The 68524-nt window shown below is 41.6% G+C and overlaps 8 protein-coding genes across 12 annotated transcripts in view; 6 read left to right on the top strand and 2 right to left on the bottom strand.

Annotated features, from left to right (window-relative positions):
* Window positions 1-8474: 8474 nt before the first annotated feature.
* Window positions 8475-15766, top strand: LOC310803647 (inactive dipeptidyl peptidase 10-like; the record flags this gene model as incomplete). The annotated part of the gene is made up of 22 exons (XM_083668501.1): window positions 8475-8532; window positions 8667-8762; window positions 9206-9300; window positions 9490-9561; window positions 9891-9943; window positions 10131-10212; window positions 10296-10413; window positions 10645-10799; window positions 10949-11046; window positions 11276-11399; window positions 11976-12080; window positions 12320-12411; window positions 12597-12644; window positions 12771-12862; window positions 13465-13563; window positions 13670-13736; window positions 13935-14129; window positions 14339-14393; window positions 14516-14615; window positions 14919-15049; window positions 15383-15455; window positions 15555-15766. The coding sequence occupies 22 exons, from the start codon at window positions 8475-8477 to the stop codon at window positions 15764-15766; spliced, it is 2220 nt and encodes a 739-aa protein (XP_083524627.1).
* A 527-nt stretch (window positions 15767-16293) lies between these two features.
* On the top strand, window positions 16294-18847 carry cnpy2 (canopy FGF signaling regulator 2). The gene is made up of 6 exons (XM_083668124.1): window positions 16294-16367; window positions 16687-16789; window positions 16921-17036; window positions 17260-17457; window positions 17663-17759; window positions 18001-18847. Exons 2-6 carry the CDS (start codon window positions 16687-16689, stop codon window positions 18042-18044), a joined length of 558 nt encoding a protein of 185 aa, XP_083524250.1. The 5' UTR covers window positions 16294-16367; the 3' UTR covers window positions 18045-18847.
* A 230-nt stretch (window positions 18848-19077) lies between these two features.
* LOC310804058 (citrate synthase, mitochondrial-like) lies at window positions 19078-25081 on the top strand. The gene is made up of 11 exons (XM_083669146.1): window positions 19078-19229; window positions 20457-20504; window positions 20681-20788; window positions 21030-21095; window positions 21345-21476; window positions 21874-22062; window positions 22193-22392; window positions 22534-22663; window positions 22763-22864; window positions 23128-23337; window positions 23562-25081. The coding sequence occupies exons 1-11, from the start codon at window positions 19179-19181 to the stop codon at window positions 23730-23732; spliced, it is 1407 nt and encodes a 468-aa protein (XP_083525272.1). The 5' UTR covers window positions 19078-19178; the 3' UTR covers window positions 23733-25081.
* A 1323-nt stretch (window positions 25082-26404) lies between these two features.
* On the bottom strand, window positions 26405-29410 carry LOC310803298 (coenzyme Q-binding protein COQ10 homolog A, mitochondrial-like). The gene is made up of 5 exons (XM_083668029.1): window positions 28840-29410; window positions 28466-28612; window positions 27890-28082; window positions 27612-27713; window positions 26405-27474 (listed from the first exon to the last, which is right to left on the bottom strand). Exons 1-5 carry the CDS (start codon window positions 28977-28979, stop codon window positions 27307-27309), a joined length of 750 nt encoding a protein of 249 aa, XP_083524155.1. The 5' UTR covers window positions 28980-29410; the 3' UTR covers window positions 26405-27306.
* A 609-nt stretch (window positions 29411-30019) lies between these two features.
* Window positions 30020-42731, top strand: ankrd52b (ankyrin repeat domain 52b). Its single transcript, XM_083667556.1, has 28 exons — window positions 30020-30131; window positions 31218-31301; window positions 32922-33000; window positions 33381-33451; window positions 33584-33784; window positions 34036-34123; window positions 34300-34442; window positions 34588-34800; window positions 34985-35063; window positions 35377-35491; window positions 35667-35749; window positions 35897-36014; window positions 36297-36365; window positions 36846-36986; window positions 37339-37398; window positions 37603-37714; window positions 37871-37942; window positions 38135-38336; window positions 38469-38556; window positions 38887-39004; window positions 39319-39538; window positions 39708-39795; window positions 39977-40060; window positions 40706-40851; window positions 41066-41148; window positions 41603-41685; window positions 41928-42019; window positions 42271-42731. The coding sequence occupies exons 1-28, from the start codon at window positions 30105-30107 to the stop codon at window positions 42525-42527; spliced, it is 3216 nt and encodes a 1071-aa protein (XP_083523682.1). The 5' UTR covers window positions 30020-30104; the 3' UTR covers window positions 42528-42731.
* An 11445-nt stretch (window positions 42732-54176) lies between these two features.
* nabp2 (nucleic acid binding protein 2) lies at window positions 54177-58105 on the bottom strand. The gene is made up of 7 exons (XM_083667910.1): window positions 57968-58105; window positions 57543-57676; window positions 56948-57086; window positions 56401-56472; window positions 56177-56255; window positions 55985-56045; window positions 54177-54815 (listed from the first exon to the last, which is right to left on the bottom strand). The coding sequence occupies exons 2-7, from the start codon at window positions 57619-57621 to the stop codon at window positions 54649-54651; spliced, it is 597 nt and encodes a 198-aa protein (XP_083524036.1). The 5' UTR covers window positions 57622-57676; window positions 57968-58105; the 3' UTR covers window positions 54177-54648.
* Window positions 58106-58307: 202 nt separating this feature from the next.
* Window positions 58308-65347, top strand: LOC310803437 (E3 ubiquitin-protein ligase NRDP1-like). Of its 4 annotated transcripts, none has more exons than XM_083668189.1 (7): window positions 58308-58436; window positions 58817-58960; window positions 60335-60450; window positions 62676-62947; window positions 63074-63209; window positions 63313-63416; window positions 63569-65347. In XM_083668189.1, the coding sequence occupies exons 3-7, from the start codon at window positions 60361-60363 to the stop codon at window positions 63921-63923; spliced, it is 957 nt and encodes a 318-aa protein (XP_083524315.1). In that variant the 5' UTR covers window positions 58308-58436; window positions 58817-58960; window positions 60335-60360; the 3' UTR covers window positions 63924-65347. The 4 variants fall into 4 exon arrangements, with proteins under 4 accessions (XP_083524315.1, XP_083524317.1, XP_083524318.1 ...); XM_083668191.1 differs by having other exon boundaries at window positions 60076-60450; XM_083668192.1 differs by lacking the exon at window positions 58817-58960 and having other exon boundaries at window positions 58320-58436.
* A 1847-nt stretch (window positions 65348-67194) lies between these two features.
* dgkab (diacylglycerol kinase, alpha b) overlaps window positions 67195-68524 on the top strand; it is an 11960-nt gene continuing 10630 nt past the window's right edge. For both annotated transcript variants that reach the window (XM_083668615.1, XM_083668616.1), the window contains exon 1: window positions 67195-67329. The gene's annotated coding sequence lies outside the window, so the exon portion shown is untranslated. The remainder of the gene's footprint in view (window positions 67330-68524) is intronic.

Genomic DNA, 68524 nt, shown 5'->3' with positions numbered 1-68524 from the left:
TGACAAAGCATGTCCACGGAATACTGATTGAAGGGATGAGAAGAGGAAGTGCCTGTGAATAAGCACCAGAGATCCCGCAATGTGGCTGTGATCTTTTTGTTTCTAAGCAGTTTTTACGTCAACACAAAATCTCCCGCAGTGATAGAGTTCATAAAGACAGTGACTTCCACAGGGAAATTCCGATTAATTTCTCTCTCTCTTTCTTGAAAACCTAAATTTCTATAATACATTATTTCTGCCGTAGTTGACTGTCTTTTATGAGTTATATGAGTTGATTTGAGGGTTTTTTTGTTAATTCCCCCAAATCAGATCCCTATATGCATGTCTAAGGCTATCACATGACCACAGTGTAACGTCTCGTCCTGTTTCTTAGTTTATGTTTGTCTTTGTTTCATGTGATTCATTTTTTGTTTCCTGTTTGTTTTGTGTTCCTCACCTTGTCACTCGTTTCAGACACTTCACCGCCTGCCCTTGTGTGTTTCCCGCCTGTGTGATTGTCGACCCCGCCCTGATTAGCTTCACCTGTTCCTCATCATCCTTCCCTGTGTATTTAGTCTGTGTCTTCCCCTGTCTCTGTGCCTTTGTGTCATATGCCCCAGCATTTCCTTCTGATAAGTATTCCGGTTTTTTGGTCTCCGAGTGTGTTTTTGTTTTTGCCTACCCCTTATCAGGTTATCCGCCTGCCTTTTTGAACTGCCTACCTGTGTACCGAACCCTGCTTTGCCTACCCCCTTCCTGGATTATCTGACTACCCATTGACTGCCTACTTGTGTACCAAACCTTTATTTAAAGTAAAGATTATTCTATTGGATTTAAGTTTTGTCTGAGTCGTGCATTTGAGTCCTCTGCCTAAGTACTCCAGTCATTACACACAGGGTATAGAACACAGTCCGAACTGCACATGTTGTGGAGGGTCACTTTAGAGAGAGGAAGTTTGGCTAATGGTAAATGTGTATATACAGTTCATATAATGACTTGGCTTGACCTTAGGTCCAGGGAGACTATTGATCTTGTTAATCTATCTCTGATTTAGCGGGTTATGGGAAGTGTAGTCCTCTGATAATTCAGATGTGTCACTGTAGCAAGAGTGGAACATACCGAGCTTTGTTTGAATCAATAACATGGGAGTCTTATCTTCACACCCAGCCCCCATCAAATAGAGTGTTCATTGACAGTATCACCAGAGAACCTACAAGAGAAACATCTGATAAGAATACTTCTGGTTGAAATCCAATTATGGCATTTCCATTGTCAAACATTGCATGTTTTTAAAGCAAATGATAACATGATTAGATAAACCCAGTTAGTAAGTATTGATTCCTTTTATAGCCTTCTTGAAATAAGGGTAGAAATAACATGAAATAACATGAATCTATATAAGATTTTTGGTAGGCTACATTATGTGCCATAGCCTATTACTTGCTACAGCTACAATGCTAATGCATTATAGTAACTATGGTGCATAAGTGTAACCTTAATCCATATACATAAACATTCTGGGAAATATTTATTCTCTTATTGAGCAGGCAGGCTTTTCAAGGGGCAATAAAACTGCCACAATCCACATCCACTCCACAGGCGTGTCAATGTCTGTGGGCCTTGTTAACCTCTGTCTGGAGCAGCTTAGCAGAGGAGAAATTTAACACAATCAAGGATGAAATGTCAGAGCAGCATTTGCCAGGCAGCCCCAGGCCGAAAATTAGATTTCTGGAATCAGTCAATTTGGGTGTACCTCCACCCTCCCCACACCCTCTTTCTCCATCCCTTCCCTCCCTCTCTCTTCTTCCACCAGAAAGGCTTATTATTCAATTTACCTCTGAGACCGGCGAGTCAGGCATTTTTTTCTCAATTGCCCTATTGCTTTCTTCCCCAAGATACCCTCAGGGCTTAAGTGGCGTTTTTTTTAAGCGACATTATCTTCCTGGAAATTGGAGCGAATTTAGAGGTCATCAGGGTCTTGCGTTCTCAGAACCTGCTTGAAAAGGGTATTCTGTGAATGCTCAGAGCCGTTTATTCTCTCCAATGATCTGTGAGATGTACTGCTCCCACAATGACACGCCCTGACACCCCGTCTCATTTTGGATTTCTGAGCACTTCATCTGATCCACTCTTGTGGCAATAATTATTTTGAGGCTTAAGTAAGTCTATGGTACACTTTGCACAAGATATCTGTTCCTCTCTCTGATATTTCAGCATTTTCCTTTGTCATCACATTTGCAACACAATTCATAATATCAAAGCATGTAGCACTGGTGGGCAAACAACAAACCCCTTGACAGTGCATTTCTCACCTGCTCAGCTATAATTCAGCATAAATAATCAAGCATTCACACTGGCACTCCACAGATGCCTCTGTGGCTTCAGCACAACATCTGAAAAAGAGTGTAAGTGCCTTTTAACCAAAGCCAATTTAAAATCCATACGTGGATAAATAGTAGCTAACTGTCATCTTAGGCAGCCAAACCACCACCCAAGTGCAACCATTAAGACTCCAATCCATGGCATTGGCATGGCACACATACCGCACCATAGTCAGCTGAATTATTTACAGTAGCTCCATAGGACAGCGCCTGCATGCTGTAATCCCCTGAGGGTTGTAGAGACTAGACTACTTCACAACGCTCTCTCATGACCTGCACTCCCTGTGTTCATGCTATTTTCTGTGCTATCATATTCCCTGCCTGCTCTTTTCATTTATTCATGGTCACACATTGTAGCTGCATTGTGGTGGGGAGCTCATGGGCTGCTGCTCCTCCAGATGTGAGATATGACTCCGGACCGCTGTAATACTTGCTCTTATCTCTCTGTACTTTCAGAATAGGAAAACAGGAGATACCCTGATATAGGAGCGCTGCTTGCTGCTGGATTCGTATTATGTTGGTCTCCTTGGTCAATAAACCATTTTCAAATAATACAATGCCCTTTTCCTCCCCTCCATTGCCCTGCATCTCCACCCTGGTTATTCCTCCTCTGAGAGAGGAAGTGATTGATCTAATGCTCCCACGCTGGATAACACCATGACCTCATTTCACTACCGGCACACACACACTAAAATAATGATGCAGATTCAAGGCCTCATTCAATCAAGACTGGTTACGATAAACCTACTTTATCTATATGATAATAGCCATTAATGCAATGACAAAATACTGGTCCCAATACGATACTACAAACCATACAACAATGAATAATTTAATTTTGGAATTATCTTAATGATTAAAGACTTGCTTTAATGGGAATTGGATTGTATTTCCCCAGACATATTGTTGATTCATATCCTCTCCATCAATACTTGCACTAAAGCAAATAAGTTCAAAACAAGTCCAAGAAGCACTGGTACAGTAAATGCATGGGTGATCCTGATGAGCTTTACGTGAGAGTAGACAGACAATTCCATTGCAGAATCTCTGTAAACATCACTATTTCTACCTCATGCAACATGCATGTGGTGCGCAGCAAATGTAGGAGAAAGAACATGAAAATGGACTACTTTCCCTTCAGCTGTGGGACGTTAAAGAGGCAGCCTGCTATGTTCAGCGGTTGAATGACCTCCTCTTCTACTGCCACTACAACCACAGTACTTTCTGTACAGCTTGTTACTACTCTTGTTATATTTTGGGTTCCAATATTCATGTTTTAAGTAATCTATTATGAATCTGAGTCTCTGTGTGTGTGTGTGTGTGTGTGTGTGTGTGTGTGTGTGTGTGTGTGTGTGTGTGTGTGTGTGTGTTTGTGCGTGTGTGTGCGTGTGTGTGCATGCTTGCGTGAGTGTAGGGTAGTGGGGTGTGGCTGGCACCAAACTTGAGCCATGGTTTGGATCGAAGAACTTGTCTCATCCAACACTGACATTCGCCTCAGCACAAATGGGTGCACAACCTGCCACTCCAAATCTGTGACCTTTGGTTTTTGGCAGCCGGGGTACAGAGCTCTACAGGGGAGTTTGGGAACGCAGTGGCAGTTCTCTATTCATGTGGTATTAATACCTGTGGTCTGCGGCACCCTCTCCCTTCCTGCCCAAGCAGCAGGCGCTCCCTCTCACAGACACAGCACAGCTCTTAATTGGAACACAATCAGTGTGAGCCAAAGCCACTTCAATTACCTGCCCATAAACCCCATGGTTCACATGGTGCACAGTGCACAGACCTGACATGGATAAGGAGTGTCAGTGGATGCATGTGTGTGGCATATGGGAGAAGCAATAAGAAGCAGCAGTGCAAGAAGCAAGGCACATGACTAATGGGGTAGTCCTAGTCTCTTTCCCCTTGGATAGCAGTAATAAAAGATTTCCTGAAGCTGAATCGGATGAGCTATGTTGTAGGGAGAATATGCCCCTGAGCTGTGTTCTAGGATTCCCTCTTCTTTTATGAAACCACAGCAGTGCAGGATACAATTATGGAGTATTTCCAGATGACCACCCTCACATGTCTGTGAAGCAAACACACAAGTGGGTGGAAAATATTATGTTAAAAAAACCAGCTTTAGTTCAACCTTTCTCTGACAGGACCGATTCCTGGTTGTTTATCAGTGACTCGCGGTGGCATTTGGTTTCCCTATGGCTCGGTCCTGGATGCCTTTGGCACTGAGCATTTCCTTTGAGTTGGTCTGAGATGTAAACTCAAAGTGACAATTGGTATCCGAATCTTGCTGCATGGCGTGGTTTCTCCAACATGCCTCAGTCTTTTCCATTACCAACGGCAGAGAGATTTCTTAGGCTATTCAGTCATATCTGAAATCCCTAATTTTCCATTTTCTGGAAAGGATTACAGGGTGTTAGTGCCATCAAGAGTTCATCTGCAATCGAGGAATGATCAGAAATAGAACAAGGGAACCGCATTGAGCCCATGATAAATAAGATAGAAGTAAAAAGTAAAATATAATTCTCTACAGTTCACTTCACTCATTAAAGTCACCAACTGTCATTTTTGTTATTTCTATGAATTAATCACCCCAGTGACTGCAACGCAGCTTTAATTTGGCACTGCCTTAACACTGAAAGAATAAAATAAGAAAGTACCCTTCCTCAAAGAGTCAACAGAGCCAATGTCCATACACCAGGTGAATCTCTCTTTTGAGAAGAGTGTTACCTGTTCTGTTACCTGTTCCAGCAACACAACAGCATCAGGTTTAACATTTACATTTATGGCATTTAGCAGACATCAACATTGTAGGCATGTTCAACAAACATGTGATCCCAGCCACTCACAGACATAAACACAAACACAGCCACAGCTGGCCAGAGGATGTTTACCTGACCCACTGAGGTCCGGACTCTGGTTGGCCAGCAGAGAGATGAACTCCTCGCAGGTGTTGGGCTCCAATAGGGGGCTGTCATCCAAACAGAGGTCAACGATGAGGGCCACCGCCTTCTCACAGAACATGCCATGCTCCTCACTGTCCGGAGAACTCATCCTCTGAGCCTGAATCCCACTCAGCCTCTGGTTCTCATCCAGAACTGGAGTAGGTGGCTAAAAGCTTGACAGAGGGATAAGGGTGCATGAAAAATAGATGCAACTTGCTCCTCTTCTTCTTGCTCTTGTGCTTGTCTTTCAGGCTCTTGATTGTACAGTGTGTGTGTGTGTGTGTGTGTGTGTGTGTGTGTGTGTGTGTGTGTGTGTGTGTGTGTGTGTAAGAGAGAGGGTGTGTGTGTGTGTGTGTGTGTGTGTGAGAGAGAGTGTGTGGGTGGGGGCTTAATGAAGCAGTGGGACCCCCCAGGTATTCCCGAAGCAGGAACGTTGCATCATATCCATGCTTAGAAATCGAGAGAGAGAGAGAGAGAGAGACAAAGAGAGAGAGACAAAGAGAGTGTCTAGATGACCACTGATCGCACTTTATTTCCACAACAGCTGGGTGTCGAGCTGTAGGTGCTCAGCCCCTTTTCTCATACATGCTCTCCCTCTCTCTCTCTCTCTCTCTCTCTCTCTCTCTTTCTCTCCCTCTCTTTCACTCACTCGCTTTCTGATATAGCATGGTGAGATACAGTTTGAATATAAAGGAGGAGAGATATCTCTAGCTCTCCTCCTCCTTTTGTGTCCGGGGCCACATCCCCTCCTTCCACAGTCTATGCGTGTATATGTAGAATAATGTGCTCATTATAATTTAAGATTTTAATAATAGAAATAAAAGTTAATTTGTAAATGAACGTGACTTTTTTGTTACCCTTTACATTGAGTTGCTCATTTACTTACCTGTTTAAACTAGAATTGCTTATAACAATTACAGCATTTTAGTAGCATATTGTCACATTGTACTTTGAGTCACTACCAATCTTCCGCCGTAGATTGAAGACCCATCTCTTCAGGCTACATCTTAACGGTCCCTCCTAAAGACCTCTTCATCCCCACTACCCCCCTGTACAAGTTTCTCTCCTGTTAAAAAAAAAAAGTAATTTTGAAAGAAGTAATTTTGTTATGAATTTGTTATAGTAATGTATTTGTTGTAAGTCGTTTGGATGAAGGCGTCTGCTAAATGCCATAAATGTAAATGTAATGTAAATGCTTTGTCATTGCATAGTAGTAAGCTGTTCTTGTTATTTTGTTATAAACAGTAATTTGTTATAAACAGTAATTTGCTGTTTTTGAAATTGTTTCACTTATGTCCTAATAAGAAAAAAAAAAATCTGCAATAAATAAATAAATGCATTGCTGTACAATTGCAATGCAATTATTAAACTACGACCATATATGTGAACATGTTAATGCAACTTTCTTATTAAAGTAATTTCAGTGTTACTACACAGAGCAACATTGTAAACTGTTAACTTTGTTTTTTTCAGAAATGTATAATGTATGTGTGTGATGTAACGTGGAAAAACAACACCATCCAGGAGGGAGTGGCAGGGCAAAGTGGCTTTTTGCCCCCTTTCGCCCCCCTGCTTCCGAACCCCTATCCACCCCCCTGCCCCCCACCCCCCCCATGCACGTCCCTGCTCATGCTGCACTCTGCTGGTGACATAATACAGTGTCAAAGTGAAGAGAGAGAGAGAGAGGGAGAGAGAGAGAGAGAGAGAGAGAGAGAGAGAGAGAGAGAGAGAGAGAGAGAGAGAGAGAGGGAGAGAGAGAGAGAGAGAGAGAGAGAGAGAGAGAGAGAGAGGGAGAGAGAGAGAGAGAGGAGAGGAGAGAGAGAGAGGGAGAGAGAGAGAGAGAGAGAGAGAGAGAGAGAGAGAGAGAGAGAGAGGAGAGAGAGAGAGAGAGAGAGAGAGAGAGAGAGGGAGAGAGAGAGAGAGAGAGAGGGAGAGAGAGAGAGAGAGAGAGAGAGAGAGAGAGAGAGAGAGAGAGAGAGAGAGAGAGAGAGAGAGATACTCAAGCACATAGCTCACATTTACAGTATTCAATAAGATTGTTGTTGAGTTAAGGAATATATATAGACTTATCGACAATCACTGCAAAGATGATCGCAACCACCCAGCAGAACATGGCCTCAGACATGGTAAAGTAACTTGACATGCATGTGTTTTAATTCCCCTATAGCATTGTATATTTTGGCTAAATGGATTGGCAAGCATACAGTAGGAGACATACTGTACTGTAGGAACTATGTGCTGTAAAAAAGTGTTAGCTTTGATCTCTACAATACAATAACTTATAGTTATGAGTGGTGTGTGTTTATCATGTTTAATCATATTACATTACATTTAAGTGTAATTTGTCTCTAAAAGACCATATTTTACAAGCTAGTCATGTGCATACACCTGCAGACAACTGTACAGTATTTTGCACATAATATCTGTGTGTTGTTCTTTTGGGCCCTTCTAGATGTTGTTGTGTAGGTGACCTTTACTTGTTGGCAGACTTTTTTGCATCTAAACATTTTCTTTCATGCTTTTTATCTATTGGTCTAAAGTTTACCACTGCATCAATGCATCTTGATTCTCAGAGAAAGTTTCCGACTTGTTTAGTTATTTGTTAAAAAAAATATATACAGTATATCTCTCGTTATAATTGTTTAAACTTTCACCCTCCATCACTGTAGCACATAACTGTGTCTTAATTAGAGAGAATATAACTTCTCTCTTCACAAGGGAAATCTGATATGTCAGGTTCTCCTTATCTACTCTGACTCCCATTATCTAAGGCACAATTATTATGATAAATCCACACTGGGTCTCAGGGTTATTCAGTGAAGCGTTTGATCACATTAATTGACATGGATGATACCCAACAGTGCTTCTAATTTTAACTACACTTAATTAGGTGTCACAGATAACTTTTTACAAGTCCTTTGTGATTTATTTTGTCTGTTGTGGTGTTAATGACCCAGTTAAACAAACTTCTTATCAATTAGTAGTAGTGCAACTAAACCTATTTTGTTAAAAGTTAAACTTACTTAAAGTTCAAATCAGATGTTAATCTGTTAATAGTACTGGTCTACCTGACAATGCTACTGTGTGTGTATGTGTTTTTTCCTACCACATCTTTCAGAATGGTGTGGTCTACAATGGTCCCCCATATCATTGGAAAGCTATTGCGATAGCATTGATGGTAATCCTGATGATCATATCTGTGTTCATCCTCTTTGTCGTCCTAATCACTCCCGGTAAGCCAGAAAGAACATCACAAGGAGAAGCTTGCCACAGTGCCCCAAAATTATACATCTTTGTTTATAATGTACAGTACTATAAATGGCGTCATCTCTCTCTCTCGCTCTCTCCCTGTCTGTTTTTGTTGCAGATGTGTCTCTTCTCTTCCAGCAAACTCGTCTCACTCTGGAGGACCTTGAGAAAGAGGAGTTTAAAGTTCATGACCTCTATGTGACCTGGCTCAATGGTAAGAAGAGCCGTTGTGTGATATACTGTATTTATGTCTATGAAACATTCGTCAAGCCTTGAATGTTTGGTATTTGTTTGAGAGGCTACCCACTTCTTGAATACCTAGTGGCTTCTGCTTCCTTTGCAGGAGGTCCATATTATTTAATTAACATGATTCGTTTTAGAACGCTACTGTTCACATGCAGAGCTCAGCTCATCAAGTAATCACAAATCATTAAACAGTCCACACAGGTTTGTTGCTGTCAAAGTTATTACTTGACATGAGTGTGGAATGATTTATGGTTCATAGTTCTTTATTAATACATGCTGGTGGTGACATTCAGATATGCACCTTAGCTTCACTCCAGATAAACAGTGAACTAATTCTTCGGGACCACCCACTCCTGACTTAAACACCTATAGGCAACTAGCTGCTCAATCATTTCTGTCTCCCACCTTCAGATGACGAGGTGGCCTTTCGCACTAGGGAGGGTCATATACTCAAACATAGCCTGAGTGAGAACCTCACCATCTCTCTACTGGACGGCAAGATCCTAGTGAGTGCGTCCAGCACATACAACAGGAGTGCTGGGTGATTGATTGACTGACTGATTTTGCTTTGTGGTTGGTGGATGTACTTTATCATACATAGCCATGGTCCCATCAGTGTCAAGTTGTATTTGAAAAATCATCACTCCCACTCCCACTTTTATATGCATTTACATTTTGTATGTATTTTTTTAAAGAATCTGAAGGACACAACGTTTCAGGTGTCACCTGATCAAAGATACATTCTACTGGCGTACAACATCCATCCGGTGAGTAAAGATAGCAGTGTATTTGTTGACGACAACAAGAAGCTGTTCTTATATATACATGATATAAAGTATATACTGTATATCCATACTCAAGATTTCATTCTGATTCTAAGGTGGTTAAAATAGAAAAAATAATTCTGTAAATTGTTATGCTCCCAAAGTTTAATGAAGATCTAGTTGGAGTTTAAATTTTGGATGTCCACTATATCACTCCAAAATGTTTACCATTGTTGTAAGATCTTTGAACTGGCAGGCTTATCGGAGGGTAATTTCAGGAAAGTCTGTTGTAATTGATTTGATTGTATTTTTCTTACCTCTGCCCTCAACAGATGTTCTCAAAATCGTTTTCAGCCTCCTACGCCATTTACAGTGTGGGGACTGGGTAGGTGTTACAGTACATTTGTAATTGATTACAATAGTGTGCAATCGGTCCAAAAAAGCAAATTGATTACTATGCATAACAGGCCAAGTCATTTGTTTGTGTGTGTGTGTGTATGTGTGTGTGTGTGTGTGTGTGTGCGTGTATGTGTGTTTGTTTGCGTGTGTGTGCATTTGCATGTGTTTCCCAGGGGTTTCCTTGAGCTAAATCCACATAAGGTGAAGCCATCTGCTCTGCAGTACGCTGCCTGGGGTCCGCATGGAAATCAACTGGTAAAGCCCTGCGGCATCAGTGGGTCACGTATGTGTATGTGTGTTTCCAGTGACTTCATAGGTTCTGTTTGTTATTTTGGCAGATCTACATCTTTCAGAATAACATCTACTACCAGCCAGGTGTGTACAGCAGCCCTGTGCATCTCACCTTCACTGGCAGTGGGTCTGTCATCAATGGCTTGTCAGACTGGACATATGAGGGTAAGAGAGAGACTACTTCTCTCTTCTTCTGTCCTGCTGTTGCTGCTGCTGCTGCTGCTGCTACTACTACTACTACACAATACATTTGATATATTGTTGTGTTTGAATATGCCTGACTTAGAAAGTGTAGTTCTCTTGTGGAAAAATAAAACTCCTCTTCACTGAGAATAGATACATTTCATAGGGGTTAACCCATCGACACCTGTTCTGTTACCTCTCCTCTGTTGGCAGAGGAGATCCTCCATGCTTATCCTGCCTACTGGTGGTCTGGAGATGGAGTCCGACTGGCATACCTGTCCATAAACAACACAGCCACGCCCTTAGTGGAGATCCCTCATTTGACTGGAGGAGCCTACCCTTCCGGAGCATTCTATCCATACCCAAAGGTGAACAACACAATTATGACGCAACCGATGATCTCTGCAGTTAGCCTTTCCAAATACTGTTTTGGGGTGAATGTCATTATGATGAATTTGAGGTCAAGAATTTATTTGTGATTATTTGATCTTCATGTTTCGATGTGCGCTCCACGCAGGCAGGAGCTAATATCCCAGCTGTTTCTCTCTACGTGGTGAATGTCTTCAGTCCAGCTCACACTCTGAGAATGACCCCTCCAGTCTCACTGAAGAACAGGTTTACGACCTGCGTTTATAACATTATAAGTTTTTATATATATATATAAAATATATATATTTTTTAAATACAATATGTATTTCTACAGTATACTGTAGTGCTGTTATCCAACTCAAAGTGCTTTATATTGTTTAGAGGTACCTTCCATCAATAATGTGTAGCACCCAGCCAGGGTAGTTCCTCCTTGTGCATGAGCTCTTTTACCCCTGTCTGTTTCTTGTGTATCCAGGGGTCATTACCTCTCCATGGTGAAGTGGGTCAGTGGGACCAGGCTGGCGGTGCGCTGGTTAAACCGGGTCCAGAACCATTCCATCCTCTCTGTGTGTGAGGCCACTACTGGGCTCTGCTCACAGGTGGGCAAAGTCCAACCAGCACTATGGAAAATAATCCATCATACTGTGGTTGTATCTTTTTTTAATGTGGTGCTTTGATTGAGGCAATCGGTTTACATCATTTTACATTATGAATGATGAATAGTCTGATAAATCTAATATCGCTGAAGGACTGTAAGAAACAACATAATTCATTTTTTCTTGCAACCCTCCTACAGAAAAGCAAAATGCCCATGAATGTCTGGATAGGTCAGCCACAGGTATGTTAAAAAAAAGTCCTACTACTCACTAAAGCAAAGACCAATAATCTCCCAATAAAAGACATTATTCACAAATGATAATGAGAAATGTGAAGCCCTGTTGTGTTTTGGCACAATGCCCTCTATGTGAGGTGGTAAAATGATAATTTGATGTCAGATATTTTGTTAATATTTTGCTATTCTGTAAATTTTTTGTTAATATTTTGCTTATATATAGTTTTTTCTGTCCCATGCACCAACCTCACCAAGTCAATTTCCTGTATGTGCCAATATACTAAATAAAAGTATTCTGATTCTGATTCTGATAATTGTGGTAATTGCTGTCTTTCACCAACAGGAGACACCCCTCTTCTCTAGAGATGGATCTGTGTTGTATGTCACTCTTCCTGCCATGCAAGGGGGACAAGAAGAGTATCGACACATAGCTGTCCTGCCTGCTCAGGTCAGATTGGTATTTCATCAATATCTGGCTTTATCTAATTTGCCCTTTGTCAGTCTCTCTGTCTGCCCTCTTTTACAATCACAATACCCCCTCCAGTCCAGCTCGTTCCCTGTCTCTCCCTGTCCATCTCTCTCTCCCTCAGTCTACCTGTGGTCTCTTAATTTCTCGTTCTCTCTTTTAGTTTGTCTCATCTCTCTCGCGCACACGCACACACGTTCTGTTTCTCTTTCTCTCTGTAGCCATTGTCCTCCCCCATATCTCCACGGTTCCTGACATCAGGACACTGGGATGTCACATCACTCTGTGGCCTGGATGAAGACGCAGAGAAAATGTAGGAGGGCAGGTCACCCCGCCACATCATGGGAAATATACTCATCATACTTTATTGTGATGCACAATTTGCCATCAATCTGTGAAAGCCAGTCCTATAATCACCAGCATCAATATCTGACATATCTATGTTTAACCCCATCATAACCCCCACCCACAGCCTGACATGGTTCCCTCTGTTAATAGATTCTTCGTCAGCACTGAGGAATCCAAATACAGCAGACATCTGTACAGGTAGACCTGCATTTGTAATACCCTGTAATAATGCTTTGGTTCAAATAAATGTTTAGAAAGTACAACACCTGAATGTTTTTATTTCGCCCTCTCTCTCAGTGTGAACCTCTGGGGTTCCTCCCAAAGACACTGTCTTACCTGTTCCATTAAGGAGACCTGTAGCTTCTACAAACCACAGTTCAACCCCAGTCTAAGTCGGTTTATTCTTCACTGCTTGGGTAAATATATGTATATATCTCCTTATCTTTCTTTATGTCTTTATGTCACACACACACACACACACACACACACACACACACACACACACACACACACACACACACACACACACACACACACACACACACACACACACACACACACACACACTCTTCGAGAAAATCTTTTGTGTGTTCTTTGTTGTACTTTAGGTCCTGGAATTCCCAGAGTGACTGTTCACAGCACAAGCGAACATTTCAGTAAGCACATTTTTTTTCAGGATTTTCATGTTCCATTTTACACAGTGTGTCCACTAGATGGAGATGTTGAGCTATATATTCGTCTGAACAAATGGACTCAGAAGTGGTGCAGTGTTGTATACATTGCACACAGCTAGAGCAACATTGGACAAATTACATTGAATGCTCCTGGACTATCTACTCCCTATACAAAGTGCATTACTTATTTATAAGTATTTATAAATAACCATATTTGTCTGATTGTTTCATGAAGAGGTTGATTTTTAGATTCCATACAATGTTTACAGCTGTTATCCCTGAACACTGGAATGACTATTTGTACATCCAGCTATGTAAATATATTCCCACTGTTGTTCTCTCAGGCTACACAGTGCTGGAGGAAAACAAGCCTTTGTCTCAGGCCCTGGAGGGCAAACGGCTCCCATTCACATACTACAGAAACCTCACAGCTGACCACCATGGTAGGCCTACTGTACTGTACACACCGGGGAAATCACTCTCACTCTTATTGTGGATTTAGCCACATGTAGCCATAACATGAGCCCAACTCTGATGTTCATATTGCAGATGTTCATCTCAAGCTGGCCTTACCACATGGATATGAAGAAGGCCTGCACCCTCTCCTTATCATTGTGTGAGGTTGACAAAACAGGAAAGCAGACATGAAAATATTCCTCATAATATAAGACATTGACAGAGACACATGGACATACAGTTTGAGGAAATATCTTTCATTTTAAAACAATGAAACAGGTTTCACACAAAGGCGTCTCATAGCAAAACACGATTAAAACTAAAAGCAAAAAATCACCCAGACATCTTTCTCTCGTAGGGATGAAGCTCCTGGTACTCATGCAGTCACAGACAGGTTCTCTCTGGACTGGCCCCAGGTTCTCTCTAATATCCATGGAGTGGCTCTGGCCTGGGTGGAGAGCAGGAGTGGGGCGGCACGAGGCCTGAGGTCCCCTAGCCTTGACCCCAGGAAACTTATCTCCCAGAAAGTGAAAGACCAGCTGAGCACGGCAGAGTGAGTCACAGTGTCAATGATGACGCTTTTACTGCCTGCAGACCAGTTGTGGAAACATTGAAACATCTGAACATTACAAACATAACAGAAACTGAACATTTGAGCAGCACAAATCCTGTTTAACTGTGGTGCTTTCACAGAAAACCAGATTCAATCCATCTGTAAAGAGTGTAAAGCACAACAAAATATGAATGCATTCTCTGTTGTAGGTGGTTGATGGAATTGCCCTACATTGACCACAGAAGGATTGCACTATATGGAAAGGTATTGTGTGGCATTTTTACTGTCAGTTGCTACTTTTATTGTGCAGTGTGTTAGTATACTGGTCATCACTGATGTGTGTACGTGCCTATATTCATGTGCATGCTTCATATTCTTTTCATCAGGCATTTGGTGGACTTCTCGCACTAAAGATGATGGCAGCAACCAACAAAGTATTCAAGTGTGCTGCAGTGATGGCTCCCATTACAGACTTTAAAATCTACAGTGCGTCACCTAAATCATTGTTGCTCTTTTTTTTATCATATATTTTTATTCAATAGTTTTTTATACAACAGTGTATAACAATACATGTATTTTTTGCTTAAACCAACTATGTTAAATTTAAACTTAGATTTATCTTTGTTTTCATGAAGAGGAAAACTACATGTATCAGTTGACAGAGGTCATCCTCTTACTTGATATTCCATTCTTGTTCACTGTGATCACAATTCTAAATAGTTCACAATTAATTTCCTACTTTTTGGACATCTTGTGGTTCATTCATAAATTATTTGTCATTTGTCATAGATGCTGCTTTCTCAGAGAGATACCTGGGTCTTCCAGCCAATGAGGAGAGCTTCTATGCTGTCAGTAAGGGTTTTGATCTGGGCGTTTTGTTCACAGTGGGCTTTATGAGAGCATCACCCACCTTCTATACTGTATCAGTTGAGCACAATTTGTCTATTTTTTGGGGTTATTTGTCTTGATCCTGTTTTTAAAGTTCAATATTAAAGTAGAAAAGCGATGCACTCACAGATCTGAGGAGGGATACATTTAAATTAAGATACAATTAAGATACATTTCATACAATATAGATTTTAAAGACATAAATAATATCAGCTGATTGTGTGCTCAAAGTGTGTCCCAATTGTTACTACTGTAGGTTATAAATAACCCACTTACACTAAGCCCTTGATATAAACCCATAGGATTTCCAGTTGGTCCGATTATTAAGTTCTTCATTATGAAAAGACCTAAATGTGTCTCCTCAGGCTGCCTCTGTGCTGGATGATGTCTTAAGACTGAGGGACAATACTTTTCTCATTTTACATGGAACTGCAGATGGTGAGAGCTGATAAACAATTCAAAATATGTATTTTTCTACATGCATACTGGGATTACTTAAATCTTATGCTCTGTTTTGGGGGTGCCAATGTCTTGCAGCAAAGGTCCACTTTCAGCATACTGCAGAGCTCATTGAACGTCTCGTGGTGGCAAAGGCCAACTACTCCCTGCAGGTTTACCCTGACGAGGGCCACATTCTGAGACACAGCCACAGTGTTCAACATCTTCAACTTGTCCTTACTCAGTACCTCCAGGACTGCATGGGTCCTATCCCCAACCGAAAGCCGACAGAGGGACAAGAGGATGACTGAATGTTTCCCTGACACCTTGAGAGAAGAATTACTCCAGAACCTTTCTTTCCATTGCTGCATTTTTCCTACACAATGAATGCTGTTAGTAGATAAGACTTCTATTGGGGTTTTTTTGCATGAGAGAAATTTAAAATGCAGAAATGTTTTTGAACAAAATGTTCTGCTCTTTTTTGTTGAGTAAATAATTGCATTCTTAGACCGAGTGTATCCTCCATATTACCACGATTTCAAAAGCATTGAAAAGCATGTTTCAAAAGAAGATTTGAGAGATCTGTCCCCAACTGCATTTCAGTGCAATGAGTGCACATATGTAAACAGGCAAATAAAAAGACAGCTATGTATATAACTATACAATATAGAATTGCTGCAAAAACACATTTCCATGATTTCTGTTTCTGTGATTCATCATGCAATAAGATATGAAATGGGGTTATCATCAAATATCTGATCAAATGTGTGTTGGGCCTTGTGATTTCTGGCATAAACTCGGACACCTTTTGGTAGCGTGTCGTTGCTTACGTCACCAGATTTTACCGAATGCGAAAGGACAGCGTGGAATGAATGCAAGTTTGTAGCGGTGGCTGAAATTGATAAATAACAGGTAACTGAAATAATGAACACTGACCATTGAAAGTAGTTTATGACATCGCTTAAGCCACAGGGACTGTGCAGATTTCTTTTAGAGCTCTCTCGTATGTATGGTTGGGGATTTTCCATTCATTTATTTAGCTACAGCTCCTGAATTTGGAGTGAGCTGTTGATTTGTTCACAAAAGTGTTGCCCACTTGGGCGAATCTATGTGCAGCGTATTTGACAGCTAGAACTTTGATCGGCTAGCCACTGAAACCCATCACTTTTATGCGGTTTTATTTATGATATGATTGTCTAATTGAGCTCTGCTACACCTTTGTCCCATTTAGATGAAGATGATGAATCCTTTGCATTTATTTGTCCTGTGTGTGATACCTCTCCTCATAAGCCACAGCCAAGGAGCCAGGCAAGGCCAGGATATCAAATGTGGGGGTAGGTTTTTGAGTTGCTTCTTTCATCCCTTCTTTCCCTTTGTGCCTATGACTGCGCATGTCTCACTGTTTTGCAGTGTCTGTGGTCCTCAAACCTTTGAATAATAATAATTTCCCCTAATTTTTCATCAGCATGCAGGGCTTTAGTGGATGAGATGGAGTGGGCCATATCCCAGGTGGATCCCAAGAAAATGATCCAGGCAGGATCCTTTAGGATCAATCCAGATGGTAGCCAGTCTATTAAAGAAGTAAGGGGTTCGTTATAGCCTCTGGGTGTTTGACCAGTTATCCTCAGATTGAATTACTGTACATTATTTGTCCATGCTATGGTCACACTATTTGCATTTATTCAAAGTTGTATGTGTCAGATGGAATTATATTACATCACTTCAAATACATTATTTATCAGACTACAATGATTCTTTCAATAGGGAAACTTTCATCATACATTCATGGTGTTTGTGCTCCCAGGTCCCCCTTGCCCGCTCTGAGGGTAACCTCCTGGAACTGATGGAGGAGGTGTGTGAGAATATGAAAGATTATGGAGAACGTGTGGACCCCACCACCAGCAGGAAGACCTACGAAAGAGTCACATCTCGTGACGGCAAAGCCATGGACCTCTCGGAGGCTAAACTGGATTCTAGAGTCACGTCCAGTCTGAAATATGCTGTGGGTATCCATTTTGTATGGTGAATGATAATGATGTCATGTACTGTTATCATGTTAATATTGTCAACATTCATCCCTCTCACTTTTAAGGTAACCTTTGTTGATACTGTGGCATGGAAGTCAGTGAAACTGCACTACAATATTGTAATAAAGCAGAGTTCCTTATCTCACTCATATACTTTACACCTTTATCTGTTCCCTCCAGTGTGAGACAATTGCTGAACAAAATGAAGACGAGATAATTGAATTCTTTGCCCATGAGACAGATAACGTCAAAGACAAACTCTGCAGCAAGAGGACAGGTATGCCAATCTTTTACATGACTCAAAGCATATCGACTTAGGAGAATAAAAGCATTTAGACCAATGCAGCATAAAGCATTAAATGACTTTTACATTCCATGCCAGGTGTTATGTTGTTTTATGGAGTAAAGTAGCAATAACAAGATGCAATGCAAAGAGAAGGGGTGTCGGGATACGTTGTATTGTATTTTCAGATGCTGCTTTGGTGGGTAATGTCTCAATCATTCATTTTTCTCTGCAGACCTTTGTGACCACGCTCTGCAAATGCATCATGATGAGCTCTGACTCCACCCTGCTCTACACCCAGCCAGCTCTGCACAACAGCTACCTTCAGACCATAGTAAAGATGGGCATGACCTAGCATAGCCCTATCACCAGGTGCTTACCTCTGTCTGTGTTATTAGAATGAGGAAAAGTGAGGATTGTAGACCTGAGCACCCTACATCTGCCTTATCAACCACAAGGCACATGAACAAGGTATAACTTATTGGGAAACTACTACTGTTTGATTTTGACTGGGGGGGGGGGGGGGGGGGGGGGTCTTTAAGAGTACTCATCATGACATCACCTTTGTTATATGTTCTGTTGGTGCCTTTCTGTCCAGACTTCAACTGAAAGAACAATCGTGTGTATATTGCTGAATACAATGGTGTTTTTCATGAGTCAGTCTTTATCCATAACCAACATCTTTGATGAGTAGAGATTTATCTTTTTTTATAAGACAATTGTGTTTTGGTTGTTATGGTGCCAATGAAATTTCATGCAAGCCATTCATTGATTTTATCGTGCTGGATGATTTCAAGAGTTCCCATGCAACACTATTGAAGCTGGGTGGTAGGGGTGGAACTATTAAGTTGCATACTATATTTTATACCTAAAGTATTACATTTTCCCGTCAGCTATAGCCTTGATTTCCTGTATCATGTGAATGATGTAATGCTTGGTTACATATTCTCCAGCACCCTTCACTCCTTCTAATTGTTCTCCGACTAATTGAGTAATTTCCAAATTCCACCCCCAAATTTATGCTCTGCATCTGTTGTCACTCATCTGTTTTCTTACTTTGATTGAAATATATATTTGTACAACATTCACCAAGAGTCCATGTTTTAATTGACAAGCAATATAGAGTCCATGATGTGTAACACATTTTTGTTTGAGACAAACACGCTTATTTTCTAATGCATTTTCCATATTTTTTTGGAACCATATTCAGACATGCACAGACAGTAGGCAGATTATTAGCGTCACCCAAACCACGCTTGTTCCCAGCCAATCCCCTTTGTAGGCCTGTTCATCTCTCTCAACCTTCACTTACGCCGCTAGAACCAGGAGGGGCACCTTCATCGAGGTACTGGGGAAATTTACCAGTACATTGGGTTAATATTTATCTACCAAGACAACCCCCTCACATCCACCATGTCCCTACTGAACGCCTGCAGGTTTGCCCCGAGGCTCTTGAATTCAAAGGTAAGGCCGATAAGGGAGATAATACTTGGGGGGGGGGGGGGGGCGCTGACTGGCATTGTCCCGCATGCCATAGTAAGCTAAAACTTTGGCTAACTAGCTACTTAGCTACCCGCCAGGAAAGCTAGCATTGAGCTAGCTAGCTTGCTATCTATCTGCTAGTTAGTTAGTTAGCTAGCTAAAGACACTATAGGCCCAGTCCAATAACGTCCCTAGTCGATGTCTACGCCCCCCAAGTAGATGTGTAATTTCAGCGATAAAATATCAATATTCGAATGCAAAATAACTAACTATTATTTTTATATCAGGTTAGCAACGTTCCTAGTTAACCAGCTAGCTAGCTTGCTACTTAGCTAGCGTGCAGTACAACCACAGACTCCATACTTTCCATATTATTTTCCTAGCTATCACATCATTTGTTGGCCAACTTAGCCATTTTATTGCATTAATGGCTGTGTGTATGTGTGCCATGATGACAACATTCATTGTCTCATAGAACTTAGTTGAGTAAGTAACTGGTAATACTCTGGTAAAACTCTATTCTGAGTAGATACTAACTAGTTAGTGTACATGCGATGCATTGTAGAGAGATTGAGAGAGTATTAACTGTCTGTAGAGCCACAGTTTTCAGTGCCACCACATGGTGGGAGTGAAATTATAGAATGTCTTTGATTCTAACACCCCCAGAAAAGGCATCTCACTTCATTATGCAAGGAAGACCAGATATGCTTGATTAGATGGAACAGAGCATAGTCAGCATACAGTGAAATTGTCTCCAGGGATAAGCAATGTCAATGTCTTATTTCTGGAAAGGCCGAGGTCTGTGTGCCAAGGTCAGATCTCATTATATTCTGCATCAAGGTTAATTTTTCTAAGATATCCCATACATGTCCTCAATAGTTAGTGATCAGTGAGTGATTCTCACTGATTCGATTTTTAGATGTCCAGGCCAAACCTGTCTGAAGATGTGAATACCTGTATGCATTGAAATTTGATGCAGCACAACATCAATGTCTCCAATCTGTTCTCCCTAGTCAACGGTAAGATGTAGGCTGACAATGTCTAGAGATACTTTGCAGCATATTATGGATTACTGGTGTTTCACAGTGAGGACTACAGCTCTTCTGAATTGTTGAAATGTGAAGCCTTTACCTTTTGATAACCTCCATGTTACTGCCTCGTTTGACTGATTGCCTCTCTCCTGACACAACCTCTTTTTGTTATTTTCAGAGTCTAGCCTGTCTCTTTGTGGCTTCCAGAAATGCCTCTTCATCATCAGTAAGTACTCTGGCTGAACCTCTCTCTTTAGGCTTCACTTGTGACAATTGTAATTTAGGCTACACTTGGTATACCTAGCAACACAAAAATTATGTGATGAGTGGCCCTGATATCTGAGGGCTGCTTCAGTTTTCTTTCAATTGTGATTTATTGTTTACCTCCTTGTTCCATTGCAGAACCTGAGAGATGTGCTGTCAGATCTTATCCCTAAAGAACAGAGTAGGATCAAGAGCTTTAAACAGCAATATGGAAAAACCAACATCGGCCAGATTACTGTGGACATGGTAAGTTCAGTGAAACTTTCATCAGAAAATCGACCACGAATAGGCTACATCCCAATAGTGCCTTTTAATATTTGTTATAGTGTGTAATATGGTAGTTATATAAAATGTTGGCTTGTAGTTAAAACAAATGGCAAAAGAGACTGAGCGCTGTGTGTGTGTGTGTGTGTGTGTGTGTGTGTGTGTGTGTGTGTGTGTGTGTGTGTGTGTGTGTGTGTGTGTGTGTGTGTGTGTGTGTTTACAGGTCTATGGTGGGATGAGAGGTATGAAGGGCCTGGTGTATGAGACCTCAGTGCTGGACGCTGATGAGGTGAGTTGTTCAGTGGGAGACCCAAGACTTGCATTCATCTGGGAGAATAAACTAAAATCTCTGCACACGTGGCATAGCTCGGCACAGTATGGGAATTGAGCCTCTCTATTTTGGTTGTTTAATGAAATCTCTTTTAAATGTACTCTGTGTGATTGTATGTTTTGGAAAGAAGTCTTATGGTTGTTGTAATGTCACTTTTGAATATAACAGATCTATTAACACTAAATATTCAAGTGTCTCTCTTTTTAGGGAATTCGTTTCCGGGGCTACAGTATTCCAGAATGCCAGGAGCTGTTACCCAAGGCTCCGGGTGGTCAGGAGCCTCTGCCCGAGGGGCTTTTCTGGCTGCTTATGACAGGTCAGGTGCCCACAGAGGAACAGGTGAGTGCTAAAGAATACATAGGACCAAAAGATCTTTTGTTTTGAGAGGGAGCAGCCAACATCTTAGCTGTTGATAAAAAACATTGCATCCCATGATGGTAGAGAGAGAGAACATTTGAGCACAAAACATACCAATTGACATAAAAGGGGTCATACACTATAAATGGCCTGCAACATAGGCTGTGTGTCATAAACCTCAACATTAAGCTTTACAACCGACAATAGTGCTTGAGCATTAATCCATGGATAATCCATTTCTGGTCGTGACGTGGTGTTTTTCATGCAAAGATTTTTCTCGTTCCTTTAGTTTACATTACCTGAAACATTTGGTAAATACAGCTCTGGTAAGTCTTTGAGTGGTTTTCCCCACCAACCCTGCAAATGTGTATTTTCCCAGGTGAACTGGTTGTCTAAGGAGTGGGCCAAGCGTGCAGCTCTTCCCTCCCATGTGGTCACTATGTTGGATAACTTCCCCACGAACCTGCACCCCATGTCTCAGTTCAGTGCCGCCATTACGGCTCTGAACAGCGAGAGTAGTTTCGCCAGGGCCTACTCCGAGGGAGTCAACAAGGCAAAGTACTGGGAGGTGAGTTCAGGGAAACCGTCTTATAATAAGCAGAGATGGTGGTAATGGTACGGATGAATTGACTTATCTCCAAAAAGTGTTACCTTCTTGGATTGTGCCGTGAGTCTAAGGCAATCGTCATTTCTCTCAGTTTGTCTATGAAGACTCCATGGATCTGATTGCTAAGCTGCCCTGCGTAGCGGCCAAGATTTACCGGAACCTTTACCGCGAGGGCAGTAGCATCGGTGCCATCGACTCCAGTCTGGACTGGTCCCACAACTTCACCAACATGCTGGGATACAGCGACGCACAGTTCACTGAGCTTATGCGGCTGTACCTCACCATTCACAGGTCAGTGTGTGTGTAGTCAATAGTTGAAGGTGCTATGAAGGTCAAAGTGGAGCTACTATTTATCTAGTTAGAGCATTGGATATTATTGCACATATTCAATTGCAGTTAATTCACTAATTCTGTTTTTCTCTCTTGCTACAGTGACCATGAGGGTGGTAACGTGAGTGCTCACACCAGTCACTTAGTGGGCAGTGCCCTGTCTGACCCTTACCTGTCCTTCAGTGCAGCCATGAATGGACTCGCTGGGCCCCTTCACGGGCTGGCTAACCAGGTGTGTATGGATGTTCATGTGAATCTTAACCACTTCTAGGAGGATTTCTACCTAACTCTTGGTGAGCCTATCTGATCTCTGACTCTGTGACCCCTGTAGGAGGTTCTGGTGTGGCTGACCGCTCTGCAGGAGGAGATGGGAGGAGAGGTGTCTGACGAGAAGATGAGGGACTATATCTGGAACACACTCAAGTCTGGAAGGGTGAGTGGACTGGATATGGGGGGCAGGACAAGCTGGTCCAGTGTTAGGAGGAGATGGGTTCCATAAGAAACAAAAGGGGAACTTCTCAATCTGTAACTGGAAGTCTGTTCAATTACAGGTCCAAATGAGAAGCCTTGTATAACGTCAGACAATTATTTCCTCCAGGATAGGCTTTTAGTGAACAAAATGAGAAGCCTTGTATGGATGTATCTCAGTAGCAATGTCAGACAGACTTACCTTTTGACCTACTTTTTTCTCCCCAGGTGGTGCCAGGCTATGGCCACGCTGTCTTGAGGAAGACAGACCCACGTTATACCTGCCAACGCGAGTTTGCCCTCAAGCACCTGCCTGACGACCCCATGTTCAAACTGGTGGCTCAGCTCTACAAGATAGTACCCAATGTTCTGCTGGAGCAGGGCAAGGCCAAGAACCCCTGGCCCAACGTGGACGCACACAGTGGAGTGCTGCTCCAGGTGAGTGGTGGAGATGCAGGAGGATAGGGTTGGCATTTTGGGAACACTTCAACCAGACTAGGAGACTCTGTAAATGGATCTAACCTCTTTCTCTCCTAATGCACTGTTGCTCTCCTCAACCCTCCCAAAATACCCCATATTAAATACTCTACATAGCACTATAACCACTTTCTTACTTTTTGCTGTGACGCAATCATTAACACCTCTCCTTCTCATCCTTACAGTATTATGGCATGTCAGAGATGAACTACTATACTGTGCTGTTCGGTGTGTCCCGAGCCCTGGGGGTGCTGGCCCAGCTGGTGTGGAGCAGGGCGCTGGGTTTCCCCTTGGAACGCCCCAAGTCAATGAGCACGGACGGACTCATGACCCTTGTGGGGTCCAAGTCCGGGTAAACATGAAGATTGGAATGAGGAGGAACGCAAGGAAGAACAAAGGGGGGGGGGGAGGAGTATGGAAGGGCAGGGGATTGTAAAGATACAGTACACTTATAAAAACATTAAGTACTTGGTTCATTTTCAGTGACACTAGGTGATATTTTCCTTCTTTTGAGACTGAGCCATGGTAGTCGTGTCTGAGATATTTAAGCTTGGTTTTGTAAAGAATTCAAAATTCTTCAAGTCCAATTTTTCGTTGTAGAAGCTGGGGCATTCTGTGTAAATGGCAGAATCCTAACTTTGTAAAAAAAGAAAACTAAAAAAGAAAAAAACTAAAAAGAGACACTCCATGGCAGGAAAGTCCTTCTGTAATATAACCACTCATCAGGCCTAGCAGGAAGAATATGTACAGTATGCAATGTATGTAGGTTTGTAATAAGGTACTGCACCTTTCATCAATGACTTCACACCATTATCAATAAAGGACAAGTTCACTTATTTCACCTCCACCTCTTTATGCCAGTGTTCACCAACCAATGGCACCTCTGATAATCAGAATACTCTGCAGATTGCTTGTACAGTGCTTCAGCAATAGCTTTATATGTTCTCCTGGGAAGGGAGGTATTGTTGATCAACAGGGTAAGATATCACTGTTTTCCAATGCATTTGAAATCTAGCAGACCTGTAACTGTTGGTTAAAGAATCTTAGCTTATACAAATTAAACTTCATCAACTTGTCATGAGAATGTGTAATGTGCAACATTATCCCTTTTCACCGCAAAATGAATGTCATTTGAGTTGTGCTGGTTTTACTTGTCCAACTGCCCATGAAGGAAGTATACATAAGAAAGAAGAAATACCAAGTAATCTCATGTTTGTTGTGAACTGCATTGTTCTTATTCTACAGGTTGGGAGACTTGCTTGGCTTACTGGTAAGGTTGTTCTCAGGTCTAGGAAGAGGGCCTTACATGTTTGTAATAGTCTATTTCAATGCAGACCATATCCAATACACTCCAGTTGGGGACATAGGGCCCGCCTCTACCCTCTGGGGTATTCAATTTGTTTTGTTTTCAATATTCTTCAAATTGCCCCATCACACTGTCAGTTTAGTCTCTTTTCAAAATGCTTCTAGCTGATTTCTTCCCACATAGGAGTGTGTATGTATTTTAGGTTTTAAAGTGTGTCCTGTATTTGATCCTGTTCAAACAAACCTCAGGTTATTCTGGTTTAAAGAGAAATCTTATGTGAGATCATTGTAAAGTGGAGGAAACATTTGAACTTTGTAATGTAGGAGTGTACAGTGTATGTGGGAGAGAAAATGGAAAATAAAATTTAAAAAAAGTCCAATAAATGTTTTTATTAACAAATATCGTTGTCTGTTATTATTACTGCAACTTCCTGACGAAGGCACACAGTGCCAAAATATTAATTCATTGATTCATCAATGCAATTCTTATTCATCATAACTGCAACAACCACCATACTTCCTACGATAGGACTCCACAGTTGACTTGTCACAGGCCCAGCATTGATATTACTCTGGTGTGCTTTTACAGTTTTTCTCCATTGTTTACACACAAAAAATGGAACTGCACACAATTCTGAAAACTTGAAGCTCATGTATCAACAACAGAACTCCAGACTGCTAAACTCGAAGCACAATTCCATTGTTTTGACTCAAATAGAAATTCTAAATCACATTTTTGCAGTGATTTGAGATTGAGGTTCAAAACCATGTTATTCAGTGCATGCCGTGTACAGTACTGTATGTGTGTTAGCTGCCTGGAGTCTATTCCAAGGGTGTCTTAGTTGGTATTAATAGCGTTCTAGTCACCACTGCACTCAGGTTTCTGCTCCCCTTTGGCCTGGTCAAGTCGTAATGCTCCTCTACTGTACAGCTACTTAATTCTGGAGTTACAGGAACAGCGCAAGTCAGGATACATACATAATTAAGATAACCTTCTATACTGGGATGAAATATAGGGCTTGAACCACGCAGGTGTGTATTTTGAACAACTTCAATATTCTTGTGCTTAATCTGCCCATTTATATTTCCATGTAATTAAAACACAAACCGACCGAATGTCCTGATATTGAAGACGACATGAAGGTTGTAGTTGACATACAGTAGGCTTTTAATTTAAATGTTTATTTAAACAGACAAAAATACATAAGGGTAAATAAAGGGAAGCACTGAACAGTTAAAATGGCTGATGGATTCAAATGAAACAAGCCAATAGAATGTATAAGGCAAATTGGGAATATTCAAGGACAATGGTTTAGAAATCCATCTCCAATATATATATATTTTTAATTAAATCTGCTTGGTTTAACACTTACCTCAGACCATTTTTAAGTACTTATTTTGCTTACTTAGATACTTTCTAGAATGTTAAAAAGGGTGAAACATCCCCTTAAAACCAAGATAAATTCAATGTTTTCACTTTTGGTAAATAACCATCCAAACTAGATTTGTGTAGGGTAAGGCCTTTCGAAGGTCAGTCTCATTTGATGTCCAACATTTAAGACAAACTCCAATGCTAAAACCCTATTTGATTGTGTAAAAGGAACTGAAGTGCATTCACATATACAGTACAATTGAACTCCCTCTAAACCCAGTGTTTCTCAGTTCATAAATCATCCTGAAACCTGTTAACAATTACTTTTACATAATCCATATGTACAGTTCATGATATCTCAAGATTTCTTTATAATAACAAATTCAAGTTCTCATTTAATACTTTAAAAATATATTTCCCCCAATAAACATTCCTGTGATACCAAGCGCTGTATAAATACATACTTGATTTCATTGACTCTGTAGAGGGTGTGAAAATAACCCTGTCAAAATAAAATAAAACTGGTAAAAATGTACAATATGTATGTTGTAAGTAGGTAGTTCTGAATTGTGCAACATTGTGGCTATTGAAAAGTGCAATATGTGGAGTTTCTGAAGCAAACCAGTAACTCAAAGAAAAAATGATGTTTGTCCCTTCTAACCTCCCTTACTATACAGCTGGCAGACAACTTTGTCTGAAAAGTAAAGGTACGTTGGTAACAAGCAAACAACACCTTAGGTCAACATTTTTAAAATGTTCCTATGACCAGATTACTAATTACACAAATGAAAGATTCAACATCTGAATCTATGGGCATGATAGAAACCAGATAAAACTCCATCCATAAATCAAATAGTTTGTACATTTCAATATGACTTGCAGGCAAACCTGGATACTTACTAAAGCAATAGAAGCAACAGTGTGGCATTCAAATGACCAAAAGATATGATGTTCAGTTACCTTACAAATCCCATGAATCCACTACCAATAAAGCCACACCCCAAACTAAAATAAAGCACACTTCATTACATTTTCTGTATAAGAATGGAATAAAAGCTTGCTTCATTAAATATCAGGCTCTGCATTACATAATGGGAGAAAGTCATAAGAATCCAGAAAGAATAGGTCTTCTTTAACATGCAGGTAAACTGGGGTCCTCAGGAGACAATATGGAGATCCATATACCGCAACAGCGTCCCAAAACAGTCCTCCAAAACAGTCCTCCTATGGTCATGGGTTTCTCATAGGCAGGCTCACGTTTGGTGTACTTCATGGAACATGTGTTCTCTGGGAATTCTCGTCTCTGGGCCGAACTTTGTGGAAGCTCGGTGCTCGAAGGCGACAACCATTTGCTTCACAACCTCATCAAAGAAAACTGTAGCTAACTGGGAGTGCAGCAAAGAGCGAAACTCAAAGGATATCTGCAGAAGAAAAGGTAGAGATGGAATGATAACAGTGAGCCCTTAATGACAAGATTTTTTCTTAATTTTTGTTTGCATTTGAGGTTCTGTTTGAATGCTACACATTACTGTATTGGTGTTTCAAATGAGTCACTTACAGAGAAGTCAACAGTACAGGTTCTGGGATACCCAGGTATTCCAGGGCTGAAGCGCCAAATTGTCTCCAAGTGGTTGAAGAGTTTGCCATCTGTGCATATAGCCTAAGGAGCAGGTAAACAGATGGAGAGACAGTGAGAGAGACATGGGATGCAATGCAGCTACCTTATTTTGGAAAAGAAATTCACCATCAAGAACATAGTCTAGTCATGACACAGTGTCTTGCATGTTTCAAATTTACTAACAATGTACATGCATGGAATTTACAGGTCTTACAAACCTTGACTAAATGAGGGCGCACGTTGGTGATCATAGAGGTATATCTCTCAACTATAGGGGGGAATCCTACTTCCAGATTGGCTTTAGCATGGCTGGCCCTCTTCATGATAGTCTGAGATTTCTTACACCATGGCACAAAGTGCTTGTAATCATCCACATTGGCTACCACATCGTACATCTCGTGCATTGAGAACCTGGTGATAAAACAGAGGACACAAGGAGCGATAAGACCATGCATAGCATAAAATGTCTAAACCCTTTAATACATCAATTATAGGAGAATTGCAATATCAGTATAATATTTCCATCATTCTGAATGATGAAAATCTTCATTTTGGTGTGCAGTAATTACTAATATGTACGTACAGTGTACAGCTTAATTGTGAAATGCTGTTATTGAAGTTGACAGGAACAAAACTGTTACAAAGTAAACAGTCTATGTCCCTCATGTTTGTTCTCGTGTAATGTGATATGGGACATTTCATAAGACTGCAGTGCAAGGGGATGTTTTGATGTGAATACATCAGCATTTTGCCGTATCCTCTGAACCTTAGATGTAGAAGCAATCTCTACATACCCAATGATTCTTCGTTCTGAATACTGTTTCCTCTTGTTGGTCAGACTAATGAAGGTTCTGCTAGGGGGAATGTGAGTTGTCCTCCAAGCCGAATTACAAAGAACTCTTGGGCTTCTGGTCATTAAGATGCCACATGATGTCACATATCTGTAGGGCCAAGAGTCAACAGTCAACCCACCGAAGTTAAGACTACATTGCATGCAACTAACAACTTTGATTTACAAAAGACCTACTTTAAACTGCACCTGTTTGCAAAACAGTTGTTATGAACGTATACAATGTTACAGTAGAAATTCAACAAGATACCCAGAAGATATACTACTGTATTTTGTGACTTCCACATCATCACCTCATCGATCTCCCCACTCGCTCACCTGATTGGTTGTTTCAGTCGCACTCTAGACCCCACTGTAGTCGACCGATTTGTGCCAAATGTAGCGACTTCTAGCAATTCACTGAATGTCCGTATGCCCATAGGCATTCGACGGGTGGTCACTGCCACCAAACCAGCCATTTATTATTTTATAAGACTTTCTCTTATGATGTTTGATCAAAAATACACAGGTAAACAACTCTGTAATTGGCTGGCGAAGTTGTACTAGCTACTGGGTACGTGGCTAACTACCTGTAAGCAAGTATTTATTAGACATCATCACTGAAAAGTTAAATTGTTAGTTCAACATTTTTAATCTACTAAAAACTAGCTAGCTACTAAATGATCTGGCTAGCTAGCCCAACCTCGCTAATGTACAGTAGTAGTTAGCTAGCTAGCAGCAGCTAGCTCATTCACTCAATTCCGGATTTGAATGCCATAGCAAACTGTTTTTATAAAACAATTTCCGCTTATCTTCGCTGTTGATTTAAAGTCTGCTCACGCATATTCTCACGAAAACGATTGACTGATGCAAAAAAATCGACGGCTGGTTGATAGCTAGCTGAAATGCTACAAGCCTGAACCCTAGTGAACTGTGACTGTCTACAGAAACTCCCAGCCCTATCGTTTTATCTGTACTTTGAAGCCGCGAAAACGTAGAAAAGCGAAACCGGACGTCTTAATGTCGCTAGATGGAGCTTATTGGAGCTCAGAGAGACAGATCCCAGCCCGCTGTCATTGACTGAAACGTCACGCCATGCCCTAATTCAGGCCACTCCTACTTACATTGCGTAAGTAGGTACCCACGTGTCTAGTAGTGTTTTGTTTTTTTGTCAATGAATGAATGTACCCCACTTTATCGTCTCACAAAAATAGCCTAGTCTATCCAGACTTTAAGACACTTAGCTGAATAAATCTTTCTTAGATGGATAAAGGCATTGCTGCCAGATACCATTGAAGTTGGAAATGAAATTCTACTAAATTAGTACAGAGCTAAGCTAATTTAATGCATTTGTGTAAATGAAATATCTGGCTTGATTGCAGTGCACTGTTGAAAGTAGCCACAGTATGTCGCTGCTGCACCAAAACGGCTCCTACCGGCCTTCGGTGAACACACGACTAGCCTATCAGAGCAATAAACAACGGCGAGCACACACGGACCCAGAACGAAACCTTCTCCGTCTAATTATCAGAGTAAAACAAAAATATCGCCGTAATCCCTCCACCTGATCCTAATGAAGGAGCTTCGGCCTGACTGACTGGGAGATGGGAATACTAAACATAACAGACCAGGTAGGAAGCGAGAAATAACGCTACGACGTTTTGCAAACCGATGCTTTCTTTATCGCATTTCCTTATACAGTATGAGGGCGGGTTTGATAGCTAGCTGCTTGGCCTTGTGACCAGAAAAGCATTCAGTCTAGTCACATTTTACATGAATCCTAATCTGACTAGCTATCTGCCAGCATAACACACATGCTGTGTATATACTGTGCTCTTGCATTCGCTAAACCTGTGCAGTATTTGTCCCATCAGTTTGCCATGACACACAGTCAGTAGTACCCACAGCTAGCTAGCTATGAAGGCAGCTACTCATTAGCTTATCGGTGCTAACTAGCTAGCTAGTGCCCTGGTTTACGTCGTAGTAGCCGTAGTTTGCTTGCATGGATTTGTCGGGCGATGCCAATTAGTGGCTGGGGATTTGTTTTCCTACAACATGCACAACTTAGGTAGACTTGCATTCAAGGTAGCTAACAAGATTGGTCATAATAGCTTAATTTTGAATTCAGCCAGCTGCAGTCCCCCGATGCCATGGCATCATCAGCTAGCTGTTGTCGAGGTCTAGAGCCAACAGCGCACCATTCTGCGTGCGAGCGCAGTTAGGTAGCTAGCTACTGTAGCTCGCTACATACAGTACCAAAATGTTCATGCATTTAGTTAGATAGGAGGCTAGCTAGTCATTTTAAAAAAAAAAAACGTAACCGTTGTAGCATAAGCATTTTACGCTAGTGACCTTTTTGTGTAAGATGTGGCTAGCGATGTGTTCCATTTACAGACTTCAACAGCTGTCATCAGATTTAACCATTGTAAATTAAGGCGTTTTCCGAGCAGAGTGCGTTTTTGTGTTGGTTGCAGCTTGCTACTAGCTAGTCGTCCTGAAACTTGCTATAAATTCAAGCTAGAATAGGTAGTTGGTGTAAGCTTCATATTTTGTTGTATTTGCTGGTAAGAATATGACATGCATCCGCTAATGTTGACCATCAATGAGGTTTTACATCATATAGGTGTGGGAATATGATACTACATGACAATAGTTATACTTAACATCCACCTATCATTATTATCAAATATTCAATACATGTAAATATTCTGTTCCAGACTCCACTGGTCCAGGCTATATTTAGCCGAAATGCGGAGGAAGTGAAGTTTTTGTTGCACAAGAATCAAGAAGTCAATGCACTGGTAAGACCACCCATTTGAACACAATCCAACTATGATTTCATACAGTATCTGTAAAAGCAAAACACATATTCCACATATGGCCCCACCATGATAAATGTTCCCCACATGCTGTACAAGTTAAGAGATACGCCTCATGTCATGATCCGACCTTCAATTTCAGTTTCACATTTTAAGTGCTGTCAACATGAAACAGTCACAATTACATTTTTCTTAGGAATATGTTTGTTATCCTGTGAATACTTGAGTTTCTGAACTTCATTTCCCTATACCACACACTTTCTTGACCTGCCAGTCAATTAAGCAGAAAGAGATTACCTCGGCCTGTGCATGCTTTGACCTTACTGTCAACTGTGAATTAGATATAGCCTAGGCCTAACTAAACACCACAGATCAATCTAGAGCTGTAAAGCTACACCCCCAGTATTTCACACTTCACATTCTCGTTCACAACTTGGTATAGTATGCATGTTGTTCTGTTAAGAATGTCATGTCATTTTGGTGTGTATGTGCACATGCAATTGAGGACAAGGACCAGATGAGCTTATGGTTAAGGGATTGATCTGAGGAAAAGCTTAGCAGTCGTGGATCGGATTGTAGCTTCTTCCATCCATATGTAACCAGCCAGTTCAGGTTCTTCACCCTTTCCACCTTCTGGTAATCTGACCAGCTGGCTGTCAGGTTAAAGAGCCCTGGCACCATGCTCATGCGTACACACACACACACAAGCTCTGTGCAGCCTTCACTTGCAATTTATCTAGTGATAAATTGTTGAGAGGTTTGTGTGTAAAAACAGGAAAGCATCCTCTAAGCAGGGAGTAAAGGTCTTAGATTAGAAGGTCTTTAAATGAACATTTGTAGAGATGTGGCTTGGTGCTACGGTGTTGGTTTAGTAGCTGCAATTTGTCAAATCAGTATTGTATATCTATATACTCAGGGCAGAGTCAGGGGCAAATCTAATATAACACCACTGTTAATGCTTAGTTTTCAACCATTGAAATGGGCCCAATTCAGTCATAACCAGTAACTGATTCCCTGTGGTAAGTCAGAAATGTTCTTGCACATCAAAAGAGCATACTTTAATTGATCATATGTGGCCATCATCGTTACTTTTAGTTTCACACTAAAACATTGATGAGTAGGTGTTTTGTTATTCCACCAAACCCAGGGCCCCTACTGTAGTTCTTAATGGCCTCTCCTCCAAGTTGCCCCAAATTTGCAAAACAGCCTCCAACTTCAGGCATTCAGTGATTGAATGATACGTAGAATGAGAGACCAATTTCCTTACTAGGTTGTAATTACTGTAGGTCGTGTCCTCATTCATGACCCATGAGTCATTTACAGAAGGTTTGCACTGCACACATTCCTTTGAGGATGGTGTCATCTTAGATTTTACTGTGGTGTATTTCATGACCCTGCTATGGATCATAACCATATTTGATGAATTAGGTTAATTTGAGATCAAAGAATACATGTTTGCATTCATACTCAATACAGTATTGTGACTTGAGACACTTAGTTGGCAGTATATGTGTACACCTGGCTGTTTTTATACTACTACCATGTAGTGGACTAGCCAGGGAGTGAATTTAGGTCCATGCTGTTTTCGGTTTGCTCCCTCAGGACCAAGAACGCCGTACCCCCTTGCATGCTGCTGCTTGTTTGGGCGATGTTCACATTATGGACCTCCTCATTAATTCAGGTAACATTCTTCAGTATAAAACATATAATGGCACTTCTGAGTCATTTGCTTCATTCACCTAACTTAATAATTAGTCCTGTATTTGATTTAATCATAGATTGAATTTTAGTCAATGATATTACCTCCTCGAATCTGCAATTGGCACTGAAACCCTTCCCTCTAGTGGTCGAGAGGCCCTATCTGAGAGGAGGATACTCACTGATAATGAAACCAGAGAACTGTGCAAATGTCACTGAATATCTGAGATCGGAGATAGGCTCATTGTGATTGACTGAATGTACCCGTAATACAAATCTAATTTTTGTGTATATTTGTATCTGTAAGCTGGGTAACAGAATGGATGCCTGAGTTTCTCCCTCTTCTCTCCCTCTCCGTCTCAGGTGCTAGTATTAACGCTAAGGACCAAGGCTGGCTGACTCCCCTGCATCGGGCAGCTGCCACACGGAATGAAGTAAGAACACCTTTGCAGAGCCGGGTCATGTTGAGAGCATGTAAAACTTGCTAGACTTGAATGAATAGAGGACAGACTATTGTGATGCAACCATCAAGTCACATTCATTGATATTCTTCTACCCTCTCCCAGAAAGCTGTGGGGCTGCTGCTGAAGCAGGGGGCAGAGATCAATGCCCGGGACAAGTTCTGGCAGACGCCGTTGCACGTGGCGGCCGCCAACCGGGCCACACGGTGCGCCGAGGCCCTGATACCCCAGCTGAGCAGCCTGAACGTGGCTGACCGGTCAGGCAGGACGGCCCTGCATCACGCAGCACACAGTGGACATGTGGAGGTCAGTCAGGGGTCACAGGGTCAAAGTTTGAGTGTTAGCACAGTGGCGTGAGACTCCTACTGGGTTGCATTTCATTCCAAAAAAGAATGCAGTACATGGAAAATACCCTACCCAGTCACGTCAGGTCTGAGAGGGAGTAAACAAGGGCAGAAGGTTGCATAGGGTGCCAGCCTGGTGATCCTCTTCTCAAATGAAAATGGTTGTTGTACTCATTTTGTGGATGGCTTTAACCCACTGTTGACCGTCTTTAGATGGTGAATCTGCTCCTTAACAAAGGGGCCAACCTGAGTGCCAGCGATAAGAAGGAGAGACAGCCAATCCACTGGGCCGCGTATCTTGGTGGGTGGGACCTCAGAGCCGACACACATCCATACTCCTCATAGGCTTTAACATATGTGTGATTGTCTTTATCTATGTCTCTGTGCATCCCACAAATGTATGACGGTCTGATGTTACTACCTTTCTCTGTGTGTCTATGGATGTGATAAAAGTATGATTTTCCTTTCCTCCTTCAGGGCATCTGGAGCTTGTAAAGCTGCTGGTAGCTCGCAGTGCTGATGCAGGTTGCAGGGACAAGCGTGGGTACACCCCACTTCACGCTGCTGCTGCCAGTGGCCAGATTGAGGTGGTGAAGTACCTGCTGCGGCTGGGGGCAGAGGTGAGGGGGGGGGGGGGGGGGGGGTTAGAGGGTGGAGGTCACTGTCGGGAGGCTGATGTTGCAATTCAAACTCATTCTCTGTTTACATCTCTTTTCCCTGATTTTCCTTGTGATGATGACATACCTGCGTGTTTCTGGCCCTCAGATCGATGAGCCCAACGCCTTTGGGAACACTTCGCTCCACATGGCGTGCTACACGGGGCAGGAGGCGGTGGCCAACGAGCTGGTGAACCGCGGCGCCAACGTGAACCAGCCCAACCACCGCGGCTGCACTCCGCTGCACCTGGCTGCCGTCTCCACCAATGGGGCGCTCTGCCTCGAGCTGCTAGTCAACAACGGCGCCGACGTCAACATGCAGGTCAGAACCATTGGGGATGTGACACTTTGAATAAGGGGGAAAACCGTGATTGTATTTAGTCACTAGATAGATAGTTAAAACATAAATGTTTTTGAATAAGATCATTTGATTTGTGTAAGACTAGGGTAAATCTATTCTCTTGATTGAAAGATATGTTTTTTGTTTTTTTTGTTTTTCTTCACAGAGTAAAGAAGGGAAGAGCCCTTTGCACATGGCCGCTATTCATGGGCGTTTCACCCGCTCCCAGATCCTTATCCAAAACGGTAATTTGACGATCACACGACACATCCAGGATACAAAATACTATTGAAAGTATCCATGTCTATCTCCACGTACACAATGATGGAGGGTGTGGACGTGAAGAGGCACTTAGTGTTTCGAGTTGCGTACCTCATTCAAGTGCACCACTCAAGCAAATCCACCCCTCGTGTCTTCCAGAAGTTCAAGCCCTTAGCAACCACTGTAAACTCCCAACAGCCTGACGGCTCACATGACTGTGTGAAAAACAGTACAGTGCAAATGCTCTCTCTGACCCTAACCGCCTCCCCTCCCCTCCCCTCTCCTCTCTGTGTACAGGTGGGGAGATCGACTGTGTAGATAAATATGGCAATACTCCTCTTCATGTTGCTGCTAAGCACGGCCACGAGCTGCTGATCAGCACCCTTATGACAAATGGTGCTGACACAGCCAGGTAAGAAGCCCCCTACACACACACACACACACACACACACACATACATACATACACATACTCTCAGAAGTGTCTTTATTAGGTGGTATTGTGTGTCACATGTTTAAAACGCTGCAGACAGTACTTTTGAAGTTCTATTGTCTAATCTATCCATCTGTGTTCCTGTTTCATTTTAGGCAAGGGATTCATGGGATGTTTCCGTTGCATCTGGCTGTGCTCTACGGGTTTTCAGACTGTTGTCGCAAGTTACTCTCCTCAGGTAAGTTTTTATTTTTATTTTTATTATTATTATTTCTCAAGGAGACGTTTACATTTCTTGGATACGCAACGGCAACTGTTCACTGTTATATAGTCAATGTTGTCACCTGATATGACATCACTTCCTGTTCGTTTGCACTCTCTTCAGGTCAGCTGTATAGCATCGTATCATCTCTGAGCAATGAGCATGTTCTGTCAGCCGGGTTTGATATAAACACCCCAGACAGTCTGGGGAGGACCTGCCTGCACGCCGCTGCCTCTGGAGGGTAAGCACACACACACACGTACACACACACGTACACACACACGTACACACGGTGCATTCTACATGCTCAAATACAACTTAGGCAGATGTGTTATCTGTGCAGATAATCACATCGTTATGTCAGTACTGTGTAGTATTTGTGCACCTGGAATACGCACACACACACTTTCAAGGGTGGTACCGGAGAGTGAATGAATTTGGCCGACTTGGTGTTGAAGGGAAAGAGCTTTGTTGTAATTGTTAATGTTACCAATTTTGATTCCTGTTCCTTCTTTGACAACAGAAACGTTGAATGTCTTAACTTGCTGTTGAGCAGTGGTGCTGACTTGAGTAAAAAGGACAAATTGGGAAGGTAAGTGGCACATATTAACATTTTGTGGACACAGTTGTGTTTTATTTACTGTGCTTTACTTTATTAAGTTTAGTTTTACAGGGACAATGCACATTAATAAACATGACTATAAATGTGCCAGTTTTAGCCAATTGGCTGGCTAATTTTAAACTGTAGTCCCTGGGCAGGTGTTTAAACACATTTAAAATGCCAGTTCAAACAAACATAAAAGGCAGACAAGAAAGACACTGGTTAAAGCAAACAAGAATACACAATGGACATGTAGCAGCACATCAGTAACACAGACAGAAGGTGACTAAATAACAGACACTAGACAATTCACTAATCTGCTCAGTTCTTTTGGGAGTAGATTATTATTTTTATTTAACAACGCCCAACTGTTGGCCGAAACGTTGGAGCAGCAGATTCATTCTGTGTGCGAACTTTTCTCCATTATTTGCGTGTCAGTAGATGACATGCCTCCTCTCTCGTCCTTCCCAGAGTCCCTTTGCACTATGCTGCGGCCAATGGGAGCTACCAGTGTACAGTTGCCCTGGTGAGCGCAGGTGCCGAGGTGAATGAGCTGGACCAGAAGGGCTGCAGTCCCCTGCACTATGCCGCCGCCTCGCAGACCTTCCGCCGGTGAGAGAGAAAATAAACAAATCCCTCAGCTCAATGGGGCTGCCCCGCAGGTCAATGGGGCTGCCCCGCAGGTCAATGGGGCTGCCCCGCAGGTCAATGGGGCTGCCCCGCAGGTCAATGGGGCTGCCCCTCAGGTCAATGAGGCTGCCCCTCAGGTCAATGAGGCTGCCCCGCAGGTCAATGAGGCTGCCCCGCAGGTCAATGAGCGGGGGGATAATGTGTATGGTCCCTTACTGTCTATGATTGCCCAGGTCAAAGTGCAATCAAGTTTGAAACAGTGAGCCTTGTCTCTTTTTATGATATCCTTTTTCTTGTGTTGTTGACTGAGTCTATGTGTGTGTTCTTGTTGCAGAGTGGACAGGCATTACTCCACCGGTCACCAGAGTGAAGAGAGGGAAAAGGAGGCCTTCTTGTAAGTCCCTAACAAGGATAAAACATAAGTCTACTGTATTAGCGCAGAATGTAGAGTTGAAGCTAACCCATCACTAATACAAAGCCTTCTCAGGTGATGAAAACAGGATCATGTTCAGTATTTATTTGGTTGGGTTCAGTTCGTCGATTTGAAGGTGTCTTGGTGGACGTTTCATGGCTGCTTTCTCTCCCTCTGTGGGTGCAGTTGTTTAGAGTACTTGCTGGATAATGGCGCAGACCCAGCTCTGAGGAACAGCAAGGGTTACAGTGCAGTCCACTATGCAGCTGCCCACGGCAACAAGCAGAACCTGGAGCTGGTGAGTGGGCCCACGCAAACACACTCTCACATTACTCCAAAATGATCGGTGCATAACATGGCATCAAAGGTTTTGTGGCATGAACAAGGATTGTCTGTTTGTTTGCATTTAAATTAAGCAAATGCCATCTCTCATTTTGTTTATTTTGCCCATAAGCTCTTGGAGATGTCTTTCAACTGTCTGGGAGATGTGGAGAGCACTGTGCCAGTCAGTCCTTTGCACTTAGCCGTGAGTACACCTGCCTGGCCTCACGTCCTCTCCTCTTGCATCTCATCTTACTGTACATATATTTACATAGACAAACTCATTAACTGTAACAGAGTACTCACTGTTTCCATCTCCATGTTGTGCAGTGCTCAACTCTTCCTACCCAGAAATGTTGACACAGTAGGTTTCAGGCTGTCTCACTCTTTTCCCCAGGCGTATAACGGTCACTGTGAAGCGCTGGGCGTGCTGTCTGAGACTCTGGTGAGTCTGGATGTGCGGGATGCGGGGGGCCGCACTGCCCTCTACCTGGCCGCCCAGAGGGGCCACCACCAGTGTGTGGAGGTTCTGCTGGGACACGGGGCTTCTAGTCTCCTCAAGGAGCGCCGCCGAAAGTGGACCCCACTCCACGTCGCAGGTGTGTGTGTGTGTGTGACAGAGTGTCAGTCAGTATTAGATTCTGAACCGCATGGCAGGTGTTTGTTGGTTTGTGTGTGTGTGTGAGCTTATGTCAATATTTGTCTCCTTCCCACATCACATCCTTGTCCAGCTGCCAATGGCCAAACAGACTGTCTGCTCATGCTGGTCAACCGGGGGGAGAAGGCTGATATCATTGACATCACGGACATACAGGGACAGTGAGTCACCTAATACCGAATATAGTTGCTGAGCTGAAATGCTCTGGTTTTCCCTTCATCTATACAAAATGCATCTGCTTTCATTCATTTAACTAAGGTTTTGTTGTAAAATCACTTTTGTTATTTAAAACATTGCAGGCACACAGGCAGTGAGTGCACTCTCTGGCTTAAGGATTCACTCTAGAAAGAATTTATTGAAGAAAGTGGCTTCTCCCATGGCAACATATTGTAATTTCACATGGTGTCCTCTAGAGGCTCCCCTTGTTCTTTGTAGGCCTATTGTCTGTGTATTGCGTGGGAAACTAAAGGTGTGTGTGTGTGTGTGCGCAGAACGGCTCTGATGCTGGCAGCTCTGGGCAGTCACACTGACTGTGTCCACATCTTGTTGGAGAAGGGAGCCGCGCCAGATGCTGTAGACAAGAGGGGCCGCACTGCCCTACACAGAGCTGTGAGTTCCCCTGTTGTATGTGTGTGCGCATGTCTTTTCCAGATGTGATGCTTGACCTTTCCTTCTCTGTCACTCATATCCCCAAGGCTAAAGCCCCTTGTTTGACCCATTCATCTTCCTTTATGCAGTACCCGTTCAAGCTTATTTCCCTTCTCTCCTCCAGTCACCTGTCTCTTACTCTCTCTGCTGCTTAAAGCAGTGATGTGGCCGATTCCATTGGATTTTGTTGGATGTGGGCACAGATCTGGATCACTGGACACATGTTAATACTGGATCTGAACACTCTCTCTCTGGCTCTCTCTGTCTGGTTGCAGGCAGTGATGGGCTGTGAGGACTGCGTCTCAGCCCTGCTGGAGCATGGGGCCAATGCTCTGTGCCGGGACTCCCGGGGACGGACTCCCCTGCACCTGGCCTCATCCTGCGGCCACATGGAGCTCCTACGCAGCCTGCTGCAGGGCGCCACACGTGCAGACCCCCTGGACTCCATGCTGGACTACAGTGGCTACACACCCGCCCACTGGGCTGCCTACCACGGTGAGTGACACACCGGCCTACAACAGGAGGTTTGTTTTGTGCAGGGAGTAATTTTCAAGGAGTCATGTGACTGGTGAATTTTCTCATCCACCAGACACCTTTGCCACTAGACCAAAAAAGGCATTTTATGCCCTGGTAACAATTGTCTAATTCTGTCCCTCTCTTTCAGGGCATGAGGACTGTTTGGACATTTTACTTGAACACAAACCATTTAGTATCCAGGAAGGAAACGCCTTCACCCCATTGCACTGTGCTCTGTAAGTATCATCCCTGCTCCCCCTGCTTGTGGGATTCTGAATAGCTCCAATTATCAGAGAAAATTCATAATTTGTTCTTAAAAAAACCCAACTAGTCTACTTCCATCTGTGATCAGGCCTGCCTCTGTGATTGGTGAACAATGTTGGATGTATTTTAACTTCTTGTCCTGTTCCTCCGTAGAATAAATGGCCATGATGGTGCTGCTGAACTACTGGTAGAGACCATTGGAACTCAGACGGTGAACATCAGAGACGCCAAAGGAAGGTGTGTGTCTGTGTTCCTGTCGCTCTGTGATCCTGTCGCTCTGTGATCCTGTCGCTCTGTGATCCTGTCGGTCTGTGATCCTGTCGCTCTGTGATCCTGTCGCTCTGTGATCCTGTCGCTCTGTGATCCTGCCTTAGTGTGTAGCTGGCAGTTTCCATGTATTGTTTCTGTATTCATTCCGTTTCTACCAGGCCTTCTAATGGGACATATTTGTAGGCTGATCATGAATGCTTGAAAGACGATGATGATGATAATAATAACACATTTATTTATAGACCACATTTTTGTACAGAGACTGCAGCTCAAAGTGCTGGATATAAAAAGTCAGAGAAACAAGAATACAGTCGAAGAAAAGTGAAATAGGAAAACAATAAATAAACAGCAGTAGCCTACATGTTAACATGATACAAGCAGTGGTATTAGATAATTAAAGCACTATTCAAGTAAAACCCAAGCAATACGGACCAATAGTGCAATAGAAAGCCGTAGATAATAAAATTAAGTTCCGTTCTATACGATTCACATTGATTGGTATTAATCACTGTTCCTGTCTAAAACTAAACTAAAATAAAAAAGATATTGTTAGATTTTCCATGGTTGCTTACCTGTCTGTGTTGTTGTGGTGGTGTCGTGCTGTGCCTGAAGGACCCCGTTGCATGCAGCTGCCTATTCCGAGAGTGTTGCTGGGCTGCAGCTGGCGCTGGTTCAGGGGGCAGAGGTCAACGCTGTGGACCAATCTGGACGCTCCGCCCTGATGGTTGCTGCTGATAACGGACAAACAGCAGCCGTCGGTGAGTGGCTAAAGAATATGCAGGCCTATGTTGTATGTGTATTATTTATCCAATGAATGTGTCGAAAGTGGTTGCTAACTGATCTTTATAATTTATTTTCGTGAGTTTTTTGGGGTATCTGTTTGGTTGCCTTACTGTGTTTACTTTTATGGCCTGTATCCATGAGAAGTTATCATTTGTATATTCTGAGAGATGTCCTGTTTTATCCAATCAGAGATCCTGCTGCACCAAGCCAAGGCAGACCTTACCCTGCTGGACATCAATGACAACTCCGCCCTTCACTTGGCCTGCAGCAAGGTGAGACACACACACACCTTCACCTGGCCTGTTTTTTTTGATAACTGGTTATCAGTGTGTACTGGCTGTCCAAACTCCAGTGTATTAAAGGGGTAATCTGGGATTGGTATTTCACTTTTAAATGAATGATATAGTCATTGACTCTTGAAGAATATAATTTATCAATGCCATGAGCTTAGTTCAACCAGAACCCCAAATATAAGCTTGTTTACTCCATTGTTTGTAAACAAAGTGATTGTAAACAAACACTGCATAGCTTTAAAACCGTGCTTGGAACTATCATCTCATGGATAGTCAGACTCAGTTCTTCCATCCATAGCTCCGTCTATGAATTTGAGTGGTTAAATTTCTCCATCCCTCAGCTGTTTACCCAAAAAAGTGGCATGGTTAACCGCTTTGTTGTTGTTTGTATCCCAGATTGCCCCTTAACCTTGCATTGTGTTTTGTTCTGCAGGCTCATGAGATGTGTGCCCTGTTAATCCTAGGAGAGATCAGCGACTCTTCCCTCATCAATTCAACAAACAGTGCACTGCAAATGTGAGGTCTCATCTGAAAAATACTGATCGAGTAACACTGTTTACACCATCAAGACATCTGTAGTCTCTGTGCAGATATTCACGATCTCTCTTACCCCCCCCCCCCCCCCCCCCCCCCTCCTCCTCCTCCAGGCCAGTTCAATTCACAGTTCTCATCTCTGGGTTAGATTGAATACCCTGTTAAAACTTCATACCATTGTTTTGGTTGCCATCTTATTCTGTCTCTCCTCCGTGCCCCTGCAGGCCCCTCCATATCGCAGCGAGGAACGGTCTCGCCACGGTGGTGCAAGTGCTGCTCAGCAGAGGGGCGGCCGTGATGGCTGTTGATGAGGAGGGTGAGTCAGCACCGAGTCGGTTAGTGAAAAAAGAAATACCAGGGTGAGATTTTTACGAGTCACCTCTGTGTTCGCGTATCTGCCACATCACATCACCTTTCTCTAAAGCAGTCGTTCCTGTCAGATATTTGTTTGACACTGGCTTCCTCGGACAAAGCCTAGAATACATCGGTATTTGTGTCTTACGCTCTCCCTCTCGCGCTTTCTCACTCTCTCTGTTTCCCCCCCACACTCCCTCTCGCCCTGCTCAGGCCACACCCCGGCCCTGGCCTGTGCCCCTAACAAGGATGTGGCGGACTGCCTGGCCCTGATCCTCTCCACCATGAAGCCTTTCCCTCCCAAAGACGCCAGCGCTGCCGCTGCCGCCGCATCCCACTTCGGCCTCAACCTGCTGAAGCACTGTGGCATCGCTGTCGCCTGCGGGCCTCTGCCCAACGGCAACATGCACCATGCCTACGCCAAGGACCACCATGGCACCATCAGCCTGGACGGCTGCTTCACCGAGTGAGACGAACCCCAACCTGCTCCCTCTGTCAGACTCCCCCTGGCCCTCTCTGTCCTGCCCCCTTATATCTCTAACTAGCCGGATCCCTTCTTAGTCCACTATGATCCGGGGGGGGGGACCTTCCGCTCCCTCTAACACACACAACAAGAGCAGGAATACACTTAGATTCGTGTGTGTGTGTGTGTGTGTGTGTGTGTGTGTGTGTGTGTGTGTGTGTGAGAGAGAGAGAGAGAGAGAGAGTGTATGCGTGTCTATACGCGTGTCTATGTATATGTGCGCGCGTGTCTGTGTGTTTATTTCAGAAAAGAAAAAAAATCCCTGATGGGTGCAGTCAAACCTATATGCAATTTTTTGCCTCTCTCCTCTGTGGCATTGTCTGTCTCTCGTCACTATCCTGGGTCAGCTCAGATGTACCCTATTCAGCGTGTAGGAGAGAGCATGTCCATGAAATTGATCATTTCTAAATAATTTTGTCTTCTTGATCCTGACAAGTTATCTCAGTTGTGTTGGATTAACAGACTCACAAGCACGTGTGACTGACAAGCTATGGATAGTATATTAAATTTAAAATTGTTATTTTCTAGTGAATTATTGATATTGCACTTCAAAAAAAGATAAATGTACCTCGCAAATCCAGATTCAGAGAACGATGACCTCACAGTTGGAGAAGATGCCTCACCATTCACCTAGAAATGACTTCTCCCTTGACTGAAATAATGGGTGCAATATACAGTACAGCATATCTTCAGTACTGTACCTCTCTAAAAGAAGCCTATAGCTGAGGTAGTGGAGGGAGAGAGGGATGGACCGTGGCTGACATGGGTTTGACTGTACGGTGAAGCGTCTGGGAGGGTCAGAGCTCTGCAGAGAAACCCCATATATGGTGTCAACCTAGTGTCAGAAGATGCACCTCCTCTTGGCTCAGGCTATCTGATTTACACCATCCAAGTTTCTGGTGTCCTTCTTAAACAATGTTTGACTTTTTGTACTTCATTGTTATTCTGACCCCCAGATCTGTTTGTTATTTAACTCCTCTGACTCTCATTGGCATACGGATTTGGGACCAGACGACTTCATTGTCAGGGAGAGTAATCAAGCTCTCTGATTGTCTGCTTGCTGTTACAAAATGAGATGTACTGTAAGTGAAGTAACCCCTCATACTTGACCCTCACTAAGTTGTCCACACTAGACCCAAGGAAATATGAATTGCTGGTGTTTACGCCTACATTGACTGTGGGGTTTTCTGCATAAGCCCCCTCTCACTGAGTCCATAAGGAGAAGTTGTGGGTCTGCCTTGAACCCCACTCCCAATTGTCACTGTAATAGACTGCATTGGCACCTTAAGGTGTTTCTTAGATTTTCTCTGGACATTTAACAGTGTTGTGCCTATGAATTACTGAAAGACAAACCCCACCTATTTTCTACTTTCTGTCCTTATCCCTGATTATTTGAGACTTAAAAAGAGAACAATTCTAGTGGAACATTCGTCTTGGCAAAGGATGAAATGCAGATTTTAAGAGAAATGGTCTAAGCACACATACTTAGCGGCTGATAAGCTATTTTTGTTGATGTTGCATTGTTTACATAATGTAAACAATAGTCGTATCATGAGTCAAATATGTTTGCACAACAGGGCCATGCCTCTGGTAGGAATATAACAGAGAAAGGATATATCTTCATTATAGCTGCTAAAATATTGCTGCCTTTCTTTTCCATGGATTGTATATTTACAGTTTCCATCAATGCGGGTCTACATTTAGTGTATAGTTGTTTGTTTTTTTTTGTTGTTTTTTTAAGTTCTTGGGATGCAATATTCACAGACAGCCTTTAGGTTCTGCCCTTAGATTTTTTTTTTTCTTTTTCTTTTCCTGTTTGCTGTGGTGGAAAGATTCTTGTTATTTTTATCTTATCATTGACTGTAATTTTAAGGATTTTGAAGAAAATAATTTGCACTGTACCTCCAAAGTTTAAGTATTATTTTTCAATTGGAATGTACACATCTTATCAAAAAAATCTACAGTACCAAAGGTTCTATTTTGATAATCTTGTTTCATTCTAAGGGAATCGTTCTTTTTTCAATTTGTTTTTCTATTCTTGCCAAACAGCCATACTTGATGTTAAACAAAAAAAAGAAAGCCTGCTTCATCACCCAATTGATAGGCATATACTGTAAGCCCTCACTGTCAAGTTGACAACCCTGCACAGGGAGTCTTCAAAAAGACAGCCAAAATCAGAAATGAAATTGTTGCATTCCTTGAATTTTCTATTTGGCACATTTTATACTTACCTCAAAGCTTTAACCAACGCAACTCATTGACCTCAGTTTGGGCCACACTTTAGATGTATTGATTTTTGATGAAAGCTTCTCTGCCTTTGTTTGCACATTAGTTGAATTAATTTAGTTTATGTCTCAGTTGATTATGGTTTTTATGGAGATAGTTAGGGGAATGTTAATTTTCTAATTCTTTTTTTTTTTAGTGTGTCGTTGTACAGATTCTTTTTTTTTTTTTTTAGAAAAAACATTTTTTTCTCTTCTTTAATTACTTTTGAAACTTTATCCTTCTCAGTATTTGACCTTGAATTCACAGCCATGAATTCATTGGAAATTTTAACCAGGAAAATGATTTTCTTTTTCTGGTGTGCTGGGATGGGATGCACATATTATGCATATTTAAACATAGTTAAGTAGCAGTGATATATAGGTGCATGTGTTTCCTGAGCTCCTAACAGCATAACATTTGGCATAAAGTATGGCTGACACTGGAAGCAAAACTTTCAAATCTGCATTGTTGCGGTTTGTATGGACAGTAATTTTATTTTATTTTATACTTTTTGAGATGACAATCAGCATTACAAGGGCTTTTTATTAGTAAATCCTTCTTGTAAATTGTGTAGAAGTGTTTTTCAGTATTTTATTTATTTGAATTTCAAAAGTAATCCCAAAAGTAATTGATCATTTCTATTCATCTTTTTCAAGTTTCAAGTATGTGTGCTCCCATTTCTCTTTTGCAACAACAGGAACATTGTGTAGGCATGTCTGGTACCAATACCTCTGATGTCACTCTCTGACCACCTCAACCCTGTTTTCTCAGTTACATTGTTGATTTCTTCTTGACATGCCTCACAATCTTATTTTTACTTGTGTAACTTAATGACAAGCTAGAATTGTTCTCTTTGAATGAAATATCAAAACCGTTATCATATCTCCTTAGATGTACACACTATTAATTGTATAAGAAAAAAACCCGTTGATGCATCCATTTCTGAATCATATTGCAGACTGAGATTCATTGTCAGTTCCTGGTGCATTCAATCATAGGGCTGGGAAGGAACTGTGTTTAAAAAGTAAAAAACAAAAAAGAAAAAGAGAAAAAGTCAAAGTTTACCTTGCACCTATTCCGTGGCCAGTACTGGTGTTCCACAAGGTATTTAAGACAAGGTTGAGGAAAAAAAGAAAAAAGACAGTCAATATCCTTTACATGATGTAGGAATAGCAAATGCCAAAACCAGTGTCGTTGTTGTTTCCTCATGTCTATACTAATATGCTGAAGAAGAAAAAAATGATTGTATTAAGCTACCTGAACTTTTTGTGGCATTTAACATGAGCCTTTTTATATGATGTCAGCGAAGGTTTAGTTTAATGAGGTGAGGTCACATCGAATAGTAAGCCATTTAATGACGTTCTGATCAAGATCAAGGGTGACTTCCTACGTTAATTATTATTTTTGGGGATGTTTTACACGAGAAGATGGAACTACCCGCATCTAGATCCCATTCATTTACTCCTTAGAGTCTGTGTGACATTTCATTGACCACGGATTTGAGTTGCCTATAGTTTTGTTTTAGTTAGGCTGGTTAGATTTGACATTGATAATAAAAATGTCCCTTAATATGGAACCCCAAGTGGATGCCAAAAAATAAATAGCTAAAGACAGTGGATAGGTGAGGGCATAAAAGATCAAATATTGCCCTTCTCTTTACCCTGTTTGTTGTTGTATTTTTCTCCTCCAAACCCCCTATTTAACCATTCCGTTAACACTGTGGACATAGATTAGTATTGTAATTATTGGGGCCATAGAGCGGCAGAAAGCATTTAAGATTTCCAATGATAGGACAACAACAACAACAAAAACGTCTGACTATTTTTGCTCAGTCATGACCCAAAGCACTTATTTCAAGAATAAGCACTTTTGTATATTTAATATCTATATGTATGTGTGCATTTATGTATACATATGTTAACTATGTAGATATTAACTTATATTTAGGGATGACCGTCAGTGAAGAGAGAGAGAGCAGATGAAATGGTAACTTAACTTTGTGTGTGTGTGTGTGTGTGAGAGAGAGAGACACTGTTTGATTGGAGGGCCATGTCTCTCTTTGGGGTAAGCATAGGGAAGCAGTCACAAGTTGAAGATTGCGCCTTGGTGTGCACATGTGCGCAGCACAAAATACATTTCAGAAAAAAAAATACTTGCACTGTTTTTCATTGAGTTGCCAAAAAAGCAGGATGAAACTGAAAAGAAAACTTGGGATTATGAACAGAAAATCGAGATATTACATAGCCTACATTTGCAAACATCTCAACTGAGCCATATTAGTCAATTGCTGACAAAAGTGAATGTGTGGTCTAAATTAGAACAGTGGTTTTGGTTGCTGCACTGTTTAGCTAAGGAAACGTAATTGAAATGATGGAAAAAGTAGTATCTTCTTCCTCCCTATTGATAATGTTTTTCTGTTTATGTAATGGGATTATGTGGCCTCTTGGGTATTCGGGCATGTTTTTTTTTTAGATCAAATCCTTGTCATTTCAGCCATTGCAGGATATCATTGCATTCAGTTGATGTGTTAGCATAATAATATGGTATGTCCAGCATATATGCCTTAGCCTACGTCGAGCAGCACAAACCTCACTCCAGTGTTATCTTTGTGACTCTAACAATTATTCGCTAAATGCGTCCTTTAGTTCCTCTAGTTGTTTTATGAAAAGTGGGCACTCAGGCTTAGAGCTTAACTCCTGTCAACCATAGGTAGATTCACAATTTATTTTCGATCGAGATTGCCTTACAATGCCTCTTAGAAATGATGTATGTGTTTTGTTATATATTTTGGTAGTAGATCATATATATCCAATTTACATTTGTAATGTCAGTTTTTGTCTTATTTCAGTACCATATCAAAACAGTGGACCTTAATAACACCCCATGCTGTTACCTAGACCCACAAGTGCCGTAGAATTCCCTGTTTGTCTGTCAAAAAAAGGAAGTGTCTTTGATTCTCAGTGGAGATGGTCTTACTATGTCTAATGTGACCCTCAGAACAAAGAGAGGAACATCATATTTAAAAAGGCGATTAAGGGGTCAAATGCTTGTGCTATAACCTATTATTATTATTCAGCCTTTCTTTATGAAGGCAGAATTGTCATTCTTGATTGCGTATAAGTAAATACTTTATCAGCTAAAGACAGTTTCAGTCACGTCTTAATGGAGCGGCAATTATATTGGGGAAAAGATTCCTTTTGAATCTTCAGAAAAGAGACAGATGTAGTGTGGTGCATAATTGAAACATCTTTTAAAAGTTACTTTCAATACGGTATGGAATATAACTGTGTAGAAAATGTTTGGGAGATAAGAAAGTTGGAAAGGTCAAAATGGACAAGTGACAATGATGATATCCTTGCAATGGCTTAAGTGGCAAAGAATATGCCCTTTCCCTTAGTGCTTTAGATTGTAAGAATGAGGGTCATGGGAGCTTTGAGTAAGAGGATGAGTCAAATGCATAGCATTAGATGTGAATGTGCATGGTGTCAGACTGATCAGGCCCAGATGTTAGTTTGCTTGATTGTAAAAGCAATATGGCAGAATGGCTTGTAGGGTAGTTTGAGAAAGTGGTAAAATTGCACAAACGTAGTTGAGTCAGAGTACTGTAAACCAAGTTACAGGAGAAGTTTGGGGAAATAACTGTAGAAAATCTTGGAAAGGAAAATTATTCAAGATTTTTGTTTTTTTTCCTTCCCTGTTTTCTTTTTAAAATATCAGGGTATTTTGGATTTAAGGCAACTGGTTAAATGTTGCCGACAGAAATGTGGGTGGAAATGGAAGAGCAATGTGAAAGTTGGAGGATAGGAAAAAAATATACACTATTGTTATACTGGTATAATGTAGCTGCCTTTTCACTTGTTGATGAACTACTGTATGGTAGGCCCCTTTTTGTGGGATTAATTAATTTATATTTGATTTGGAAGTGATGGAAAAAGAAAAGTGTGTTTTGTTTATTTTTTGTTATGCCAGTGACGTGCAACCATAGGCTATGGTCACACAGTCCATTGAATAGTCCTCGGGGATAGTTCCCACTTACCTCTAGGACACCAGTGTCCTTCATTACTTGAAAACTCATTGGATTAAGGCAATAGTGAGGCAGTTACCATTGTGTTGTCTTTTTAGTATGTATGTAACTGAATAAAGGGTACATCACAAACATTTCCTCTTCTCCAAACAAAATTTCAGTCTCCTATCGGAATTTGATTTTCATTTCTCATTGGTGTGCACTGTTATTTCCAGCAATTCCTACAGGATCAAATGATGGGATTGCTAAAAGAAACATATCTGGTAATATTTGACATTACGGCATAAGCTTTGGGGGTTGTAAAGTGTTCAGAAGTCCATAAACTAATTATAACTAACTATAATCATAATTTACAAACCCCAACAAGGACACCTTCATTTTGAAGTGATACCCATTATCTTAATGTGTTATTGCAAACTATCCACAAAGCAAGTTAAAAATGTTTAATTATAGTAAAAAAAGAAAAAAAAAGCATTTTGATATGGCTGGATTGAAGACAGTGACTTGAGCACAGTATTAACTTTGTGATTCTTATACTGCTGCATGTCTGTTAGCCTACAGAAATAGTTCTTATTTTCCTATTTCTCCACCTTGTACAATGTGCTGTCTTATCATGTTCATCCTTTGTTCACGATTAGATTGGCAATATTGACATGCTTACTCAACCCCAACATCCATATACTTTATGGCTCATTTTCATCATCATTCCCCCCCCTCCCCTGGGCTGTTGAATTTTAATAAATATACTGTACAGTATAGGGCTTACAGGCTCTTTTCTTCCTTTGATACTGTAATTTCTTCTTTGGCACGCATGTAGCTAGTGCTTTGTTCTCTTATGGCCCTGATTGGTCTGTATGTTGTTTCTGTCGTCTTGGTTCAGCGTTAACAACCGTGATCTGAATAATACGATAATATGTTGTATGTCTCTCTTGTGCCTCTGTCGTTAGTTAAGGCTTAGTAATGAGTAATTATGTACAAAGCAAACTGGCGTTTGGATTAACTTTTATTCACCCTATCTTTAACAGTAGTTTGCTGCTTTGAAATACTTCAGGGACAAAAAAAAAAAAATGTTGACTCAGCAATTGCTTTGTTTCTTTTCTGTTGTTTTCTATTTCTTCCAGGGCAGTTACTTAGTTGACCCCTCACTCCAAAAATACTGTTGAGGAGTACTTTTTAAAGGGACGCGCTGGTGTTGTCACAGTAATAAGACAGCCTGTTTTCTATTGTGGGACTCCATTATTACTTGATCAGCTGTAATCAGACACCAAACAACTTACCTCAAGATGTTGTCTCACAATGATTTTACCCCAGCCAGTGCATTTTATTAATATATTGGACCTCATTGGAGAGTAAATGTCATGTGATACATGCGTATTATGCAACAGTAAAACATTTTTTGTAAGTTTTATTTTTCTTAGGTTTGATGGTTGCTTCATGACTTTAGAGCTACCCATAGGATGGACAGTGCACTGCAAGTAGGTAGATTAGCATATTGAATCATGGTAGTTCCATTCAAGTAATGCCACAGTAAGCAACCAAAGGAGAAACATTTCTGATAAAGGCAATTGTTGTAGATCCTCATCATTAACTACCTTATTTAAAAGAATGGCATGCACGTATTTTGTGTCACATGGCTGCTCAGAAATGTAATGGCATTTTTTTTGCGTCGGAAATTCAAGATAGTTGTAAACTCAGCTCCTGTTATTACCTCCCAATTAATCAGGCATGTGCTGATATAAGCAGGCATACCAAACTGCGTTATTTGAAGACGGCATAAAGATATAGAAAGTCCTTAATAAAATCTATAATTTTAAGCAAAAGCAAAATGGTCTTCCATTCATGCCAACTGAAAGCCTTATTGTTGATCAACGTTGAGGGCACACCTCCCAGGAATACAACTCAAAACCACAGGCAGGGTAAAAGTTTATATCAGTGAACCACAGTTCTTTCATCCCACAGTGTCGGCAAAGGTGGAGCATCTCACCACTGTGGCTGCAACCGCTTGAGCAATGGTTAATTGGCTGTAGATACTATTCAAAGCACAAATCCAAAGAAACACTTATGTTGTTATCATAAATCCAAACTCTTTTTTTGGATGTACAACTTGACAGTTGATTTTGCTCTTGTTTTGACTCTTGCCTTAGTCTTGTTTGGCCTGCCATATTTTAAGGGAGAAGTTTCTCTAGGGACCTGAAAAACCATACAGTAAAATGAAGTTGAGCACAGTACAGTCATAGTTGTAATACTGGACTGTTGGTGTGACTTAATGAATAAGCAATATTGGCAAGTGCACTTTGTTGGGTGTTCTAAGCACAACATCACAAAAATGCACTCAACGAAACGGTTAACGTGTTGAGTTCAAGCTAAGTGAGCAAGAGTGTAGGTATAGTTGACATTTGCAATACCATTTTAGCAGCATGTCCAGAGGGGTTTCATTGGGATGTAGTTTTAGTGATGTTAGTAACTGTTCAGCCCCCTCTAACCTTACTTCAACTATTTGAATGAATACAAAACCATACTTAAAATAGATAATCAAGAATGAAACGTTGTAGCTTAAACTGTTTTATAGCTAAATAGTATGCAACCCCTTTAATTGGGCGTGTGTGTGTGTGTGTGTGTTTGGGGGGTGGGGATAGTTCTCTGTAATGCGATATGTTCTAGTATAATATATATGTGATTTTCAATATAACATCAAGGCACTGGGTTCGGCGGTGGTTGTGGATTGTATTTTGTGTATAAGGAAGACAGAGGATTGCTATGCCATAGAACTTAAGGACATGATGATAACTTCTAATTACGGTGAGAGTAGGCATAGAGTATGGTGTCTGTGTGTTTTACGTGTGTCTTTGTGAGATGATTTGGGCAGTTAGCTGTCTGGTCTTCATTTAGTGAGTATGAGGTCAAGAATGTGAGTGACTCACTCAAAAGGGTTAAGAAAAAGTGTGTACTTGTTCGTGTCTTGTGCTTTGTACTTCTTTACACACTTTTCAGGTTTACACAAATATCGTAAAGAATATCGTTTTTCTAATTGGTTACGCAAAATACATTCCCTTTGAAACACAAATGATGTTTGTAAGATTCTGGTGCTATTGTATGGTCTGTGATAGTTTTGGTTAGATCCTTGAAATTAATTTTTAATTTGAGCATGATTGAAAAGAAATGATTACATGTAAGGTTACTGATTTATGCCTCAGTGTCCTACGTGGGGTAATATGCATTAAAGGACCTTTTGAATGAAATTAAAACACTGGTGTAATTGAAAGCTTGAAATGTTTGGCAGGTGACAGTCCTTTGCCTTAATAACCCTCATTATTGTTTTAATTATCTATTCAAGAGGGCAGAGGAGCTTTGGTTTGTTTAAAAGTCACTGGACATTACTTTGTACAACGTAAAGTTGTTCTTGTTTATTCCAATAGACCAGCCAAGTGAAATATAACACAGGCCCTGCCTACTGGCTACAACCACCAATGGTTCTGTGCTTCAATATGGCTAGCAGTGTCTTCATCCTGCCTTTGCTAGAAGTTTATTGGCTTTCTGTTTTGTCTCTACTTGTCACTGGTTGAAGTCTGTACAGTGGGACTGTTTTATGCCTCAGCTAAGCTCAAATGTTTGGGACAGCATGTTGACTTCCCACATGATTTCAGTGTGAACTGTTGGTGATCATTAAAGTGTACTTGTGCACTTCATTTAGGCCTAACTAAATTCAGGTGGTGCAATGTGAGCAAGTCAAAGTGCATGAAATGCTTTCCTTCGTTAACTCATCACACTCTTCTCTTGCCCCTTTGACTTTGTTTTGAAGTATGTTATGGCTACTGCTGCCTGGTAGAAAGCTTAAGCATGCCTGTGTCCAGTATTGTGTGGTCTCTAGAGCCTTCAGTAACTCACAGCAGAAAAAACCTCATGTAGGTTTTGCTAGCATGAGATTGTGGTTTTAAAAAAAAAAAAAGAGAAAAAAAAAAGAAGTAGATTACAGTTACAAATTACTACTAATGTGATTATAATGATCATGATGTTCTGTTATGCCTACCTCCTTGATGCACAGCTGATCGTCGTCTCCTTAGCTCATAACCACCTATCTTAATGTAAACAAACGTGAACAAATATGAAATATGAATAATCTCTGATCATCAAAAAGGCTAAAAAAAAAAAGAAAAAAAAAGAAAAGCAAATGTGAGCTTGATTGTGTGTATGTATGTGAGTGCGCTTGAAACATGGAAGGAAAAATAATATATCACAACCACTGGAATGTGAAGCCAAACTGTATTATGATCAGACTTAAATCTCTTTTAAGGTCTAACTGTTGTAGCATACACATGAACCTCAATGGTGGTACATGTTTTGCTATCATTCAGATACTGTACATGTAGTAACAAGGTACTTTAAGATTGATTGATTGATTTTTATGTAAGCCCCTGAAAGTATCCTTTTTCACCAATAGTCCTCCTATTTTTCATAGTAAGGTGCATTTTTACGTGTGTAAGTTGAGCCATAAGTCTAAAATCAAGTTTACATCTGTAACTATGTGTACGACTAGGAGAGATTGGGAGACTGTGTGTGTGTGTCTAACTTGTCTAAATTACAAAAGCAACAAATAACAATGCTCCTAACTGAGTCTGGTGTGATGGGTAAATGATGCATGTGGTATTCATGTGTGATGGAAAATCTTATCGTATCCAGCCTTAAGCCTTCAAAAAACTTTAGACCTTCTGTCATACCACTACTACAAACCCCTCCCTCCCTCTCTCTCCTCCCTGCCCAATCTACCTTCAACATCTTAGATACACTAGATATCCTACCCTAGGGGTTTAGATGCCCTTAAAGACACACACAAATACCCCCACCCCTGAACAAATCTCCAACTCGTTCATGATTTTGTGACAATGCAATCCTGGAAAGCACTTTGCCTTGTTATATCAGTACGTGTGCTAGTGAATGGTTATTTGTTACAAACATGTTACATACATGTATAAAATACATGATAAATGATTTGAGTAAAATAACATAATCTGCATTGACCTCTCTGACATTACAGGAGAAATTTAACAAACCAAGGCATTCAAACTTGATCAATTTTATACAATGTATGCTGCAGCCTATGAGTCTTGTCTTTCAGTGTTGTGGCTTAGGATTGGTTATGTTTAAATAAAGTGCTATTGCTTAATATCTATTCACTGTGTGGTTTCTCACTTATTATTCTCTGACTCTGTGTTTTAATATATGCTTATAATTTCTCTTGACACCACCAAATCAAAATGCATGCTGTGTTCTGTCAGATGTACACAAAGAGTCTACAAACTGTGGTACATTAATTAAAAGAGTACTTTTATATTTTATACATCTTATGGAAAACATGTGAAACAGTGAGTGCATTTAAAAAAAAACATTGATTTGTGGCAAACATTTGTGACACTTTAAATACTGAGGGTGAAATCCCTACCTATCCTCCTTTTAGAAAACCCATTATGGCTTCCCACCAAGCATCTCAGCGTTGTAAAAAAGAGCAATTGTAATGCATTATTTTAGTCACACAATTTGTCCTGATATTTATATTCCTTGTAAACTAATGAAATAACATACAATTTTGTAACCCCAGTATATATGAGTAACGGTCATCAAGGTCATTTCAGTCCAGAAACTGAGAATACATATAAAATATAGATCGAAGACAATAATTACAGGGTTTATCCTGAAGAAAAATGTAAGAGGAGTCTTTAGTGGTAGTGTGTCTCATCATTTGAATATCCTGGAGAGTGATGCAATTTTCTACCCTCTGCACCAATCATCTTTTAGCTGAGCGTCTTGTCTCCTTTCCATTGCTGACAGCTGTCCCTCCTAGTCCAGGATTGGCTGCTCCTCTGCTGCCAATTACATTACCAGCCCGCCCTCCTTGCTGGGGATTGGTGGAACCTTGGGAAGTTACACCATTCCCATTGGTAGTTTCATTACCTATCAAGAGGAAGAAGGAAACATGGTGGCAAATCAGGGGGGAGTTTGTAACTTTAGGTTTTGGGGAGCAGGGATGTGTCTTCACAACATTGCAGATAAAGTAATTTATGAAGCTATAGATAGCTAGCATAGATAGCATACTGTACCACCTCATCTGTGAAACATAGTGTTGGGGGTGTTATGATTAGGGTATGTATGACTGCCAATAGAACAGCCTAACTTGTCTTAATTGATGATGTAACTGCTGACAGCAGCAGCAGAATGAATTCTGAAGTGTACAGAAACATCTTATCTGCTTGAGTACAAGCAAATGCCTCCAAACTCATTGGAAGGCGCTTCATCATACAGTTAAACAATGACCCCAAACATATAGCAACTAAGGAGTTTAACTCCATGGCAACTAAGGATTTTTTCCAGGCCAAAAAGTGGAAAGTTTGTAACTGCCAAGTCTATCTGCAGATTTTAATCCAATTGAACATCCATTTAATTCCCCTTAAAATAAGAATTTGGGCAAAAAGACCTAAAAACAAACAACAATTGAAGATAGCTGCAGTACAGGCCTGGCAGAGCATTACCAGAGAAGATACCAAGTGTCTGGTGGGGTCAATGGGTCACAGATTTCAGGCAGTTATTGCATGCAAAGTATACAGTATGTGACCAAATACTAAACATGAGTGCTTAATTTGGACTTAATATTAATCTGTCCCAATACTTTTGGTGCGATGAAATAGGGGAACTATGTAAACAAATTGTTGTAATTTCGAAATGGTAAAACCAAAATGTAAATAAATACCCTCAAATAAAAGCTGAGAATCTATACTTTAAGCTCATAATAATTACAGAGGCCACTGTATACTCTTGGACATATTCTACACATTACTGTACATTCCTATCTGTATGTTCTGTAATGATGCACTCTACTGGACAGAGTTGGAGTATATAGGTTATCCCTGATCCAGGGATAACTATTTCTTCATCTCCACGGTAAAGGTTAGAACTAGGTGTAGGTTAACCTACTGTAGATTTGTGGTTACAGGTAACTTCTACTTTGAACTTGTTTGTTTTAGATAAGTACTATGCACATTCACATTCTGCTATAACTGTTATTGACATCATACTCACTCATTACTCACATTTTTATTTTTGTTGGCCACAGATGGTTGACTTACCAGCTGAGCTTGCTGATGAGTTATTGTTGTTGTTTATTGCATTTCCTTGGTCATTGAGTGCCTAGGAAAGAGAGATACATGATGTTTTCCATCGCTCATGTTGCTTTTTCATTCCATTCATAAAAGATGACTATAACAATGCTGTGATGTCACTCACGACATTCATGACATTCATAACAACTATTTCCATACCGTCTTGTTGTTTGTCTGGGCCAGGTACTCTGGGTTAGGCTCACTAAAGTTTGGCACCTCTGAGTACACCATGCAGAACCTGTCCAAAAATAGTAACAGTTATGTGATTACATGTGTTGCTCAAACATTTTGTTAATACCAGACCAAAAAAAAAAAAAAAAGTTTATTCGTCCATCGCTTCTGCTTTCCATGTGTAGCATGCATTGTGATGTCATAGGACTTACTCTCCGATCTTCTGCAGTTCGCCACCTCTGCCTGTGTATAGCGTCAAGCAGCCTTTGAACACAGATGCATATCTGGGGGGAATAGCAAGTGTTTAAAACAAAACAAACTCCACCCAACAAAAGGTAGAGGTACAAATTGAAAGCATACTGAATAACACATATCTAACCAAATTCAGACTCATGGTACACATGTCATTATTGATATGGACCTGTGGATGACATGTGGTATATACAGTGCCTTGCGTAAGTAACGGGACAGTGAAGCATCTCTTCTTCTTTTGGCTCAAGTTTGGATTTTAGGTTCAAAGTAGAGATTCTCAGCTTTTATTTGATGGTATTTGTGTACATATTAGTTTCACCATTCCGAAATTATAACACTTACAATTATAACATTATAACACTTACAACCAATATATACACAAATACCAACAAATAAAAGATTATTGACTTGACTTGATTTCCACATCCATTTTACACTCTGTTTCGGGCTTCAAGCTCTGTCTATTTCCGAGGCATTGACTACGTTGTGACTCAACGTCTGACTCACCCCTTAGTGAGCCTTATGATGTCACCTGTTTGGATCAGTCCTCCCACCTCATCCCACACAGAGATGCTGATGCTGCCAGTCTTGTCTGCCACTTTACAGGTCCGCACCTCATGGCCATCCTTTGTCTTTGTCACTCGTCCTGTATGAGGTAGGGTGAGAGAGAAGGTGTGAGGGGGAAACAAATCAGAAAGAGAGGGGCTAGAGACAGATACGTACAAACACAGTCATACATATGTCTCATTATAAGGGCAGAGGAGGGTACACATCAAAGAAGGGAAGAGTGAGGACAGCTTGCAGGTAAGTTGATGGCTCATGCAAGAATTGTTCTCTGGTTCACAAGGCTAGTTCAGGCACACGAAAATGACGTTTACCACATTTAGACCATGTTACATTTTGGCTATCGTGCACATGTTTACGCATTAGATTTTGTGTGGGGTCATCTAACCTACCGGTAGATGGTGTTTCTGATTTCATTAACAGATGCATTATCTATAGGTCAAACTAGTATTTTGGCACTGATGTGAAGTAATTGATGAAAACATTACTGTTTTATCAGCAGTAGCTATATAATTAAATTAAATAGAGGACACCTAACCTGTTTCCAATACGATGAACATGACGTTGAGATTCTTGAGTCCAGGCTTGATATCTTTAACGTGAGTCTCAGTCGTCATCCTTTCAAGTTATGCTCTGCATGCATCCAACTGTAAAACGGTACTCTCTGGACACCTAATTGAAAACAGTGTGTGTCAGTAGTGCGCCAGCTGTAAGATGTGCATGCATATGTCAGCTCTGTCTCTAAGAAAACGAAACTTTCACCCAAAAACATACCCACATCGTTGATTATTGAAATATCATAATAATAAGCTGGAGAGCTACAGCCTAGGCAGCATACCAGCGCAGAGGTCTGAAGGATATGGCTAGCTCTATACGTTTTGCTAATAGTGCTAGCTAACAGTGACATTTAAGCTATGTTATTGTTGACTTTGGTAGTGCCATGTTACTGTTAAATTGCATTACCTTAACGGCGTGCAGGCACGTTTACAACTGCGTTGTTGTCTAGTACGAAAGGACATGAGACAAATCAATTCGATCGGAAGTATGTTTTTCCCTCTCGAACGGGTTTCTCCATTATAGTTGTTGATGTATTTTTTCGTGAGCGTCAAGTACAGTGTCAGAGAGACCTGTACATTGATGCATTTCGTTGGACAAATGAAGTGTCAATCAAAATGTTGTTTGGCGTTCACGTTTAAAAGGCACAATGTGATTGGCTCTTTAGCTGAGAAGGGGGACCGATCATATCGATGAGAGGTGGAGTCAACTGTCAATCTCGTACTGGTTGCTAAGCGGCCAGAGTTAAGGCTGGTGGATGTGGAAATGTGGCGACAGGAAAGGATCTGGGGAAAATGGATATCGTGCTGGCATGCTACCCCATATAATGACGCAAACAACTTAACTACTATTTAATCATTGGTTCGCATATTAACAGGTTAAGTCTGATCATGCATTTGCAACAATCTACGTGTTTTGCGTTTTAGACGAAATACTGGTTGTGCTCTCACTGGAGGTGGCTGTTGACATCTCCTTTGCTAGCCACTACTAGCTAGCTACTTGCTAGCAATTTACAGTTTGTGTGGGCTAACGTCACGACCTAGCTAGCTAGCTAGTGAGTCAACTGGTTTGCTTGCACATTAGTCTGTTTGGTCTTTAAACATATGAATATGTAGTTTGCTACTTAGTTGACATCATGCAGCTTATGGTTTCCATGTTTTGAGTTGATACTCTGGCTAGTACGTTACTGGCAGTGTAGACAAATGAAATGCTTAGCTAGCTTACACTACTCTTAAGTCTTACTATTTTTTACTATAGTATTTCCAGGCTAGGAAATCATCATCCACAGGGTCCAGATTGTGTCTGGCTTCCCCAGCTTTAACTGCCCTGATAGCTGCCTCTGCAGTGTCCATCCTTAATGAAGAGGGCTGGGGGTTCTGCTCCTCGGGAGGAAAGGCACCGGTGAGTGAACAGAGGATCTATGGATAGCCAGTGGACTGAGTAAACTGAGAAATCCACTGTTTCAGATCGTTGATAGGACCATTGTCTCAGATGAGCGTAGATGTCCATCACTGTATGCAGCTGCAAACCAAGAGCTCAATGGAGATTACATCCATAGTGTGAGCATTGGTGGTGCTACTCTAGCCTTGTTACTCCTCCAGTAACACTGCTAATTCAATTAATCTCTTAATGTAGTTGGATACCATTTGACAGACCCGTCTGATTTGTTCATAGTGTACACACAGATACCTAAGGAGCAGAGTCATTCAGAGAGACTATACATGTATATATGGCTCTGTCAAGGAGTGTCAACATTTCACTTTTTTTTATGATCGCTAGTCATGGATAAAAAGAAAGCCACTATGTGTTAGCCCATGTGCCCAATAAGCAACATATTGGCTGTTGCAATATGAAATAAATTACGAGACAGGACGGTGTGAAGTAGATTCAATATATGTTGTAAGACAAGCACAAGCCTGTAACTTTGCTTGTAATTTCTCAATTGTACCCTAACAAATAAACTGTTGTAAGGTAATACCATCCACACAAGCTTGTTTTGTTAGGCCTACAGCCTAGACTAGTGAAAAAGAACATTCATTCTAGTTTGTTCCTCAATGTGCTGAATAGGCAATGTGTTGTCTTGTTCAGGCATCACCTCAGTGCATAGAGACAATGCACACAGCGTTCAAATAGGTGACCAGCAGCAAATACTAATGTTACCATCTTTTTATTGCTGAAGATTGGGGCACTTCTCTTTGAGGGAAGGAAAGGAAATGGCACACAAAGGCAATAGAATTCCTGTCTGCATATCAGGTGGCCCACATATATTGAACAAAGAGGAAAAGATAATATACAGAAACGAGGCGAACAATTTTACTCAAGATTGGATGCCGTTTTAACACAGTCTCTATTTTCCTCGTATTTCCTGTTATTCTCTCCACCGAGGCTGTAACCTTTCATATACTGTTGCGTACTGCTATACACCTACACACGTGTAACTTACACACACAGCAAACATACATGATGTCCTCTTCAACTAAATAGCCACTTCTCTTGGGATGTTACCTCTGCTCCAGGTTGTAGTTGGTTCCAGTGATGTTACCTCTGCTCCAGGTTGTAGTTGGTTCCAGTGATGTTACCTCTGCTCCAGGTTGTAGTTGGTTCCAGTGATGTTACCTCTGCTCCAGGTTGTAGTTGGTTCCAGTGATGTTACCTCTGCTCCAGGTTGTAGTTGGTTCCAGTGATGTTACCTCTGCTCCAGATTGTAGTTGGTTCCAGTGATGTTACCTCTGCTCCAGGTTGTAGTTGGTTCCAGTGATGTTACCTCTGTTCCAGGTTGTAGTTGGTTCCAGTGATGTGCCATGGGCTACGACGTCACCAGGTTCCAAGGGGAAGTGGATGAAGACCTGCTGTGCCCCATATGTAGTGGAGTTCTAGAGGAGCCTGTGCAGGTCAGTGCTATGTCAGTGCATGCAAATGTTCTAAACAATTGTATTTAATTTCTGTCAGTATGGATTGTTATAAGTGCCATTGTTATAAGTGTTCTGAGGATTCATACTGACATATCAGGTCAATGCTTTTCCTAAGAGCAGCACATGCCAGTGCTCTGGGATACTGTATGCCAGTGCCAGTTATGGATGAAGCAGTGCATTGTGAAAAATCTCAGTTCAGTCATGGAGGATGTAGTGCATGTCAGTGTTCTGAATGTACTTCATAGATTAAAGAGGCAATCTGGGATTCAAACAATAACAAAACGTCTTGCTATTTGGGAAACATCTGAGGGATGGGCCTGGAGAAATGTAAACACTCTATCGATGCATGGACTGACCATCCATGAAATCAAAATGATAGTTTTAAGATATGCAGTGTTTGTTTACAAACAATGGAGTTTTGGGTTCTGGGTTCTGACAGGGTAAGACAGTTGAACTAAGCTCATGACGCATTTATAAGTTACATTCTCCAAGAATCAATGGCTGTATATCAATCAGTTAAAAGTCCAAAAATGGATGTACCAATCCCAGGTTGCCCCTTTCATGCCAAAAAATGTCAGTCCTAGCCTTTTGGTACAGTATGTTACGGGCATTATGTTATGTCCTCTCTCTCTCCCTGCAGTAGCTTGGCATTATGCTGTTCTTGCATTTCCGTACACAGTTTAGCAGGAGACTTGTAATGTGATTCTCTGTGATGAAGCTCCTGGGACGCATATCCAGAGATAGCAAAAGGTGAAAGGGGTAACAGACATTAGAGAACAGCCTCACAGTCGACAGGAAGGAGATGGGCAGAGAGAGGGAGGGAGAGAGAGTGGGAGAGAGAGAGTGGGAGAGAGAGAGTGGGAGAGAGAGAGTGGGAGAGAGGGAGAGAGGAGTGCTTACAGAGCGATCAGCTTTCAGGGGGATGCAGTGACAGCAGGACAGGAGGGAAATGAGAAGGAAGAGAGGGATATGGAGAGATGAGCTCGGCACAAAGGTCCTGTCTGGGTTTTAGTTGTGATTTTTGAAATGTAAAGTGCCTTATGTTTATGGTAAGACATGAAGACTGGGCAGAGATGCAGGTGATAAATTAGGGAGGGATGCTTAATCCTTCCATAAAGATAAGTCAAATGTCTATAAACTTTAGGGATGTTACAAAAACAAACCGATAAAGTGATCCTCCCAAACAGAGTCCTGACCATGAGGTGAGTAGCTTAAAATAGACATAGCTAAATGCATGTGTGTGTGCTCACAATATCTGATCCTAGAATACCTTCAGAGGAGGGAATGCTAAACACTTTTGTCGCTAACCGGGTGTGTTGGTCTAAGCATACAGGGTTTTATTAGTGTTGTTTGTTTTGCTGTGTGTGAGAGAGACCAAGAGATACAGTTTGATTGTATCAGTGTACTCGTGTGCATTTATATGTTGGTGTGTTTATTCAGTAGGGTGTTAGAATGGCTGTGTAGCATCACGTAAAGTCAATGTATGTATTTAGAGCTGTTGAAGGACTTTGCGCAGCGTGCTGGCAGCAGTACAGGAATGTGAACATAACTGGCTTTCTGCTTTTAGTGGACACACACACACACAGACACACACACACAGACACACACACACACACACACACACACAGACAGACAATGGAATTCAGTTTGATTGCATCTACTCAGCTGTGACCAGCAATTTTGCTTACTCTGGCATCCACAATATCAGCCCCACTGAACTGTAGCCATAGACATGATATCGGCCATATATATTTCTGACCTGGATGAAAGCTGTATTATGCCCTTCTTCGTGTGTGCCTGTGAAATCTCCCAAGGAGAGTGGGAGATTTGAGGAGACATTGTCCTCGTGTGCTCTCTCTGACCTTGCTGGAGTGAGAGGTGTGGAGTGTCCCGGGGCTTGGCCGAGCTGGGCTGGGTGGGAAGACGAGTGGTGTTAACTTATACTCCCCTAGGGCTCTTCTGTAGATCAGCACTGCAGCACAGAGCCCACTCAAATGGGAGGGTCAGGACAGGATGATGTTGGGACTGATGGGGCGGAGATTTTGGGGCTTTTTTCAGTAGCAGCTGTAGCTCTCTTGAGCTCTCTCCTTAAACTTTAGCCGTCTCATCCTCTCTTGTTATGGGCAGGCCCCTCACTGCGAGAACTTCTCCCTGCCTCCTCTCCTCCTTGCTAATCTTTGACCTCCCTGTCTTCTTTCCCGCAGGCCCCCCACTGCGAGCACGCCTTCTGTAACGCCTGCATCACACAATGGTTCTCACAGCAGCAGATATGCCCCGTGGACCGGAGCGTGGTGACGCTGGCCCACCTGCGCCCCGTCCCACGCATCATGCGCAACATGCTTTCCAAGCTGCAGATCACCTGCGAGAACTCAGGCTTCGGCTGCACTGCTGTGCTACGGCTGGACCAGCTGCAGTCGCACCTTCGAGACTGCGAGCACAACCCTAAGAGGCCAGTCGTGTGCGAGCAGGGCTGCGGGTGAGTAAGGGTTACAGGGGGCTTTGGTTTATAGTTGGTGGTAGTTTTGTGACTGTGAGCAGGGGTTATAGGACTGTGGAGCTGTGAGTGATGATGGATGATGAGTGGTTTCCTCCCCTCTCCCAGGCTGGAGATGCCCAAAGATGAGGTGGCCAACCATAACTGCATCAAACACCTGCGCAGTGTGGTGCAGCAGCAACAGGGCAAGATCGCTGATCTGGAGAAGACTGCAGTTGAGCACAAGCACCAACTAGCAGAGCAGGTCAGTGTCTCTGTCTGTCTGTCTGTTTGTCTGTCTATATTTCTCTATATTGTTGCCGCAGAGTTTGGTGGTGAAGTGTGATATTTCACCTCTGTCTTCACAGAAGCGGGACATCCAGCTGCTGAAGGCGTACATGAGAGCCATCCGCAGCGCCAACCCCAACATGCAGAACCTGGAGGAGACCATAGAATACAATGAGATTCTGGAGTGAGTGGATAATCAAGCACTGTGGTGTGACAGATGATTTCACCACCGCAAATATAGTTTAACATACTGCATTACGGCTGCAAGATGCAAGACACTTAGGTAAACAAATCAATAACAAAACAAATCCCCCTCTTCTCTCTCCCCCCCCCCAGATGGGTGAACTCCCTAGAGCCGGCCCGTGTGACTCGCTGGGGCGGTATGATCTCCACGCCAGACGCCGTTCTCCAGACGGTCATCAAGCGCTCGCTCATTGACAGTGGCTGCCCACCCTCCATCGTCAACGACCTTATCGAGAACGCCCACGAGAGGAACTGGCCGGCCGGGCTGGCTACACTTGAGACGCGGCAGATGAACCGCCGTTACTATGAGAACTACGTGGCTAAGCGCATCCCTGGCAAACAGGCGGTAGTGGTGATGGCCTGTGAGAACCAGCACATGGGAGAGGACATGATCCTGGAGCCTGGCCTGGTCATGATCTTCGCCCACGGAGTGGAGGAGATACTATGACACGGCATGAGAGGGGATACTTTAAACTAACCAGAGGAGAGATCAGTGGTTGCTGTTGGAATCGGGGGATACAATGGCAGGCACAGTGGGAGTGGAGTGGAGTTAGGGGGTTAGAGAGACAGGGGAGTAGAGCAGATGTAAGACACTTGGCTAACAACATGATTTAACCATTGGGGTTCCGTCAAAGGAGGGCAGGAGACATGGACCATCCTTCAGAATAGCCCGATTATTGTACGTATGCAGAGGTTTCCATACCAGTTCAAACCTTTGACCTCCCACACTATAGTGTATTCCTTCAGCAGGGAAGAAGAGTGGTGGGTACATAGCCTGAAGGAAAGAAGTCAGTCAGGATCCCCCAGCGCTCTTTGCCTTAAACACAGAAGTGTTTTGTTTTTCGAAAAATAGGATTAAAACAAAAGGTTTATTTTAGTAAATTGCTTGCAGTGATACTCTTGCAAATTATTTTGAATAAGGACAAGATTGTAACCTAATCTGCCTTCTCCCCACTCCCTCTGCTGCTGAGAAAGTGACCCATTGCCTCTGACTTACAATGAGTGTTTCTTTTGGGTGTGCCCCACATGTCCCATCAATGGCTTTGATTTGTGTGATTTCATCGGAAACTCATTTGACAATATTTTAAGTGATGATGATAACAACATATTTTTGATCATTTCGGTGTGTGGAGTTTTGAGACTTGACCTTGGTCAGGGACGAGTAAAAAAAACAAACAAAAAAACATTCCTTCACATACTGGTATTGAAGAATGCTCAGGACTCAAGACAGAGGTTTGCAGATTTGTATCTATCTATGTTCATGAGAAGGAATGCATGCTGCGATTGTTTTAGCGAACTCTTTTTGGATTGGAGCAATGACAACTACATTTCCCATGACGATTAGTTATGTCAGTGTCGTCATGGCCCTTCTCTGATGACAGACCCTTTCTCCTGCCTTTTGATGTGGATCTGACCAGGAATGTCTCAAGGTTTAAGAGGAACAAAGGGGTATTCCATAGAGGGCTTGGGAGCTCTGCTAAAGACTATGCTTTTTTGTTTGTTTTTGTTCTTTTTACTCAATAGACTTGAGTTTAATGCCTTATGTTTTGTACATTGGTTGTTGCTGTGTATGATTTTCTTGATTACCTGAGGCATTTAGTCTCCTTGGTTTATTTTTTTTATGATGTTATGTATATAGTTGGTTAGAATTGGGTCCAATTGTCTGAAGAAGAAAAAAAAGGTTCTCAGAGGCTACCAAACCATTTATTCACAGCAATTGTGTGAAAATAAGAGCAACCAAAAGTATGTTTTTTTGTTAAGTTATTTGATTGGGTTTACCTCAGTCATTGTCAAAAAATACCATGTATACTCATCATATGTCATAATATTCTATGTTCAGATGTTATACATGAAGTACTTTGTTTCTATGGCGATTTGTGACCCTGACTCCATTACTTCTACTATCAGGGCTTGTTGTGATGAGAGGGGGGGGAGGGGGGGGGGTGTTCTACACCTAATAGGCTAAAGATGGTCTATGCCAGTTTAGGTTATTTGAGAAATCTGCTTCCCTGTTTTTCTGCCATTTATACACATTAATCACTGACCCCCCTTGTTTCTTTTAGAATCACTTATTGATTGATTTTACTTACAAACAGGTAAACACAGAAGTCCGAACACTACCATTGTTGTGGTCAGTTCTATTTGCTTTCTGTCATTTAAGGAAAATGATTATCAATCACCCCAGAATTGACTAATTAGAATGACCCCAACTATGTGCAACTTCTCTCTCACACTCACACAAACATGTGCACACACAACATTTCCATTAAACTCAGAGGAAGCTGTTATAGCTAAATCAAGGTCTAGCTAGGTGAGCGATGAATCTGAAACAGCCTTAATCCACTGCCTACTGAAGTCCTGCATGGCTGGCTCTCTATGCTCTGTCAGTTAGGTGCCTTGATACTGTTTGGGACTCAAACTCAAGTCCCGGAGGGCTGCGTTAAGAATAACAAAAGGGCCAGCGATCAATTGATTCAGCCCTGTTGATGTAATGATTTACTTTTGAAGATGTTGAAAAGTATTCACACACTGGACTGTGTTCAGCCTGCTATGAATCTCAAACACATTTCCTTTCTTGGTTCCAAAGAGTTATTCAACTACTGTAAATTTACTTTTTTTGTGAGACTTACATTTTAAAGCTTTCATCTAAGGTGTTGCCTTAGAGAAATGAATGATTAGCTTATTGAGCAGCAGGGGCAATACACACCAACACAGCATTCACCAGACTTGAGTTTCAGATCCTTGCTTTGTTCATCACTTTATGTAGCTTTGTCATTTGTGCAGCCTCTGCTTCCACAGAAGGCCCTGAAGTCTCTGTTCTTGGACGATTTGTTAAATAGCGTACCTAAAAGGGAGAGCAACTAAAATGTTGATCAGACATGCAATTCAAATGATTGATGGAGAAGTTTCACTCTCATTGCTGATGGTAAGAACTCAAATCTTACTGTTCAGAAATGATGTAGGGGGCGGAACAAAGCTATTTGCAGGACTGTAGTATCTGTGGTCATGAACTTACATTTTCATGGGACATTGGGTGTTCCATGAGGATGAGTATGATGTTACCCTAGAGACTGATCTATGGTCAGTTATGCATTTCGCCCCTATAGTATTTGGGGAGGGTAAGCTGATCCTAGATCTTTGGGCAACATTTATGAGCATTGCTGCACTCTCTGCCTCTGTTCCGTACTCATTTGCACTAGATGTGTAAATGGTTGTGTGTATCTGTTGTTACATCCTGACATGTTAATAATACCATCAGTAGGGGAAGAATTACACATTTATTGTACATGTAAGATTTATTGTAAATATATCACTAACAAATATGAATATACATATGCTGACGCACTTCATTTCTGTATCTATCCATGTCAATCTTTGTCAGTACGTTTGTGAGATTTATGGTTTCATTAAAATTAATTGAGAATTTATGGTGCTTTGGTGTGTGAAATGTCTTGCTACTTCTCCCGTAGTTACCATTCCCCCAAAAGCGTTTTGAAAACGTTGCCTGGTAGTTCTCAAAATGACACAACAGCGTGGCCTCTTATCACACGGATTTATTTACCTTCAGTATCGTAGGAATGTGCTACTTTTCTACTTCCCTCTCTGTCACTAAGTGCAAGGCGGTGCTACTGTAACTTCGGTCAACCCCCTCCCCCGCCCACTCCTAAATCCCTTATAATGCTCTAATGCACTTGCTCAATTGTGCCATATACGGTCTATTGATAAACGGCTTTACTACTCTAAGTCTTCGACTAAATTGAAATTTTTATAGCCTACTGTTAGTGGACATCGCATTTATCTGATCCGCTAGACCTCGTCACCTCATCCGCTGTATTAGAGCGACAAGCATCAAGGTAAGTCCATGCGATTTCTTTGTAAACTATTGACGTTTCAACCTTGTCAAAGTCAGTGCGTCTCTGTTAGTGCATCTCTAATCCTAGACTAAAATAAATATATCCAATAGAGAGTGATGTAGTTCAGGACTACATTTATATTGAATTAAAATAGATTTAAATGTTAGCTGTTGTAACGCAATGTTGTTGCTCTTGTCTTGAAATGTTATGGTGCTCGACCTGTTTTCCTACCATTTCCACTGTAGACTCATCGCATAAAAGTACATCTACTGAAAGAAAAGTACATCTACTGAAAGGGGTGCAGTCATCTGTACTGAATACATTTCAAATACGGGCATATGAAATTAGCTTGTTGTTACATAGATAGATAGATAGATAGATCTATTTGATAACCCCTGCTTCGGTTCTGAAATGTCTGTTATGTTTTTATGACCCTCTCTTTCTGGCTTCAATAAACAGTACACTTACTTGATTGCTTGTTTTCCTACCAGAAGCCTTTTGGTCTCAGCAACTTTGAGGGTGCTTCTCAGCATCCTCTTCCCAAGTCCTCTCTTTCATCTGTGATGACTTAATGACCCACACAGGATAAGTAAAAGCAATATGGAGGATGCTGGATATTTGCTCATAGTCTTCACAGTTTTTCCATAAGTGTAAATTAATGGAAGGAGAGGTGGGCACTTTAGACATATTGAGATGCATTCTTTGCAAGCTATTTTCTTAGTCACTATAGTACATACATTTCCAGAAACCAACTTTCCACTGCTCAAATTGTTAGTTAAAGTACCTCAAAAGTCCCCCACAAAGGTTTTCTCAGATTTTCTCTTTGTCACCCTCAGGCAAGAAATCATATTATTCAATACAAAGAGGGAGCTATATGACCTCAATGACATTGTTGATGAAAAAACAAACAACCAATGGAAACTTGCTTATACTTATTAAGTGATCTTCTCATTGGTCAAATCTTGTTTTCAGACAAGCAGCAGTGTGCATTATGTTTTTATTAATCCCTAATTAGATTTTCCCTTAAAGTTTCCACATCTACAGTAAGGTAGTCAGATCAAAGTGGAAGAATATGAGAATACAAGAATCCTTTTCCTCAAATGATGAGAGTCATGCAGGACTCATGAACAAACGGGAATGTTTACTGGAAACTCTTGCGCCCTCCGGAAGGGATTCTCTTAATTGGTAGGCTAAC

The sequence above is a fragment of the Argentina silus genome (assembly GCF_951799395.1).
Source record: "Argentina silus genome assembly, chromosome: 4".
Classification (NCBI taxonomy): Eukaryota; Metazoa; Chordata; class Actinopteri; order Argentiniformes; family Argentinidae; genus Argentina; species Argentina silus.
Note: the sequence above shows the minus strand (reverse complement) of the source record. Positions and strands in the feature narration are given on the sequence as shown.

What these genes read in the sequence shown, in the direction of transcription:
- ankrd52b (XM_083667556.1), top strand. Translation starts at nt 30,105, where the DNA reads ATGGGAATACTAAACATAACAGACCAG. An exon ending in CCACTGGGCCGCGTATCTTG is followed by an intron (nt 34,124 to 34,299) that starts GTGGGTGGGACC and finishes TTCCTCCTTCAG; the next exon opens with GGCATCTGGAGCTTGTAAAG. An exon ending in ATCACGGACATACAGGGACA is followed by an intron (nt 38,557 to 38,886) that starts GTGAGTCACCTA and finishes GTGTGTGCGCAG; the next exon opens with AACGGCTCTGATGCTGGCAG.
- cnpy2 (XM_083668124.1), top strand. Translation starts at nt 16,687, where the DNA reads ATGAAGATGATGAATCCTTTGCATTTATTTGTCCTGTGTGTGATACCT. An exon ending in CCAGGATATCAAATGTGGGG is followed by an intron (nt 16,790 to 16,920) that starts GTAGGTTTTTGA and finishes ATTTTTCATCAG; the next exon opens with CATGCAGGGCTTTAGTGGAT. An exon ending in GTAGCCAGTCTATTAAAGAA is followed by an intron (nt 17,037 to 17,259) that starts GTAAGGGGTTCG and finishes TTGTGCTCCCAG; the next exon opens with GTCCCCCTTGCCCGCTCTGA.
- LOC310803298 (XM_083668029.1), bottom strand. Translation starts at nt 28,979, where the DNA reads ATGGCTGGTTTGGTGGCAGTGACCACCCGTCGAATGCCTATGGGCATA. An exon ending in CGACTGAAACAACCAATCAG is followed by an intron (nt 28,613 to 28,839) that starts GTGAGCGAGTGG and finishes TTGGCCCTACAG; the next exon opens with ATATGTGACATCATGTGGCA. An exon ending in TCAGAACGAAGAATCATTGG is followed by an intron (nt 28,083 to 28,465) that starts GTATGTAGAGAT and finishes TTTTATCACCAG; the next exon opens with GTTCTCAATGCACGAGATGT.
- nabp2 (XM_083667910.1), bottom strand. Translation starts at nt 57,621, where the DNA reads ATGACGACTGAGACTCACGTTAAAGATATCAAGCCTGGACTCAAGAAT. An exon ending in GTTCATCGTATTGGAAACAG is followed by an intron (nt 57,087 to 57,542) that starts GTTAGGTGTCCT and finishes TACCTCATACAG; the next exon opens with GACGAGTGACAAAGACAAAG. An exon ending in CTCATCAGCAAGCTCAGCTG is followed by an intron (nt 54,816 to 55,984) that starts GTAAGTCAACCA and finishes TCCTCTTGATAG; the next exon opens with GTAATGAAACTACCAATGGG.
- LOC310804058 (XM_083669146.1), top strand. Translation starts at nt 19,179, where the DNA reads ATGTCCCTACTGAACGCCTGCAGGTTTGCCCCGAGGCTCTTGAATTCA. An exon ending in CGAGGCTCTTGAATTCAAAG is followed by an intron (nt 19,230 to 20,456) that starts GTAAGGCCGATA and finishes TGTTATTTTCAG; the next exon opens with AGTCTAGCCTGTCTCTTTGT. An exon ending in TTCACGGGCTGGCTAACCAG is followed by an intron (nt 22,664 to 22,762) that starts GTGTGTATGGAT and finishes TGACCCCTGTAG; the next exon opens with GAGGTTCTGGTGTGGCTGAC.
- LOC310803437 (XM_083668189.1), top strand. Translation starts at nt 60,361, where the DNA reads ATGGGCTACGACGTCACCAGGTTCCAAGGGGAAGTGGATGAAGACCTG. An exon ending in GTGTGCGAGCAGGGCTGCGG is followed by an intron (nt 62,948 to 63,073) that starts GTGAGTAAGGGT and finishes CCCCTCTCCCAG; the next exon opens with GCTGGAGATGCCCAAAGATG. An exon ending in GAATACAATGAGATTCTGGA is followed by an intron (nt 63,417 to 63,568) that starts GTGAGTGGATAA and finishes CCCCCCCCCCAG; the next exon opens with ATGGGTGAACTCCCTAGAGC.